Below are 72,089 nucleotides of genomic sequence, written 5' to 3'. Positions count from 1 at the left end.
CTTTATTTACCAAAACTGAGATGAAGCTCGTGATTTACCTAATCTATACCTTGCATATGTGCTCCATGTTACTTCTAAACGATTCCCTACCTAATCCCCCATGTTTTCCCCTAATTTGCATTGAGTTATAGCCAATGCTATGATCTACAACTCTTAACCTTAATATGTCAATTTGGGGATTTCCAAATGGACCATTGGATTATGAAAGTTTCTTGATAATTAGTGTCCCCATGTTGTGCTTAGACTATCCTCCAAGTTTCATGTCAATCCGAGACCCGAAGACCAAATCTGGGCAAGAATCCGAAAAGCCAGCTTGTGTCCCTGGAATTGATTTGGTCGATACTATTGGTCGATACTATCGACCAAATGTATCGACCAATAGAGTTGTTGTCGAGAACTTTTGCCCGATTCCGATTCGTTTGATCTCCGATTGTTCCGATTTCTTCTCTAACCTTTCATATATGCTTGTTTAGGACTTTAAGACTATTTGGGCCACTGCTTGTGATCTTGGACCATTCTCTTCTCCAATTCAAAGTAAGGATAGTTATCGATGTAATTACCTAGGATATGGAAATCTTGACTTGGTATTCCTAACCTAGTAAATATAGTTTCTATTTCATATTCTTATCATGTTAGACTTGCTACATATGTCTTTTAACAGTAGCTTTGTGTTTACATTATATAACTTCAATGTTTTATCATGTTTATCAATTTCAATATATGATGATTTATGTCAATGTCATGAATTGAATGTTTATTATGACGTTGTATCTTGTGAACTGATATGATGAACTTGGGCATGTGATTGCTTAAGTATAACTTGGGATTGAGGGGTACCCATCTCGGTGCTTCTGTCCTTGGACATCGGAGGGAATAGTATGGGATGTTCTCCGAAGGTGTCCATTGACGCTTTCCCGGGTTATTGAATGACATGCATAGGATTTGTCTAGATGTATGGCTAGGATGTCCCTATCATATCAGACCCGATTCGGAAGGGCATTGAGACCGAACAACCCGTGGTAGTAGTGTGAATTTGTGGGCGCTCAAGACCGGTATCCACTCCGTGAGAGGACATAAATTGCATTACGGTTACCCGAAAGGGGCCATTTATTGGTAGGGTTACAAATGGCTAGACTTGGGCTCACGGGCACTCAAGACCGGTGAAATGATCCGTGAGAGGGACGTGAGAGCTTCCCGTTTACCATTTGTGGATGACCAATAGGGTTGATGAGTCCGGTGAGTAATATCCGTGACTCTAGTGTGAAGGATACCGGAAAGGATCCCGAGAGAGGAGGAATGGAAGTATCTGGAACTGGCATGATATGATTAAGTAGATGACTTGCATTGGGCTAGGCTATACCCTGACATGCGCCAATACTTAGACCAAACGGTGATGTGAGAGAGCGGTGACCGAAACCCCCAACCATGGATTTGTCCGAGAGGGATGCAGGACCCAATTCCCCCGGTGATGAGTGACCGAGACTACCTAAAGAAGTATGGTGCTATGACTTAAAGCATGTCTACCATAGATGACCAAGCATACTTAGAATAAAGTCATATTGCATTATATGCCTCATATCATCTCGCATCATTTTATGATTATCTTGTGGTTTATGTGTGGTGGGATAACTTCCTTGCTGAGTTCTTTTGAACTCATTCCTTTTCTCGTTGCAATATTTTGTTAGGCTATTCTACGGTGATTACTCCGATGGCACCCTCCCCGAGGCGGACCCAGATACCTCATACTACCATCCGGAGGGCTGGCACGTTGAAGACTTCGGTGACCACCGAAGAAGATTACCAGGGCGTACCGTGGGTTAGCCCCGGAGTTGTATGGGAGCAGTCATGTTGGGTCTCCATGGTCCTCAACTTTGAAGAAGATATATTTATTATGGAGGAGACTTATGAGTAGTTACCCCTTCTTTTGTGACAGTATACTTAGAAGAATTGTAATAACTTTAACTTACCTTTATAACTTGAGACGTGTACTTAACTAAATTTTGACCTCACTTCCGTTTGGTGAAGGAGTGGATTCCACCCACTGCCTTCTTAATTTATCTGATTTGATATTTATTTCCGCACTCTGATTATGTCTGACACCTTATTTCTGAATTCCATGATCATTCATTGTTAGTTTATGATTATTATCTGTTCATGATTGTATTATCGTCGATGTGGATTATGTGGTCCCCGAACTATGGATCTTGGGCTGTGGATCACATCCCGGGTATGCCAGATAGGGTACCGGCTGGGTGGATGTGACAGAAAATACGAAGTAGACTCGAGATTGGACTTAAATAGAGCAAGCAAGACCTAATTACCAAAGACAGAACCCATTGGTCGAGTGGATTGGTCGACTGGTCCAGTCGACCAATGAGTCGACCAATCAGTTCAGCAACTTCTAAACAGGGAATTGAAGGCCCAAATCAAATCCAACCCTAAAGGGGTTTTGCACACATACCAAGTGACTTACCTAATAGGTAGAAATGCCTTCAAACCATGATAGAGAGCACTCCAAGTCCATCAATTAATCCGATCTTCATCAAGATTCAGTTTCCATAAATAGAACCTCATCATCAACACTCATGGATTCAAAGCCAGACACCAAGTCCTCCACTGGGATGGCCCAAAGCTGACTTCTTACTTTACTTCGGGTCACTGGACCTACAAATAACAAAGTTTCCGGGTCAAGGTTAGGACTGGGTTTCACACCCTTGTACTGGACTGAGACTGGAGAGAGAAAAGTCTTAGGTCCGAAGATGATTGAAGCTACTAGCGCAATGGTCGATATGATAAGAGAAAGGATTAAGTCTGCTCAGGCCAAGACAGAATCTTATGCTGATAAGAGAAGGACCGATTTGGAATTTCAGGTTGGGGAGAATGTTTTCTTGAAAGTTTCACCTATGAAGGGTGTGATGAGATTCAATGTTAAAGGAAAGCTTAGCCCTCGTTACATTGGACCTTTTGAGATTTTGGAAAAAGTTGGATCTGTTGCTTATCGATTGGCATTACCTCCGTCTATTGCTGCTGTGCACAATGTGTTTCATGTTTCGATGCTTCGGAAATACATTGAGAATCCGGAACATATTCTACAGCAAGCCCCCGAAGGACTTAGTGTTGATCGACCTATGAAGAAGAGTCACTGAAATTTTGGATAAGAAGGATAAGCAATTGCGGAATCGCACCATCTCTTTGGTAAAGATTCGTTGGAAGAACCATACCCACAGAAGAAGCTTCTTGGGAGAAGGAAGAAGATATGAAGGAGAAATTTCCTCAACTTTTTGGAAGTTCAGGTACGCTCTCAATTTCGAGGACGAAATTTCTTTTAAGGGGAGGAGAATGTGAAACCCAGCCCTAACCTAACCCTGACCTTGACCCGGTAACCCGGTTGTTTTTAGGTCCGAAGACCCGGAGTAAAGAAAGAAGCCAACTATGGGCCATCTCGGTAGAAGACATGGTGTTTGACTCCGAACCCATGGATGTTGTTGATGGAGTTCCATACTTGGATGTCTCGTGTAGATTTGGAAAGGAAGCTGCAGTTGTCTGAAGATGAGATTAGTTGAAGGACTTGGAGTATTATCTGACTTGGTTTGAAGGTATTTCTTCACACTTGACTTGTTACTTGATGCGTATGCAAAAGCCCATAAGGTTTAAAGCCCATTTGATCCTCCAAATCCCTGATTATTCCTTACTGTCTGCCTTGGTCGACTGACTGGTTGAGTGGGCCACTCGACCAAGCACTCGACCAAAGGAAGGTGAAATCCGAGAAATTGTAATTTTAGGGTTTTTCACTCTTATTTAAACCCTACTTCGTATTTCCTTGTTACGGCTGCCTCCTAAACACTTTGTGAACGTGAGAACACCTCTCCGAAACTCTCTCTGGCGATTTCGAAAATTCCTCTGCAGATCTGAAACCTCTCTTCTCTGTTCTTACAATTCAAGGTTAGTATCTCTTCTGAATTATTAATTTTCTTTTCTTGATCTTGTTCTTGATTAAGATCAGGAAGTAGATGATGCATCCTTGCAACCATCCCTTCGTGATCTCCTTCGTTTCTTTGAGATCTATGATCATCATCATGATCTCAACCCTAGCCGAAGATTTTCTTGAAACCCTAACCCTTGCTTGAGTTCTGGAAACTCTTGTTAACCTCCCATGCGAGGGAAACCTCATGGGTAATATTTCTAGTAACCTAAATTAGTTTTCCTATGATTTTCTTATTGCCTTTGGCCAATTATTTAATTTTCTTTCATTCTGTGATCTCAACCTTTTTATGGGAACCATAAGGTTGAAACCCTAAATTCTTGGGTTAAATCAAGAACCCAAATTTTCCCCATGACATGATGTTTTTATCTTACTATATGATCCTAATATACCTTAGGAAGTTCCCCTTCGAATTTCGGATCATTCCGACTTCAAACGAAGAAGTTATGGCCAAAGCGATCAGATAAATTCCAGATCGACTTGCTTGGTCGATCGGGCCGATCTACCAAGCACTCGACCAAAGGAGTCAGTAGCTTCGTTTTTCGCCCGAATTGATTCGTTTGCTCTCTGATCTTTTAGGCATCTTTCCTAATGTTGTATCTATGATTGTTAGGAGTCTATTTGCTAAGTTTGGAGTTGCTCTCTTTGATCTTTGGATCATCTTCTTCAATAATCAGGTAAGGACAGTTAATTCCTTAACTACATAGATTACTTGTTCTCTGGTTTCTACCTTATGAAACTATGAGATTACTTACTGTTATTATAATTTAATTCTGATCTCTTACTGTGAGATTAGTAGCACTTGTTTATATTATCTTTTTCATTTTTCATGTTATATGAATTACCTATTATTGCCTAATCTAATTTTGCTTTTACATTCTCTTGTATATGATGAACTGTTGGTTGTATATGTTATGACTGATCTGAGAATATGTTTGCTTAAGTTTGGTTTGGGATTGGGAAGTTGTCCTTTTGACACTTCTGTCCTTGGACATCGGAGGGAATAGTATGGGATGTTCTCCGAAGATGCCCATCGACGCTTTCCCGAATCAATGGATGTCATACCTAAGGCTGTCTAGCAGTGTTTGGCTAGGATATACCCCTGTTATATCAGACCCGAATCGGAAGGGTATTGAGACCGAACGACCCGTGGTAGCAATGGGGATTCGTGGGCGCTCAAGACCTGTGAAAAGATCCGTGAGAGGACATTGATCACATTGTGGATACTCGAAAGAGGCCATTTATTGGAGGGTTGCATATGGCTAGACTTGGGCTCATGGGCGCTCAAGACTGGTGAAATGATCCGTGAGGGGACATGAGAGCTTCCCGTTTACCATATGTGGATAACCAATAGGGTTGATGAGTCCGTAGTCAGGGACTATTAGGACTCTAGTGGAAAGGATACCGGAAAGGATCGTCAGGGACGAGGAATGGAAGTATCTGGACCTGAGTTGATGTAACTGAGTAGATGACTTGCATTGGGCTAGGCTTTTCCCTGACATGCGCTAGTACTTATGCCAAATGGTTGTGAGAGAGTGTGTTGACTTAACCCCCTGCCATGGTTTGTCTTGAGGGATGAAGGACCCATTACCAACTAGCTGCTCAAGACCGGTGAAATGATCCGTGAGAGAATCCAAGATATCTTAAATGGTTGAGGATGTGAGCGGACCTTCCCAAAGAAGTACGGTGCTATGACTTAAAGCATGTCTATCATAGAGACCAGCATACATAGAGTAAGATGCATACATTCATTACTTGTTTCATACTGCATTGCATCATGTTATGTTTTCCCACATGTTATCTATGATGTTATGGATTAACTTGCCTTACTGAGTTTCTTCGAAACTCATTCCTTTTTTTACATTTTCTTGTTAGATTATCCTGCAGGTACAGAGTATTATGACGAGCAAGACAAATGAAGCACAAGCTGATGAAGCGTATTACACGCAAGGTGCTGGCAACGATCAAGCTTACTCTGATGATCCCTCGGGGGATCAAGCTGCGTACTATTTTTGAGAACGGCATAAAGTTAGAACGGATTCATTGGATTGATGAAGTTTATACTTATGAAGACGTTATCTATAAACTTGAAGACGCTTGATCTTTGTTTATTTCTTAGTACATTTGTTTCAGTTGTAATTCCTTTTGATTTTCATACTACGTTCCGCTATTTTTGGTAAAGTGAGTTTCCGCCTCACTTTACTCCTTTTTGATATCATTGGATATCTGGTATCTTTCCGCACTCTGATTATACTGATTGTTCATTTCTTGTTTTGAACCTTGTTTATAATATTAAAACTTGATTTATTTCCTGTTTATGATTATGTTATTGTATATGTGGGAGGATGATTTCCTCGATACTTGATCTTCGGGGCTGTGGATCAAACTCCCGGGTATTGCCAATTAGGGTACCGGCTGGGGGGATGTGACGAGAAGATTGTTGAGTATCAGAATTTCGACCTTGATTTGGAAAAAGAATCCCAAATCAGAGACGGCCAACCACCCTCATAACACCCGATTAGATTTGCATTTTGTTTAGCATATAAGACGTTATAGACTTACAAAGCAACCTTTATGATTTAGGGTTTTGAGATCCAATCGTTGGTTATTAAGACAAAGAAAGTCGATATTAGGTTTTCTCAGAACCTTAATTGATTTTAGCTGACATTGACCCATTTCAAAATATTAAAGAATGTAGAAGCTCCGCATAGTGAGGAATTCGTAACAAAAAAAAATCCATTCTTTCTTCTTCTTTTCTATTGTAAACCCTTAAGAGGATAGAAGTCAAGACCCACAGCCACCAACCTTTTCATTAGAGCAGTGATGATCCTGATGAAAGAGATGCAGTGTGTATACTATAGGGCAAACGAGGCAGCGGCTGGGGAAGCGAAGGGAAGAGGAATTCGATAGTATGAGAGAAGTCACTCGACCAAGTCTTATTGACGTTCAAATCGAGGAGCCAGAGACAGATTGCAATTGCAAAAGCCAACTCTAAGAAGCAGCTTTACTTTAAAGAAAGAGGGGCAAAAGAAAAGCAAAGGAAAAAAAAAAATAAATAAAAAATAAAAAAATAAAAAATAAAAAAGAAAAAAAAGAAGAAGAAGAAGAAAAAGAAAAAGAAAAAGAGAAGCTTCACATATATATAAATCGGTTACACACTAAAGGAAAGATAGAAAGATAGAAAGATAGATTCTAGTTAGCCTACCTGACTACACAAGATATTCTAAATGTGGTTAACAAGATCAAGAATCATATCGGAATTTTTTTATTAGTTGAAATCCAAATCTGTAACCCTCATTTTAACCAATTATGTTTGTCACCGGGATATTATTATGAGTTATACTAAAGTAGATTCAGTATTTTCGCAACCATATAGAGGAGAAATAGCTTATCCGTTTACTGCGAAAAGAAAACCAAATTCCCCAATTTAGTTTGGTTTTGCCAGAGTTAGTAATCCAAGATCAAATTCCTCCACCTTTGTCGCTCTTCGTGTCCATTGCAGCAACAAACATCGCTGGCGAAACCAATGACACCCATTTTGTTTCTCTCTCCATGCTCTTCTCACCTAACTCCGCCTCTCTTCCTGAAATGTGGATCTCTCGCGTCAGATATCTTAAGATTAAGCTTCGCCGGATTCTCTGACGCAAATCGACCTCCACCACCACCACCACCAATTTCCCAACCTCACCACCACCATGGGTCGTCTCTCGATCACTCCTCGGTCAAACTCCAATTCCGAAGCCGAGCTAGATTGGCCCTTTGGTAAGGTGGATGTGATAGATCAAGATGATCTTAGGGAGACAGCTTACGAGATTTTCTTTACAACATGTAGGTCTTCCCCTGGTTTTGGGGGCAGGAATGCGTTGACGTACTATTCGACGTCATCGCATGATAGCACAGAGGGAGGAGGAGGAGGAGGTGGTGGCGGAGGAATCGCAAGAACAACCGGTTGCGGCGGCTTGGTGGGGATGAGTAGGTTAAAGAGGGCTCTTGGTTTGAAGACAATAAAGCGGTTATCATTCAGAAGGACGGTCTCAGCAATTGGGTCGTCGGCGAATCCATCATCGCCGAGAGGAATGAACTCGGCCAACATATCAATGACGTTAACATCACCAACCAAGCTCAGGCGACCCATGACATCCGCAGAGATCATGAGACAACAAATGAGAGTCTCCGAAGAGAGTGACAATCGGCTTAGGAAGACTCTCATGAGAACTCTTGTTGGCCAGGTACCATTCTGGCCTCCCCCACAACATTGCATGCATTTTCTTCGCTAGTTTTTTATTTCTTTGATCAATCAACCAATTTGGTTAAGGGAGTAAATCGTCTGTAGGGGTGTGTGATTTTGCTTGAATTCAACAGATAAGTTGAAAAAGAAAGAGACGATAATTTTCCTTCTTAACTCTTGCATCATCTAAAACCATCAGAATTTCATATTCACATTGATATAGTGGTTGGAGAAGAGGCAATTCAAAGCCCTAGAATCAATCTGGTTAAGGGAGCCATCGTCTGTGTGTGTATAAAGACAACGTGTCGAAAAGAAGAGATAATAATTTTCCCTCTTGAGCTCCTGCGACATCTAAAAACCATCAGAATTTCATGGTTCCCATGAATATAGTATTTGGCAGGAAAGGCAATTCAAAGTCCTAGAATTTATCTGGTTAAGGGAGCCATCTCTCTGTGTATAAAGACAATGTGTCAAAAACGCCTAGTATATCTAGGATAAAAGAATCCAATTATATATGTAACATGAAAGTTGACTTTGTAAAGGACCCTACTTTGTATCTTATAGTACCTCTCACAATGAGATAAGGGCTTTCATACCATGGATATAGGTTGTTTACACTGGAGGCTGAACCACATATAACCTTGCTTATCTTTCTTTTTCTTGTTCTTCGTGAGTTCTAACAGTTTTGCTTGGATTCAACAGATAAGTCGAAAAGCAGAGACAATAATTCTCCCTCTGGAGCTCCTGCGTCATCTAAAACCATCAGAATTTCATGACTCCCATGAATATAGTGTTTGGCAGAAGAGGCAATTCAAAGTTCTAGAAGCAGGTCTCCTCTTACATCCTGCCGTGGCACTAGAAAAATCCAACTCCTATGCAATGCGTCTCCGAGATATCATCAGAGCAAGCGAGATCAAGACTATTGACACCGGAAAAAATTCCGATACGATGAAAACCATATCTGTTTGTGTGGTCTCATTAGCCTGGAGAAATGGCAATATTGGTTCGCCAAATGATGTTTGCCACTGGGCTGATGGCTACCCTCTCAACATCCATCTCTACCTCAGCCTCCTCCACTCCATCTTTGACCTCAAGGACGAGACCCTTGTCCTTGACGAGATTGATGAGTTGTTAGAGCTTATAAAGAAGACATGGTCTACTCTTGGAATCAATAAGCTCATCCATAATGTGTGCTTCACTTGGGTCCTATTTCAACAATATGTTGTCACTGCAGAAGCTGAGCAAGACTTGTTATGTGCTTCTCTTGCAATGCTAGCCGACGTGGCCAACGATGCCAAGAGGGCTGATAGGGATGTTATATACAATAAGATTTTGTCTTCAGTATTGACATCAATGCTAAAGTGGGCACACAAGAAATTAACAGATTATCATGAGACTTTTCAGAAGGCCGGAATTGGGTTGATGGAGACTGTTCTGCCATTATCACTGTCTGCTGCAAGGATTTTTGAAGAAGACTCTTCATCTTTAGGGCTAGAGAAAACCAATCTAACCTTGGAGTCACCAGGGAATCGGGTCGATTATTTCATAAGATCGTCCATGAGTAATGCATTTGCTAAAGTAAGCACCATTGATTTGATTCAGTACTAGCTTTGTTTGCTATTATCTCTTATAGTAATGTGTAGATTTTCAAAGTGATTACTCTGTTTTAGTATCTTTGCCTGATTTATTGTCTTGTGATGAAAAGATTTTAGAAAATGGAAAAGCCGACGTAATTGATGCTGAATTTGTAGAAGAGGCAAGTGAAGCTCTCATTCAATTGGCTCAAGAAACTGAAGACTTAGCGATGAAGGAGAAAGAGACTTTTAGTCCCGTTATGAAGAAATGGCACCCAATTGCAGCTGGAGTTGCTGCAGTGAGCCTCCACAATTGTTACGGATCCGTGTTGAAACAATACTTGTCTGAGGTAACCATGCTTACTAATGATACCATTCTGGTGTTGCAAAGAGCAAGAAAGCTGGAGAAGGTTTTGGTTCAGATGGTTGTTGAAGACTCTGTGGACTGCGAAGATGGAGGCAAAGCCATTGTAAGGGAAATGCATCCCTATGAAGTTGACTCCGTCATCCTAAGCCTTCTAAAATCATGGATTGATGAAAGGTTGAAAGCTGGGAAGGAATGTGTTGATAGAGCTAAAGAAACTGAGGTCAGTATAATTGTATATGAAACTTCAGAAATTCTATCTTGGCTGATCTTCATTTGGGTATTGTGATGAAAAATTAATGATTCTTCCTTTTAGACATGGAATCCCAAGTCAAAGTCAGAGCCATATGCACAGTCAGCTTTGGAGTTAATGAGGTTGGCCAAGGAAATTGTGGAGGATTTCTTTGAAATTCCAACTGAAAATTCTGATGAGCTAGTGCATGATCTCACCCATGGCTTAGAACTACTCTTCCAGGAGTACGCTAACTTTGTTGCATCATGTGGTAAGTCAATGCACCTTTATCTGGTGCTTGATGGAGAAAGGTACAATATGAGAACAATTGCTTACAACTGTTTTATTGTATCTTGTTCAGGATCAAGGCAAAGCTACATCCCTACACTTCCCCCTCTAACCAGATGCAGCCGAGGCTCAAAATTCCACGATTTGTGGAAGAAAGCCACTCCTTGTAAAGTTGGAATAGATGATGAGCATTTGCACATTGGAAGCACAATCGGATCCACAGATGGTGACCTTCCTCGTCCCTCCACAAGCCGTGGGACACAACGCCTCTATATCAGGCTCAACACCCTTCACTATCTTCTCTCTCACGTCAATGCGTTGGACAAGACCCTCTCTCTCCCTCCTCGTGCAAACCCATCACCCAAGAACAAGCGTTTCTCCAGCTCTCCTTCGCACTTGGATCTTGCCCGGTCCTCCATTCATGCAGCCACTCAACATGTGTCTGAAGTGGCTGCCTACCGTCTAATTTTCCTCGATTCTAGTTCTGTTTTCTATGACAGTCTCTATGTGGGCGATGTTATGAATTCACGCTTACATCCTGCATTGCAAATACTCAAACAAAATTTGACACTTTTGACAGCGATTGTCACTGATCGAGCACAACCGTTGGCAGTAAAAGAAGTGATGAAAGCCTCTTTTGAGGCCTTCGCCATGGTACTACTTGCTGGGGGAAGTGCCCGGATATTCTGTAAGTTGGATCATGAAATGATTGTGGAGGATTTTGAGAGCCTGAAACGCATATTCTGTACCTATGGTGAGGGACTAGTGGCTGAGGATGTGGTGGAGGAGGAGTCAGATACGGTGGAAGGAGTGGTGGCATTGATGGGTCAACTAACAGAAAAATTGGTGGAAGACTTCAGCATTGTGGTCTGTGAAGCGAGTGGGTTAGGGGGAGTGGCTACAGGGCAGAAGTTGCCAATGCCTCCAACTACAGGGAGGTGGAACAGAGCAGACCCAAATACTATGTTGAGGGTACTGTGTCATAGGAATGATAGCACGGCTAATCGATTTCTTAAGAGAACATTTCAGTTGGCGAAGAGGAGGTGAATCTCTAGATTGTTTATATACTGTTGATTTCCATCCCTTTTCCCTCCCATAATGTAACAAGAAAAAAATCAAAATAAGACGAAGTCTAAGGGAGAATCAATTTCATTTATAAACTAGTCAGCATTACAAAATAGTTCCTTACTTGGGTTTCAAATTGTTTTTGTTCAGAACCCAGAAACCTCTGTAAAATTGTAGAAATTTTTTTTCCCACCATTGTCTATTAGATTGGAGTTTTCATATACCTCAAACTTGTTTCACTTTCATCGAACACATGGAAGCCAAGATACTTGTGTCGACATGCCCTTCTTGAAACTGTGGTTACCAAGGCAACTTTCTACAAAGAGGTTGGTTTATTTGGACCTCAAGCCCAAGAGGAAAGACCCAATGGACTGAAACAGTTTGATATCAGGTAGGTAATAGTCTCATAACCAATCCAAACTGATTCCATCCGAATTTGAAAAAAACTAAAATTTTACTAAATGGTATGTGATTTGGGTTTGGTGCTTTTAGCCCAAAAAAAAATGCCCAAACTAAAACCAACCCAAATTGAACAATAGCATTGACACCCCCATCTCTAAATTGATTCGATTCCACTTTAGCTGTTAGGTTTTGAACTAGTACATAACAACCAATTCAACCACTTTGACTTTATCGATTGAGCTATTCTACTTCAACAAATTGTGCATGCAACCTGCAGGAGGGTAGTTCAGTTGGTAAAAAATCAATAATTCCTAGTAGGAGATCAAAGTTCGTATTCCCTTGGGGTCAGAGGTGTAGCCTCGCCAATTATATAATATTCTCATCCCTAATATATAGAAAAACTGTTGTTGTCTGTAGGTGACCTGTTATATTAATGTTCTTTTTTCTCTTTCTTATAAGCTTTACGTTAAATTTCTAGGTAAATAGCATACATTAATATTTATACCTTATATATTGGGAAGTGGAAAAGTTTAAAAGGAAAAATTTAGATAAACATCATATAGTAGTTTTCTTAGACACTCTAAGGTTTAGTTCAAGCCATTTTTAGTCCCAAGACTAAAAATGACATTTTATATCTCCTCCCTTGTGATATTTAAGAAAGAAAAAAAAAAAAAAAGAGTTAAAGACATCATATTATAATTTTTATAACTAAAATATCCTCATAATTCACTCTTCTTTCTTTCTTTCTTTCTTTCCTTTTTCTTTCTTCTTTTTTTTTTTTTTTTTTTTTCTTCCCTTTTTCTTTTTCTTTTCTTTTCTTTTTTTTTTTTTTTTTTTTTTTTTTTTTTTGTAGAAGAAAAATTTATTGAGAAGAGCAAACTTGACTCCTAGCATCTTGGACACAAGGGTCCAGAAGTCAAGGAGTGGAAACGGGTACAAGAATCCTCTCTGCAACAGACCTACCCAGCCTAGCTAGAGAGTCAGCAACCGTGTTTGCTTATCTAGAGAAACAAGAAAGCAAGAACCCCTAGGAACTAGCCAATATCACCTTGATGTCCCCTATTAAATGAAACTCTTCCAAGAGGGGATCCTACCCTCATTTTGGATCAATCTACAAGTCGAAAGTTATCAGACTCAATAATAACAAACTTAAAATCCAAATTCAATAAGATTTGTAGCCCAGTTCCAAGTGCTAACGCCTCCCCCATTAGCAGATTTGAGTGAGAGGAATTCTCTGCCACTGCTAAAATGGATTCCCTTTAGTGTCTCTAATGATTATCCCGAAGCCATCATCTCCGGCATCGCAATTCATCTTCAACACACTACCCATTGGAGGCCGTGTTTGTGAAATTAAAAGTAACCGCAAGCGCACGGTATCGTGTAGCTAATGGGTTGATCTCAAGAAGATATGTCACTTTAGAATTAACTTCTTAATGATAATGCGAGAGTGCAATGATTAAAATTTGTTAATTACTTAATTAAACTAAAAGAACAGTCATAATCCTTACATCTAATGTGATCGAATTGAAATGAAAATTAAAGCAAATATAATCAATGCATAATTAATAAAGACAAAAAAATGCGAATAATAAATAAATAAATATAAAAGGGAAGTGATCCGAGTGTCAGCTCTCGATCTAGGGAAGGGAAGTATAATTATAATGACTTTGACCGTGGACCCTTTGCCGTAGCTTACAGTCTACCGATCGGGGGAACGGATATTAGAGAAAAAGAAATTGCAAAAAAGAAATAATTAAAGCAATAAAAGGAAATGGAAACCTTAACCAAAGAGAGGCACGACTGTAGACATCTCTGATCAAGGACCTAAGAGAAGGGAGAACAATAAATAAATGCTGAAAGTAAATTGCAGAAAGTAAATAACAAAGTAATAAAAGGAAAGGGAAACCTAACTAAAGAGAGGCACGACTGTAGACACCTCTGATCAAGGACCCAAGGGAAGGGAGAACAATAAATGAATGATGAAAGTAAATCCTAAATTAAGAATATGGAGGGGTAGATAGAAGTGGGAACGGAGGGAGGAGAGAAGATTATTGAAGAAGATTACTTACTTGCGAATTGAACAGACGATTCGAATCTCAACCAACCCTAACAACCAGATCTAGATGTAGAATGATCTAGATCTGCAATTGCTAGACCCAGAGAAAAATGAATCTTAAAACTTTAAACTTGAACTTGAATTGCATTACATAGAAAAATCAAACCTAAACATTCAATCTAAAAATTTAAATCTCACAAATTCAAGCAAAGAAAACTAGAGAAAGCCTAAATAAACTGAAGAGAGAAGAAAGAATGCTTCTACTGAGCTCTAAAACACGTTCTCCTTTGATGGAGTATGCTCTCATTTTATAGAGTTTACATGGGATATGAATCTTGACAGAAATTGAATCAAACTCAGGGTTCCTATCTGACTCAGCCAATTAAGGTTTTGACGTATTAATCGGACTGACTTAGAGAGATCAGATGTAGAATTCCACCGTTGGATTTGAATTTTAAGAAGTCGTGAAGCTCTCCTTCAAAAATCAGCAAGATCGAATACCGGATGACCGTTCGATGAAGGGCTTGATCGAAACTGGACAGAGACATTCAAAAACGGGACTTTTGCTTCTCCTTCTCTAAATATAATTATTTCCCCTCTTTTTCTTTCTTTGATCAAATCACAAATAGGAAATAAAATATTGAGGTATGCAAAGACTCTATGGGGCGAAATTGCTCGGGTAATTCTGGATTTGGCACTTTGGGAATTAAGAAAATGAATGTTCGATTAAGATCTTTATCCAAATAACCGGAATCGAAAAATTCCTTTACCAATTTACGAACTTCCTCCTTAGTGATTTCCCAATATCTTCGATAAAAGAAGGGGGGGGGAAGCCATCTAGACCCGGAGATTTCAAAGGACCCATATTCTTCAGTGCATCCAAAATTTTCTCATCGGAAGTGTAACAACCCCCGTATTTCTAACCCAGGATCCGTATTGCAGATCCGAGAACCCGAAGGTCTAGTTGGTAAATTTGTCGAGTGTCCAAATGGAAGTCCATGATCCATACCCTAAACCCATGGATCTGGATTCTCTTGATGAACAGCCTGCCTTGCTTGGTAGTTGGACTTCTGTGAGGCAAGTGATGTCTGAAGATGTCCGGAATGAAGGTAAGACCTCCCCCATGTCTTCATTAGGGTTAGGTTGTACTTGGATATCAACCCCCTGAACAAAGCACCCTTGTATAGCGATATACATGGGGGTGGTTGCTAGTGGTGGTTGATTAGACCAAGCGACCGCCTGGTCCTAGTTGCGGGGTTTTACCCTATTTTGCCCCTAGACTTCTATAAATAATAACCCTTACCTATTTTACGAATATTATATTCGGTATTACTGTTTTTGGAGGTTAAACGGCTGTGGAGACGTGCTGGAAGGAGATCTGAAGTGTTGTCAATGTTCCAGAAGGTTCTATTGTCCTTCATAACTGATCTGGTTGAGGTAAGTGATTCCTTGTTCACTCATATTTCACTTTAAGCTATGATAAAAGTAGATTAGTGTTCCTCTTTGGTTGTTCTTGATCCTTCTATTGCATTGTCTACATTTTCGATGATCTTGGTGAGATCAGATCCGAAAATGAAACCATGCTTTCGTGAAAAGGGCTGATCTAATCAAGAGGGAGGATTCTGGATAACCAAATTGATGTCATTGGTTAGGTTTAGTATCACTCGTGGTTATGGGAGTGATAGATTTGAAATTCGGACTATGATCATTCAAAATTCGGATTGAAATTAGATGATCAGAAGCCTGAGTTTCAGATTGAAACTCTCTGTTTTTTGGGCAGTCACTAGCGGCAGTCGCTCAGCCTAAGCAACCGGCCCAAGCGACCGGCTGGTTTCCAGTGACCAAATGACTTTTGGTTTTTATCCGATTTGATTCATTCGACTTATACCTTATTGTAACCCTATATATAGGTGTTCTCTTTTTCAAATAGAAGTCTTATAATTGTTCCTGGTTTGCAAGTTAGAGGAATTCTACATAATTACAGGTAAGGACATACAATCCTATCTTTATGAAATGACTTGAACATGCTAGTCCAGTGTCTGTTATTACTGTTCTTTCATTTCATATATTGTTGTAACCTTGTTTAGCATGCTGATCTTATTATATGCTTGCTGTTTGCATTGTCTTTACTTATACTTTGTTGATTATGAATATGATATGATAATGGTTGATGGTTTGTGGTTCTGATGGAAGGGGTATTCCTTTGGGATATCCTAGCTTGGGATATTAGAGGGTTGTGGTATGGGACACGTTCCTGCTGATGTCTCCAGCACTATCATAATTACTGGATGACATACCTAGGTAGAGTCTAGAGTTGCATGGATAGGTACCCCACATGCTACTACCCTTTCGGTAGGGGAATTGAAGCCGGATGACCCGTGACGGCAGTAATGTGACGATGGTCCACTGTTAGTCATATAAATGGTAGGGTTGCATATGTTAGGGTTGGGCTCATGGACGTCCAAGGAACGGACCGGGTGTCCCGAGGAGTCATGAGAGCATTCCGCCCCAATAATATGTGGATGACCATAGGGTTATGGAATGGAGTCCAATAGCGTTAGCTAGTCCATGAGGGTTCTCATTCCTAGGTTGCGAAGGATATTGAACCGAGTTGGTTGGTACCATAGGGGATGTATCTGGACTTCATGTAGTATGTTACCATTATAACCTATATTGGATTAGAAACCCTGACATGCGCCAGTATTCATGCCAATGGTCGTGGTGAGAGAGTGTTGACTAACACCAGCCATGGTTTGAGAACCAGGTGTGGACTTTCCATTTTACCCAGGATCCCTACAAAGGTAACCAGTCTTTGCCGGATCAAACTGACTAGACCTACCCAGAGGAGGGTTGGTGTATATCTTAAAGCATGTCAACTATTAGAGACTTGCATAGTTAAATCTTAGCGGTATTCATACTGTGCATTCATACATATCATATATGCATTTCTGATTGGTTTGACATATGGATGGAAATCATTGTTTGTTCTTACTGAGTTCTCCAGAACTCATTCCTTTATTTGTCTATGTTTTATTAAGCTTATACAGATGGAGGATATACGCCGAAGATGGATTGGTTTCCCATGAAGGAACCTTCCCGTATGAAGAAGATGTGGCATCGGCAATGGGAAATGGAGATAGCCTGTGCGGGAGCTCCTACGAGTGCATGGAATGCACTTATAGCACCCATTGATGGGCAGAGGAGACAGGTTGCCAGGCAGTTTCCTCACCGAATGGAGAAGAACTGGAGGACCCCTTTTCTAGAAATTCATGAAAAAACATTATCTAGCTTTAGAGAAAGAAACTGGAAAGAAAATCATATAACTCTTTTTGATTGCTTCTGCTGAACTCATTTTCATTTTTATTATTTATTCTTTCTTTGATTATTTTATTGGAGTATTTGGACTCTTGTAATCCTTTTATTTAATTATTGAACTTATTCTTGCTCATGATTGTCTTTACTTGCATTTATTATTATTGATAGACTAAAACCATGGATCTTGTGACGGATCACTCCCACGGGTTGTCGGGCGGGTAACCGAGACCGGTGGGTGGGGTGTGACAGGAAGGACATCTACACAACTTCTCATTAGTGGCATCATCCACCACAGGTTGAACTTTGCTCATAGTGTCACATCCACCCAACCGGTACCCTATTTGGCATACCCGAGTGTGTGATCCACAGTCCACAAGATCCAAGAGTTAGTAAAATCAACCTCCCACATTCACAACAATATAATAAAAAACAAGATTAAATCAATGTTAACAATATTATACAAATGAATCAAAGTAAAGTAACGAGATAATCATCAGAGTGCGGAAAGATACCAATAGATATATAAATCAAAAGTAGAGTGAGGTGGAATCTCACTCCACGAGTACAGCGGAATGTAGTTCAAAAATCAAATGGGATTACAATTGATTCTAAGGACAAGAAAGAAAGATATAATCTAACTAAACTAGAGTCTTTTCTACTTTATAAAAGATGTCCTCATAAACATAAACTTCATCGATTACGCTCAGACGTTCCCACTCCACAGTAGGGCTAATCCTGGTAACAAGAGAGACCACTCGAGAGATCCTCACAGTAATCTTCGTAATCGCCAATACTTTGCGTATGGTACGCTTCTTCATCTTGTGCTTCCTCATATTGCACTTCATAGCCATCTAAACCTGTAGAATAGTCTAACAAAAGATATTGTACAAAAAGGAGTGAGTTTCAAAAGAAACTCAGCAAGGCAAGTTATTCCATAATAGCACAAATAACATAGTATCACAAACAAAGCATATAGTGATATGATATGAGACAACAATGCATGTATGAGTCTAATTCTATGTATGCTGGTCTCTATAGGGAAACATGCTTTAAGTCATAGCACCATACTTCTTTGGGTAGGTCTTATCACACAACGCCGGTTGGTAGTGGGTCCTTCATCCATCTTGGACAATCCATGGTTAGGGGTTAAGTCACTTCTCTCTCACATCACCGTTTGGTCTAAGTATTGGCGCATGTCAAGGTAAAGCCTAGCCCAATGCAAGTCTTCTACTTAGTTACATCAACTCAGATCCATATACATCCATTCCTCACCCCTGGCGATCCTTTCTGGTATCCTTCACACTAAAGTCAGCGTATCCTATGGCTACAACCAACTCGGACTACGGACTCATCAACCCTATAGGTCATCCACATATAGTAAACGAGAAGCTCTCATGTCTTCTCACGGGTTGGTTACCAGTCTTGAACGCTCATGAGCCCAAGTCTATCCATATGCAACTCTACCCATAAATGACCCCCACAATGTGATTCATGTCCCCTCACGGATATAACTCACCGATCTTGAGCACCCATGAATCCCCATTGCTACCACGGGTCGTTCGGTCTCAATACCCTTCCGAATCAGGTATGATATAACAAGGGTATAACCTAGCCAAACACTGCTAGACAAGTCCTAGGTATGAAAACCAATAATCCGGGAAGGTGTCAAAGGGCAACATTGGAAATATCCCATACTACTCCCAATGAGGTCCAAGGACAGAAATGTCAAAAGGACATTCCCCAATCCCAAATCATACCTAGGCAATCACAATCATAATTCAGTCATATCATCCACGACAGATATTTCATCATATGAAAGAGTATAATAAGACAGGATTAAATAAATAAGAAAACATACATGAGTAAGTATTCATACATAATCAAGTACATAAAGTAAATAAGGAAATAAGATTCTAATGTACTTGCAGCATTCATATCATAATAGAAACTAACATAAACAGTAGCAAATCTAAGTAGTTCCCAAATTAGAAACTAAATCTATGCAAATCTATGTTAATATGGTAACAACTTTCCTTACCTTAAATAGATTCGAGAATATTCCGGACGGACAAGAGGATGAATCCAAAGTTAGCAAATAAACCCTAAAATAGCATCACACAAATCATTAGGAAGTAGTCCTAAAAGAATAAGCATGAATCGAATCGAATCGGACGAAGAAATCGGATTCCCGTTCTTGCGGGATGATTGGGCAGGGTTGAGTGCTCCGAGTCAACCTGGCAATCGCCCAAGTGCAAATGCGAAAATAAAAAGAGAATCTTGATCCGAAACCTATGCTACACAAACTGGAATGCGACGAAACTTGGAGAGAATGTCTAACACAGTAGTCTAAGACTAAAAAGCATAATTTAGACATCAAACCACTATTAAAACCATTACTTACTAATTTAGAATCATAGTTTCTATTTTGGTAAAAATCATAGTTTTCATTGGAAACATGCTATGAATGAAAGAGATGAACTAGAGATGATTAGATCTCATTCTAGTACAAGAACACGAGAGATCGAGGTATGAATAATCATAGAGAAGCATCTATAATGCTAGAATGAATCAAAATAGGAATATAATCATAGTTTAAGAAGAAATCATAAGAATCATGTTAAGAATGAATGAGATGGTCATGGCATAAGAGAACGAAAAGAGATTGTAAAGATATGACTACAAAGTTGCAGCATCTTCATCATAATCTCAGTTCAAAGATGAGAGTGATCATAGAAAGAATGAATCAATAATACAAAAGATAGAATACTAACCTTTAATTGAAGAACAAGAGAGAGAATTTGCAAGATTGCAAGATTAGGTCTTCTTCTTCACTCTTGGAGGCTTGGAGATGGTTTCCCTTCGTTCTCTAAGTGTTATGGAGGCTAGGGATACTAAAATCACGAAGTCATGGGGTATATATAGCAAGATACTCAAAACAGAAGATTTTGTTCGAGTTCAGCATCTCTGGGTCGATTGGCTGGGTAGCATGACCCAGTCGACCCAAGCACTCGACCCAGGCTGACAGCAAAGCCAAAGATAGGGATTTGAGGGTCTTCCACTACTCGGAATCAAATGAAACTTTAAACACATATTCTATAACATACCTAGCATGGAAAAATGGCTTTAGGGCCTGTTTGGTTAAATGAGTCTGGAGATTTCAAAAATCTAGAGATTTCAAATCTATAGATTTCAAATCTATGGAGTCATAATTCTTAAAATTAACTGTTTGGTTAACCTGAATCTGTGGAATGAAATCTATGGATTCATCCTGAAAAACTATTTGGTTACCTGAATCTGTGGAATGAAATCTGTGGATTCATCTTGAAAAACTGTTTGGTTATCCTGAATCTGTAATTGAAATTTGTAGATTCATTCTAAAAAACTATTTGGTTATCTGAATCCATAGATTTCAAAACATTGACTATAAAAATTGATTTTTTTTTTTCTTATCCTAAAAAATTTCTTTTTAAGTTCATTTTTGATCATCATCAATTTGTTGGGTGCCTATTGTTATTGTTATGTTTCTTTTTGGGAATGCCTCGTATGTATTATTATTGACTTATCATCATTACCTTGTCACAGGTCAGAGCAGGACCATGCCAGTGTGAATTTCCTCAGTAAAGTGATTCTCAGAAGTCAGATGAGTGAGATTTTGTGGGACTAGTTCTCATCAAGCCACAGATATATGTTGGACTGAACTCCGTAGATGATGACCCTTCAACTTGACATCCTTGTCACCTGTCTGTTTCATCATGGAACATGTTGCCTATAGCTCGTCACTAATCTGGCATGGATCGATCAATAGATGGTAAGAAATGGGACAAGTGAAGGATGATTGAAGTTCTTGCTAGAGAAAATGAGGAAACTTATTTGCATGATGTTGTTGCTTCAAAACATGTGCCTACACCTCCTAGTGTCAAAACTTAATTTTTTGGTATGAAATGGGTACTTCTATTCTTGTTCTACTGCTCTGGTGGAAAGTGAGGTGATAGATTCAATTATAACTCAAGGTAGAATTAATTTTTTTGGATTGGAAAACAAAACTTACGCCAGGAACTTCTTGCCAAATTTTGTTGGCCTTCTTATGGTATTGGAGCAGATCCATAAAACTTGCTTCCTTAGGCTTCAGAACAAAAAAGTTTTCACTGAATCCCTCATTGCAATTGCAAGCCATGGAGCAAGAGGGAGAGAAAAAGGCAGAGTAAGAGGAAGAAGAGATTGGTTCAGGCTTCAAAGTCTAAAACTCTACACACCCTATGAAGCAAAATGTATTGTACCTATATGACTTAACAAACTATGAGCATATCCATAAACAGATCAACAAAGCAAAATGGGGCTAAATAAAACAAATTCTAGTTAAGTTCAAGAATGTCAGCTCCTTCCCACTTCTAATGAAATTACTTTCAAGAAGTTGATATATAACATTACCTACCTTGAATCAAGAGCCGTCAAAACAAAAATATAAACATCAAAAGTAAACTTGTCAAGTAGAAAATAACAAAAGACAGAAATGTTGTTCAACCAAACAGATTTCAAGGTAAGCTAGATCCATTGCCACCAAGAACACGGTCTTCAAGCATTATGAGCTTCTCTTCATCGTTGTAATCCAAAAACTCCTGTGCATCGGTCTTGTTGTTCAGTAAATACCTTTTTGCAGCCATTCTCTGATGGACATCAAGGCCAGGGAGCACCTCAAGTGCTAGTGTGAGCCTTTTCGAGATGTCTGGGAGATATTCTATGTCAACAAACTTGTCAAACGCATTAGCAAGCTGCTTCAAAGGACTTGCTACCTTGTCAGCCGGAGTCTTGTCCTTCTTCTTCTTCTTCTTGCTTGAAGACTCTAAGAGAGCATCTGATGCTGCCCTAGTACGACTTGCAGACCTTTGATCAGAAGGGGTTGGTTGAGAAGTTAAATCATCATCAGCCCCTAATGTCATATCCACCAAGTTTATATCCTCCATGTGTGCATCAGCTGGGTGTGCTGCATCATGACCAGTGGCAATTTCATTGCCAAACCATGCCAACACATCTCTATGGATTTGAAGGACTGGGTGGTCCTTCCAATACTTCTCTTCGGGCTTCTGCACAAATGTAATATTGACATGTCAATTGCTTAAAATGAGTTTTCAAAACCATTTGAATGCAAATGATGAAAAAGTTATTGATTAAAAAGTAAAATGTTCATACCTGAAATCCAGCCCATAGATGTTCTGGTCCATCGAAACATGAATTTTGATCATTCCATCCCAGGCCACTACACTTGATTAGGTCCATCAGAGCTTTAATTCTCAACCTCCACACCCGGTAGTGGTTTTTTATTTGGTGAGGCTCATATGTAGTTTGTTGAGCATTGTTTATCATGTTTGCAATTTCAGCAAAGTGGGCTGGCCTAAGGCCGTTATCCCCACCTTTGCCGCACCTATGATGGGTCACGAGAGTCTCCAAAAAATAGTTGGACTGAATCCTTGACCACCTGGCATTATCCTTCTTTCTAGCTTGTGACTCTTGAACTTGTGATTCTGCCATCTAATTCCAAGAACAAATAATAAACCAAAGGATTACATTCTATAAACTAAATTGTTTAAGATCAATCATCAATGCAACTCATTACAAATTATCAAGGAAAAACTCATCAAGATTTTGAGGGGAGATAATGCTTATCTCAAATTGATAAAATAAATAAATAATGTGGGGAGGGCACAGGGCTTAGATTTATCCAGACTTTGGGCTTAGGCTTAGCCAATAAGACCATACCATGTGGGCTGATACTAGCCCCGCATGACAACCACCAGCCCAAGAATGAATCTACAACAGTGTATCTCTTTAATAAGTTCTTCTAGAATCTCTTTGGATGGCACGGACAGTAGACTTAGATAGGATGGGTTATTGATTCTGGTAAGGGGTAATGCTATTGCCCCTGCATGAGTCTCCCAAGGCATACACTCAAGCAGCAAGATGCTGGAATGCATCCATGTTTTTTTTGTAGCACCTCCATCAAGTCTCTTATAGTTGGTCTGCCATCGCTAACTGTATTAAAGATCAGTCCACAACATGCACAACCATGTATCTTTTATGGCCAACTGTATTAAAGATCAGTCCACAACATGCACAACCATGTATCTAGGTGCAATATATTTATACCCTCAACAGCTAACAAAATATCAGAGTACATTAAAATACCAAAAGCTTTGATCCTATTTAAACAACTACTTTGAGAAAACATTCCCATCATAATCCCAATGTTCAGGTCTCCCTATAATCATCTCAGCATGGGTTATACAAACAACAACTTCATAGAAAGGGCCAATTGTGACATGAAAGCACTTATACCATTAGTCCCCCTTTGAAAGCCATAGATTGAGTCCTTTCTAAACCTACCCCAGAAGATTCTAATTCTAAATTGTAATTAAAAAAGAATTAACTACACATAAAATCCTTTGATAACTGGGATGCAAGGGAATGGTTCATAACAGCAAATTCAAGTGCTAGTATCAACAATAATAGTCATGACAGCAACAACAACAGCAAATTTAAGAGAATTTAAGAGAAGACCATAATAACCCATTTCATATACAATAAAAGAAAAAACAAATTCTATGTTGCAACACCACATTGATGGAACTGATTTCAAAATTGATGTATAAGACATGAATTCATTCCTAAAAAGTGCATTAACAAATATACGTCCATTTCATGTAGAGTTTGAAGAAACATTAAATAACTGCAGTTGAAGAACATCAAAAGAAACATCGATAAGGGAACTAAGCCATGCATGATTTGGCTTTTACATTCTTCAATAAGATACATTGTTTAAGAAAGTTCATTCAAGTTAATTCCTCCATCCCAGGCATCCCACATTGTTTGTGCGAGGTCATCACGAAAATGTTCTGCATTGAAGGCAACATCATCATGAACTTGATGATTTTTTTCATCAGATTCTTCATCACTCTCTAGATCCTCACTTGAGCTTGAATCTTCATCATCATCATCATCATCATCATCAGATTCACCATTTCCAACCCATTGAATTTCTTCTTCGAAAGTGTTTTCAGTAAGAATAAAATTATGCAGAAGAGCACAAGCTAAGGCAATCCTCACTTGTGTTTTGAAGGGTTATTCTGCTTGGACTCTCAAAATCTTGAAACGCCTCTTCAACATACCGAAAGTACGCTCAATGACATTTCGTATAGAAGAATGTCTCAAGTTAAACAGTTCTTTTGGATTTTTGGGTGATTCATGACAGTTCCTCCACTCTTTCAAATGGTATCGAGTACATCGATACGGTCTTAAGAAGCCCCTTCTATTAGGAAAACCAGCATCAACTAGAAAGAATTTCTCTTCAGTTACCATTAATTGACTTTCTTCATTCCTATGTATGGCATCATCAAAAACTCTTGAGTCCGAAGCTGAACCTTCCCAACCAGCCAAGATATAAGTAAACTTGTGATCATGATCGCACGCAGCCAAGATAATTTGAGTAATGTTTCCCTTCCTATCCCGAAACCTTTTTTGTTCGTCCACCCCTACCATTGCAGGCACAAGGGATCCATCTATGGCACCAATGCAATTCTTGAAGAACGGATAATGTTTAGCTTGGTACTCCCTTGTGCATGGAGGCTTCAACAGTATTGGATACAATTTTATTATTGCATTCAAAGCAAAATTAAAGTGTCGACTCACAGTCTCACCGGAATGACTAAATTGATGACCAACGTCACGATTCGAATGGTTCAGCCCAAGTACTCTCAAAAACATCACCATTTGTTCCTCCAAACTCACATACCTACTATCAAACATAAGACCCCTATCCCTCACCAATTTGCACAACCCGAAGAATGCCTTTCTACTCAACCTAATTTGCTCTCGGCAAATGCGATTAGATACCCCAATAATTCTGTGTGTCTCTTGTTGGCCACGAAGAGTCTCGCCCCGGTATGGAGTTCTAGTTGGGAACAACAATCTTTTAATTTTTTCCATTGCTAGGGCAGCACCAATAATCACAAATATCACGGCTTTTCTCCGCCTCTGTCTCCTTAACTCCTCTCTCTGTCTCCTAAGCTGTTCATCATCGTTCTCACAATCCATTTCAGTAGTGGTCTACAATTAATTTCAATCAATTAGAATTATGTAGTATTTATATCAGAATCCCACAAAGTTGTAATCATATAGTAAAAATGATAAGGCGAGACATTTATTACAAATAAGACAAGATAATATATGGCATATACTGATTTGGTGGAAATTTTTTCTATTTTTTGGAAGATTGCAAACCAAACAAAAAAGGAAACAGTAGATTCTTTTGCATATTTTCTGTTAGATTTGGGTTTATTTGGCTTTCCTTTTTGGGACAGCTTTAGACTTTAGCAGATTGGTTATTACTTTTTGGAATGTATTTAAAATTAGTGGGAGAGATTCCATTACTTATGAGAACTGATTTTAGGCTTGTACTCATCAATGAACAAAGCATTCATGAGGTGTGAGACGCTGCTGAAGAAGATGCAATACATGTCTTACTACAAGTCTACGGTCTGGTTCAGCAAAGCCTCTCCTATCGTTCTCTCTTTCTTGAATTCACAGATTCTGGTCTTTTAGGATTTGTTACAAAAATAAAGGAGATATATCAATAATTTTAATCTTGAAAAAAGAATATTGGGAGATTCTGTAGGAGAATGAAGCTGAGTAGAATCATAAGGGCAGTGATTGGAAGTGGAGTATCATGGTCACTAGATATCAAGATTGAAAATTATGTGATCATGCAGTGGTCGCTACAGGTCATGAACGACTAGGGACAAATAGAGTGTTGCCAAATTCTTGGGTGCAACCCTTTCAACCAAGGGTAAAACTGGACAGTGTTACAGTTCATACTTGGCCTGCCGGGGGACTCTTTTTTTTTTTTTTTGGGGGGGGGGGGGTGGGGGGGGGGGGTGCTTTTTAGGAGATATTGTGGGCCCATCAAGTAGAGAAACATTCCACCCGTAGTGCTGCCAAAGTTTAGTTTCTAGCTTTAAGTTTAGAGGGTATTTTTATTTTATTGCAAGAGAATCTTAGGTAGTTTTTAATTTCAGTTGATATAAATTGAGATATGAAGAAAACAAACTAAAACACTAGTTCATGATTCATGCAAACAGTGTCACAGGCTCACAGCACACATTGACCTTGTGGATTGGGATGCTTTTTAGAAGGCTTTGTGGACCCATTGAGTGGCAAGAGAATCTATCTAATGCTGTGGTACTTAGTTTCTACCTTCAGTTTTGGACGGTATATTAACATCTATTTTGTTTTCTAAAGTAAGCTGGTTGGTAGCAAGGAATTTCTATTTTTATTGTTTCTATTTTGGGCTCAACCCTTGAGTCTATATTCTATGCCCCTAGAGGCGTCCACACAATTTAAGGAATGAAGTTAAGTTGCTTTTTACAATGCATGCATTGTCCTGAGAGAGATTGAGAAGGGTGAGATGCCAAGGCAGGGATAGCCAAGAGTGTCATTTCAATAGAGATAGCTGTGGGTGAGAGACCAAGGCTGAGATAGCCAAACCCTCCTTTGTCTATCTTTTATTTTCTTTTATTTTCCAATCATTCTGCATGTGCTTCGTTTACTGCAAGTCTGAATACATTCAATCAATCCTACGCAGAGTGGTTCTTACTTGAACTGACTTCTACATTACTTATTCAATAGTACAGTAATCTAGAACCTTTTTCTATATTAATCATATTTCATATTTGGTTGGATGTGCATGTTTCCAGAGAAGTTCAGCAAGAATTACCAAAAAAACACAAAGGAGACAAACCAGCAAATGAAATTCACAGGGAAAAGGATAAGAAGTAGAAGTAGTAGCAGTAAGAGCATCTGCTAGAGAAAAAGTGGATTGCAGCAACCTCTGCTGCACTGCTGTAGAAGAAGAAGAGGAAGGGGTCATGCCTGCTCTAGTGTTGTTCAATGTCGATGACTTCATCTCTCCTCTGCAATTGCTGATTTCATATGAATCCATCTCTCCTTAAAGGTTAAATAATGTCTTTTTTGTTGTCTTTAACTCTCTTAGTTTTATATGGGAGTGTTTGAATGACACCTTGAGAAAGGAAATAAAAAGTACAGCAAAAATAAAAAGGAAAACCAACTGATCTCAAAAGGGAATCTAGATTCAGCCGATTACTTGTTCAAAACCTCCATAAAGAACTCATCTACGATGCATTCATGTCAACAAAATAAATAAATAAAAGAACTCAAATCACCAGAGAAAAAATAATAATAGTAATAACAACAACCATTGAGCATAAAACACAACACAAAGCTCATTGAAATCTAGTGAGAAACAAAAATCATTGAAGAAAAGCGGAAACAATCTGCAGCAATCAAAACGAGAAACAAAAAGGGTTGAAATCTAGTGAGAAGAAGATGCAAGCAATGACCTAGTATTCCTCAATCAAAACCGAAGCAGAACTGATAGGAGAAGAAGATGAAGAAGAACGATCTAGCAGAAGAAGTAGAAGAAGATTACCTTTTTCACTGCAGATGGGAACCGAAGCAGAACTGCAAAAGTGAAAACCAGCAGAACTGATAGGAGAAGAAGATGAAGAAGAACGAACTAGCAGAAGAAGATCTACCTTTTTTTTTACTGTAGATGGGAACCGAAGCAGAGTAGCAGAACTGAAAACCTTTGGGATTCCTGAGTCGAAATGAACCTCCCACGTCGTTCCATCGAAGTCGTAGATTTCCGTCAAGTAAATTTGGTGAATGCGCAAATTCCTCTTTCTTTTATAGTCAAGGTGAAAAAGAGTGAAATCTACAGATTTCACTCCACACCCAAAAATCTACAGACTCACGATTATAGGCCAAAAACGTGAATCTCAAGATTTCGTGAATTTGCCCATTTCAAGTAACCAAACGGTTATAAATCTTCCATTTATGAATCTAGAGATTTGAAATCTCTAGATTCAAGAAACCAAACAGGCCCCTTTCACCCCCCCCCCCCCCCTCCCCCCCCCCCTTTTTTTTTTTTCCCCGCGGGGCCCTCCCCTTTTTCTTTCCCCCTTCTTTTCTGGTGGGGCCCCCTCTTTTTTCTCCCCGGGGGGGGGGTCGAACACTATATCTTCTACCAATATGGCCCATAGTTGACTTTCACTTCTACTTCGGGTCTTCGGACCTACAATCAAAGAGTCATCTGCAGAATCCCATTATCCACACCTTGTGAGGTAACAACTTCAGCAAAATGAGCCAGCAAAAGATCATTCACTTCATCAACAGATTTAGTCCATAACCCTCCCTCATTTTTTAGTTTTAGGATTCTGTTATAATGTCTACGTTGAACTGTACTAGCATGGAAAAAATTTGAATTTTGGTCCCCACTTTGGATCCAAGTGAGTCTAGATTTCTGAAGCCATAAAATTTCCTCTCTGGGCAATTCTTCCTCTAAAAGTTTCCGAATCCTCTCCTCCTCCTCTTGGTTAAAGCTTTCATGTGTTTCTGATTGCACCCGCTCCAATTGGTTTTTCAGCTTATGAATGTTTGTTTGAACTCTTCCAAAGACGTCCCTGTTCCAAGCTTTAAGAGCTAATTCACAGTTCTTTAGCCTTTGTAACTGGATGGCCCTCTAATTAATCAATTGGCAGCCTCCAAGCTTCTCTAATCACCTCTACACATCCCTGATGACAACTCCACATCACTTCAAATTTAAAGGGGTGGTTACCTTTTACATAAGCACCATAGAAATCTAACATAAGTGGGTTGTGGTCAGATTACACACCAAGTTTAACCATCACTATAGCATTCTCAAACATGAGCTTCCACCCGATGTTAGCAAGAGCTCTGCCGAGTTTTATATGAATATTCGCTAAGCCTCTGCGTCTGTTGTTCCATGTAAAAGAGGGACCCTTCAACTCGACATCCATTAGCCCACAGGCTTGAACAAGATTTCTAAAGCCAATAGCATCACTGGCCAAACTTATATTACCTTCACACTTCTCTTGCCAACCCAAATATGAATTGAACTCACCAAAACACACCCACGCATCCTTTCGATTCCTTCCAAAGTCATACAGCATGTCCCAAATTTTCTGTCTTTTTGACCTCACTGGATCACCATAAACGCAGGACATATAGAATTTATAATCATCCCACTCAACCTCCAAATCAATAAGTCTATCATTAAACTTGAGAATTTGAACCTTCATTGATTCTTGCCACAACACTGATAAACCACCAATTGATCCAATAGCATCCACTGAAAAACAGTCAGAGAAACCTAGTCTTCTTTTCAGTCTCACCATCCGTTCTGACTTTGATTTTGTTTCAGATAGAAATAACAACTTAGGTTTCTCAGCTTTGGAGAGAGATTGTAGAGCACGTATTGCCTTGGGACTTCCCAACCCACAGCAATTCCAGCTAAGAGCTTTCATGATAACCCGTGGGATTGATTACACTCACCTTTGTTGGGTTCGCCGATTAGAATAATCGAATAGATGTCTGCTAGAAAAGCGTTCATTCTAGGGATCCTAGGTTATTAATGCCCACCTTCAATGCCGGCACTTGTTGGATGGGCTGAGAGAAACAACAGATGCCTCTAACAACGGCACCACTCACCACGTGAAAGCCAAACAAGCTATTGACCACGCACAACAACGTAGGACGATACACATCACAACAGAAAAAATACACGCATGACGGCAGACCAAAAACACGCACAATGGCGGACGTAATACATGCACAAACGGCGGACGAAATACACGCACAAACGGCGAACAAGAATATACTCAATGGAAGATAGCGAAGAGACACTTCGATGGAAAAGATTGCTAGGGTTCTTGATGAATTTCAATCTTCGGAAGCCATCCATCTCAAAAAATTGAGAGAGCTCTTAGCCTTACATTCATCTTCTAATTAGTGCTTTTTTCCGGCGTTAACCAAAACCCTAGATCTTGGACGGTTACATTCTTTCCAGCGAGGAACTAGTTGTTGAAATGGAATTTGAGAATTCAAAGGAACTCGATCGAGCACCTCTTTTCTCACGTGCTTAATCAGACATCCACCCAATTTTCCTTTAACAATAGGGAAATGAGATTCCAAGCCTTTGTATTTGAGTTCATGCCAAATGGAAGCTTAAACGATTCCGCATAGTTCACTTAAAAGTTCACTCCACTAAATTATTGGTTTCTCAAACCTCTTTAAGAGTTGGGTAAGTTGAAGAAAAGAAATCAATAGAATATGATGGTATTTTAGTCACAAAATGATGATTTGTCCTTAATTGATTTTTGTGGATATCACAAGAAGGCAAATATAAGATATCATTTTATTTGGACTGACAATGACTTTCACAAACTCAAGAGACTCAATGCAAATTACCTAAAATAAATTAAATAGTTATAACTGTCACTGGTTGAAGTTAAAGAGTCAGCCTATTCAAATTCAATTTCTCTGAATCCTTATCTATTGTGGATATAACAAAATGTGGCCATAAATTTTAGCTACGAGTGCCACAATTTCTTGGTTTTTTATAGCTTCCCTCTTGAAGCTGTCAAGTTAAAGCCTTTTAATAACTTGAAACAAACCATTAGACCAAATCCATTCCTTTCAACAACAAAGACAACTGATTCAATACTAGAGGCTTCTTTGGTCCAATGCATCCAACCCATTTCAGTAAACTCTAATTCGTGTACAGTTGTGATTGGTTTATCATCTTGATTGATAGATAACTTCTTTGATTTGATCCAAAACTAGATATGTGAGTATACGCGTGTCCTCTCTGGAATTAATGATCCAACTCAACAAGAAATATTTATGTTCTCTTGGAGCTATTAAAAGCTTCTTCTGCTTCGTTTAGTTGTGAAGCTTGTCTGTTATATCCACCTAGCTTGACTGTATTTATTTCTTCTTGTCATCTTCTATAAATGGCTTGTCGGTGTCACACTTGATGTCACAGTAGTTGAAACCATTTTGAATATAGGCTTTCACAACTTTTTAACATGTTTCTAATGGTGGTCGTTTTCAGATTCCTAGACCCAAGTGAATGGTTCTCCAAAATCCAATTCTGGAAACTCAAAAACCTCTGCTATTCTTTGGTTGGGGTTTTGAGTTATTATTTCCACACAAAGCAACTGATGTGCAGATCTCTAAAGAGATTTAGAGAATTTCTTTTGGAAGTAAAATGAAAAACTGGTTATTAAGGGTGAGTTTTCATTGGCTGAAGCCATATATCTATTAAACCCGAATGGTTGAGGGGTCGTTTCGAGGTTTAAACGTAATTTAGGACAACATCAAAGCAATAGCAAGTAGTTGTGGGACCTTTACTATGAGGAGGTGGTCAAAGGTGTTTTGGGGATGCTATTGTTAGGATAAACACCAAAAAAAATCAAACAAAAATAGAAATACAAAGTTTTAATGTGGTTCACACACCAATGCCGATGTTCACAAATGAAGAAGAATTTCACAATGAAAGAAGAAGATTACAATAGAGATCTCAATCCAAATTTTTATAAAAGTGTTACAAAACTCCTATCCAAAACCCTAGGAAATCCCAAATCACACAATAATTTAGTAGAACATAAGGTACATATTTATAGACTTTTAAAATTGGATAAAACCGGTCAATTCATTTAGTTGGATTATCGCAGAATCATCATAAATGAAATGGCTGTTAAAACCAGATTTGTGTTGAAGTGGGACTAAGAAATTGGGATAATTCAAGGTTAATAATGGGTTTTTCTTGGTTTAAAAAATAAATAAATAAAATGAGTTTTTTACTAGTACCCTATTTAAGTGGGAGTGAAATTTTGCACCCCTTCCTTATGTTGAAAAAATTACTGGAACCTCACTTTTGACAAATGCTAACATTACTGGATACCCACTGTTGCTTTTAAACCCATTTTCTGTTAAGTTTGAATGCAGAATGATGGATATGCCATTGTATATGATAAATTAACATTATTGTTCATTTCCTCTCACTCAGTGTCCCTCACCACACATAAGGGCAAATCTGTCATTGGCATTCAAACTTAACAGAAAATGGGTTGAAAAGAATCAGTGGATAACCAGTAAGGAAGACAAGACGTCCAATAAGGAAGTTGATAGGTACTAGTTAGTTGTGCGAATCACAGCGACACGAAATGGAACAATCATACACTAAGGAACCTAACTAACCGATACTATAGTAGTAATGAGATAAATTTATTTGGTATTGGATGTATCGTTAGCTTGAATACTTCTTGGTAGTATTCATAATGCTGAAGTTAGCTTGATTTACATCCTCTACAATTCATATAGCTACAATTCATTGCAATTTGTCTCTCATCTTTCCTTAAGGTGCCTTATTTTAGGGATACATTAGATTCAGTTTCTCATTGGATTCTAATTCTAACCTTTGGATAATCAACTATCACGTGTCACCGTTCTAAATACTAATTGCAAGGCATTGCAGGGGAAGTGAATTGTAGAAGATATGAATCCAAGTTGGCTAAAGTCTCCCACATATGCCAAGGCAACATGTCCACGAAAAAGAAAAGAAATAAAACAACATGTGAGTCTATCAAACTCATTTAATGTTTACCAAAAAATAAGGTCACACACATTTAATAGGTACAGTGTGAAAAGGGGTATTAGACAAAAGGGCATACAAACGAAAATCATGCAAAAAATATGGACAAAAGAAAGAAGTCTATTCATTTTCCCAAGTGAATAATGATATTCTCATGGGCAAGGATTATCATGCTATCAACATGTTGTGTTTGAATTGAATGCACAACCACGAAAATATCAAGTAAACAATGTCATACAATATGAAGAATTCAACATGATTCCGCATTAATGCAATTATCCATTCAAAAACTCAAAGATTATTTTGGGTAAAATAGTCATTTATTCAAATTCCGAACCACATTCTAACTTGGTTTTTTTATATTATTTTTATATTATTTTATTTTTATTTTATTTTTTATTACTGAAATGCTAGAATACCTGCCAAGTTGTTCCCTTTGTGCAAGGTGTGAGAAAAGGTTAGTGTATCATGAAGATGCTACAGCTCCGCTATCTTGAATGAGATTTTTAATCTGCCAAGGTGGATGAGTGGATCTCTACTAGACGTTTGAGGAGGTCTATCATTTCCTAGGTTATTTTTACTTGTTAGAAATGCTTTCCACACTGACATGTTAGAAGCATAAGAGAAATGAGAGATAGGGCTTACATGGTTTGGTTGTACTTTACAACCTAGGTCCACTGAAATGATATTGTGCTTCCTTAGTTTCTCTAATTGCAATACATCTTACATATATAGGCTAGAGTCCTTGTTCACCATACGTTTATAGGACTCTTACACTCTAGATTCTATTTACAAAAGTATAGCTAAGTGCTAGAGCTTTACATTGACTGTGTCTCTTATGTGTTTGAGATAAGGTACAATTCTAAGTGTGTTTCAGTTGTTGAGATAATGCAGACTTCTGAAGACCTTGAGATGTTTGAGATAATGTTAAGTTCTGAACCTTCAGTTGTGGTTGGATAAAATCTATCTCTAAGACTCTTAGGTGGAGGAGGTGGAAGTAGGTCTTCCATGGTCAAGGTAGATACTCGGATAATTTTATTTGTGGAATCACGAGTTCAGACACGCATGCACTAACCACCTAATGCAATTAAAGGCTCTTAGAGAGAATGAGTAGTTTTTTTATTTTTTTTAAATTTTTTTTATTAATAAAGTACCTAAAGAAGAAAACAAAATAACAAAAACAAAAGGGAAAGTAGTGAATTTCCCACCACAAAGATTGAAACAATAATTCCAAAGCCGTAAGGTTGCCCTATAGCTGAATTGGAGCCGTTGGGGTCTGTGTGAGACTTTCTAGAGGAGATTGATGCTATGTCTTAAAGCGTGTCTACCTATAGAGATTGGCACAGTTAGATTTATAGGAGCATATTCAACTTAGTTTGTTTGTTGTAAAGATAAGTAGATCAAGTTACCCAAACAGTTGATAGTGGAAGTGGAAGGGGAAAAAAATAGAAAAGAGAAATTGAAGGATTTGAAGAATTTCAAGAATTTTATGAGAAGGAATTTCAGGGGGATAACACGATTTCGCCTATTGCTACGCGGTGTATCAAGGACATGGAGAATACTTTTGATGCCAAAAAGTGATGGTTTCTTTTTTGTGGGTTCTCGTTTAGCTCAGTAGAATATAAAGCTTATCTTGTGATGTATGTATATGTCTAGTTTTAAAGAAAGTACAAGGATAGTTGTAATTTTAAACTAGTACTTCAACACTTTGTATATATTCTGAAAGAGTAGAACATGTGCCATCAATTAGGGTGTTTCAATTTCCCCTTTCCACCCATGTTTCCATGTGGTTATGATAAAACTCTGATGAAAGGTTTAATAGGTAAGGTGAACTATCATGTGCCCTAGTAGGGTTTTGGTTTTGTGGGCCCCACCTAGCCCTAGAAACTTGGGTCATGAGAACATGACTCATACCTGTGACATCCAGCCCAAACCTAGCTCGGACACCCTATTTGTTTTGGGATGAAGAAAAACTCATTTGATGTTAGACCTTAAAGTTGGACCTTGATTTTAGTGTTATTATCTTTGAAAGCCTTAAGAAGTCATGCCAGACCTTTCCCTTAGGGTAGACCTGTAATATCTGGCCTTATCCTAACCTTAACCCGGCCCGGAATCTGTTATGTTTGTAGGTCCAAAGACCCAAAGTGGGGGAAAAGATACTTGTGAACCCTTTTGGTTGTTGATTTGGTGTCGGAGCCCAAGCCCTTGGACATTGACGATGATGCCCCTCACTTGAGAGCATTGTCAGTGTTAGTTTTGAATCTGCGTAGCAAAGAGCGGTGAATTAGTTGAAATACCTAATGAACTCTTGTGCTCAATCCGAATATATTTCCTGAAACTAAACTTCTTGATGGACTTGTAGGAAAAAACCTCACTCAATTTGACCCCATATAGCCCTCCAAATCCCTGTTTGAAGTTGCTGAACTATGTCTGGCAAATCCTGCTTGCGCATCAAAGAAGGTGAGCTTGTTTGATGGACCTAATGATCTCCCATGCTTAATCCAAAGGTATTTCTGAAAACTAGACTTCTTTATTGACTTGTGGAAGAAAACCTCACTCAATTTGACCTCGTATAGCCCTCCGAATCCCTGTTCGAAGTTGCTGAACTATTTATGGATTTTCTGCTGAAACCTGTTACCTGTTTTGGTCGATGCTCTTTGGTCGATGCCATCAACCAAGGACCACCAAAGTTACCCAGATTTGAGAAAAATATGCTTTTTGGATATTCCTTCCTCTATTTAAGTGAAACCTCGAACCTAGAACGATATTTTACTCATTTCAACACCTGAGAACGTGGGAAGGCTCCTCTTAGGCTCCTCCTTAGCTTGGGTGATGACCTTCTACAAGAATCATTGTCTCTCTTCTCTAATCTCTTCTCCAAGGTATGTAATCTCTCACTCTCTCTCTAATCTACTTCTACCTCATCTTGTTCTTGCTACTGAGTTCGTGAAAAAGGTGCTGCAACCTTGCAACCACCTCTTCTACAAGCTCTTTTGCTTTGATTAAACCTCTCTTCACCCTTTCCATGCTATGATTCTCATAAATGATGTTCTTGCTTTCTTATTTTGATTTTTCTCTTCTTTACAACATGAATTCATCTCTTAATCTGATTTTCTCTTTCAATTAGGTTTGATTATATGTTAGTATGTATCTCTAATCTACTGCCCACCATTCCCTTAATTGAATTCCTAAGTTATCTTGCAATTGCAATTGATTACATTGAAGAACATGATTCTTGCAAGTTTGAACCTAGGACCTCAATTTGGGGGTTTTCAATTTGACCATTGGATCATGTTAATTCTTGCTACATAGTCTCCTGTTACTGTTCCAAGCATTCCCTCCAAGTTTCGGATCGATCCGAACCCCGGAAGACCCATTTCGGACCAAAATCCCCAAAACCCATTATGCAGCCCCGAAGACAATTTTGGTCGATCCTCTTTGGTCGATGCCATCAACCAAGGACCATCGACCAAACTTGTTGCTGACAGCAATCTTGCTCCGTTTTGACCCGTTCGACCTCCGATTTTCCCGATTTCTTTTCTAACCTCTCGTTTATGTTTGTCTAGGGTCTTATTACCATCTTTGGATCATTCTTTTGAGATTGTTGGATTATCATCATCGCGACTTAAGGTAAGGACGGTTGTTACCATAACTACATAGATTATGTGATTCTTGCTTCTATGTTAGAGACTTAGTAGGTTTACCTTCTTTATTGTATCTCCTACAGTATATGACTGTTATAAGTACTTCAAGTATAGTAGTGTCATGTTTACATATTCTTTTGTTATCATGATTATGTATTCTTAATAAATTCATATGTAATTGATCATGTTATGGTATGTATCATTCTATATGATGAAATGTCATCTATGTATGATATGATGGAATTGAGAATGTGATTGAATAGGTATGATTTGGGATTGGGGAATGTCCTATTGACATTTATGTCCTTGGACATCGGAGGGAATAGTATGGGATGTTCTCCGAAGATGCCCATCGACGCTTTTCCGAATTATTGGATGACATATATAGGACTTGTCTAGATGTATGGCTAGGATGTCCCTGTCGTATCAGACCCGAATTGGAAGGGCATTGAGACCGAACGACCCTTGGTAGTGTATGGTTTGATGGGCGTTCTAGGCCGGTAGCCAATCCGGTAGGGGACATAAACCATGCTACGGATACTCGAAAGGGGCCATTCATTGGTAGGGTTGCAAATAGCTAGACTTGGGCTCACGGGCACTCAAGACCGGTAACCAATCCGTGAGAGGACGTGAGAGCTTCCGGTTTACTATTTGTGGCCGAATGACCAATAGGGTTGATGAGTCCATAATCTGGGATTACGCTGACTCTAGTGTGAAGGATACCAGAAAGGATCGTCAGGGGCGAGGAATGGACGTATCTGGATCTGACTTGATACGACTAAGTAGCTGACTTGCATTGGGCTAGGCTTTACTGTGACATGCACCAGTACTTATACCAAACGGTGATGTGAGAGAGCGGTGACCAATTCCCCTACCATGGTTTGAGAGGACTTTACCCAATTACCACAGCATTCCCAAGATACAGAATGGGTTGAGGGAGAGTGACTGACAACCCAAAGAAGTATGGTGCTATGACTTAAAGCATGTCTACCATAGAGACTAACATACATAGAGTTAGAATCATAATTGCATCATGTGTTTCATATCATATTGCATCATGCTATGTTTTATATCATGTATCTATATTATTGTGGAATAACCTGCCTTGCTCAATTCTTTTGAACTCACTCCTTTTTGCAACATTTTTTATTAGACTCTACTGCAGGTACCACCACTGTTGACTATGATGGTCAACACTCTGAAGACCAAGTTGATGACCCATACCCCACTGGCCACTGTGTACAAGTTGATAAAGACTAGTAGTCCGAGATTGGGACTTATCTGGAGCAGCTCGGCCTTTGCACTTGTGTGCTAGTGTTGGGATGTCGTCCCATTTTCTTTTTAACCTTTTAGTTAATTTGTTGAGAACGTAGTTTAGTCTGTTCCCTTGTCATGTTGGGAACCAGTTGTAACCCTTAATTTTAGTCGATCTAACTTCCGTTATTATTATAGGATGGGTTTCCTCCCTCCTTTTCACACTTTGACTATTTGTCCTATTTGTATCATTTTTGCACTCTGATATTATTTGTGAAACCTTCTGAGATCTTTTCTAGACTTCTATTATTAAATTATTTGAATACAAAGAATTGTTCTTGCTTTTGATTATATTATTGTGATAAGTGGCTATGATCGTTCCTAAACTTGATCGGCGGGACAATGATTCACCCCCCGGGTAATTCAGATAGGGTACCCCCTTGGTGGATTTAGGGCGGGATGTGATAGACCCATCACCAAAATGTCTTATATAACACCTAATCGTTACATGATGTGCTGTAGCTCCACCTGATCTCCTGTATCACTCATCAAATCGGGAGCAAAAGGCAACTTCTTTCTGGACTTGCACTTTCCTATCACTAGAACCATCTAGTCTGTGTCAGTCACTTAAACCTTTTCTCTTAAGTTCTAACAATAGCTTCGTTGTTTAGCCAAAATAGTAAAGAACAATAGCTTCACCTATATCAACATCCTTACATATCGTGGTGATACGGGAAAAATATCATTTAACCGGGTCCATTCTTGGTTCAACCCTTGACCCCAGTCAGGGATGACCCGACCGATTTAGGTTCGAACGAACCAGGTTTGAAAATAGCGTGCTAAGGAAGAAACCCTGCACGATCGGCAGGCGGACACACGTCTGGGATTCTCGGGATGGATAACCCATCAGGAAACGGTTATCAGCACTCGCAGAAGTTGACAATTGTGCAAATTTGGATAACTACCACACCCGTTGCAAAAGATCGTGTGGTCAAGGGAAGTTGTCCATCACCCCACTAATGGGTCTAACCATCAAGATCCGACGGTCACCAGAAGAAGGCTCGATCGAGTTCAACGGACGATATTAGAAGGTACACACTATATAAATCATAACCTACGTACGAAGAAGGTAACTGAATCGTATTCACAGTAATCATATACATACTTTAGCTCTGCAATTAGCCAGAGCCTTTCTGATCAGTTCATTAATTGACTTAGCCTTCAGAGATGGACTCCCGACCTCTACGGTCGGGCCACATCTGACGATTGTTCTGCAGGTAATTCATCAGTGATCTAAGGGCTGAGTAGATTTTGGACGCATCATGTGGAAATTCCCAATCATTTATCTATGCATCATAACCATGGCCCCTCTTAAAACTTGAGAACTCCATCTTCAAAAAAAGATATCTCTTGATTTTAACCCCAAGGGATTTGCTTAGTTGGCAAAGATCAACCAACACCTCATAAGTAAGAAGCTAAAACTTCATATTTCCTCCAAGCCATGGCTTCTCCCTTATATGCTACTTTATAACCAAAGCTGCATCAATTTTTGACACACTTGATAATTAATAAATTTTGTCTCATTTATAAGCAAAACAATAATAATATCTCCAAATTCAAGTTATCATCAACATGTTTTAGGTGAGTTTTGAAACTATTTAAGAGTCTGAATCAGTTTTCATTATTTCATTTAGCATATGGAGTTTTGGGAGACACCTTACTTTTAAAAGTAAGGTGTCTCCCAAAACTCCATATGCACCTACTAGCCCTTCAGGTTATGTTTTTATTTTCTCCTAATTTATTCCACATTTTAACTACTTTTTTCACTTCTAGTTTGTTTGTTTGCAACATAAAAAGGGGTAGAAAAATAAACCGGTGGGAACCAATGGTAGTAGGACGGTGGAACATGAAAGGAATGGAAAAGAAAGGGCATTGAAATAACAACTCCTTTTCATTTTCCTCCCTTTCTCACAAAGCCTCACTTGAAAAAGAGATGGGTGAGAAAAGTTGGGTGCCCATGTCAGGATTTTCTTACCTTAGTAAACCAAACAAACCATATTTTGGGATTTTTGTTAGTTCCTGAAAAAAAACCAACCATTGTGGACTGGCTTACACAGTGAACTAAACTAATAAATAATTGGATTAAGGAAACTGGTTCAATGTTAGCCAAAGGCAAGACCAGTTCCGTCAAAGCTAGCCAAAACCAAAGGAGAATGAGGCAATTGTAGAAGCTGATGGTAGTTGCTTACTTCTTCAAATTTCTGTCTTCAAATTGTTTGGAACTTATCTAAAGTTAGTCTTAGATGGTTGTGGACAAGTAATTATACATTCTCTGCGTAGATACCCGATGCAATGTATTCGCAAACACTAATCAATCAACATGACACAATACGCTTATCTTTGAACTTTTATGAGTTTATCCTTAAGTTAGGTTTTTTTTCTTCTCCGTTAGCCATAGTAGTGGTGTAGAATGGTAAAGGTTTGCTATTGAAGAACCCACAAGTTCTAGTTTCTTTCTCTCAAAAAGCATGAAAGTCCTTAATATGCTGAGGCAGAGAGAACTTGCATAGCTTGATCGTCAGATGCCTTGAGTCATTTCCTGACCCTGGCATGCCAGCAAATTCCATAACCAATTTATATTTCCTTAGAAATAGTGTACTTTCCCACCCTTTTATGTCCACCCTATTCCATCAAAGAAATAGATCTTTCTTTTATGAACCTCTTGCTTTCTCAAATCAAGGAACATCTGTGCTCTATCTTTGATCAAGTCTCTCTTGCATTGAGGTCCTCTTACGTTTAATCAAATCTCTTTTGGGATAATATAGCCCTCTCTTAAGATGAATTTAGTTCTCTTAAGTTAAACTAAAAAAAAAAAAATTGAGATTAATGAGTCTCCTAGAAGCTGGATTCATCTTTGTTATCCATGTGAATGCAAATGAACTTCTAAAATAAAATAGTCCCTTAGTTCCCCAAGTAATTGTGACCTTAACCACTAGATCCGGCCGTTTGAGTGCTACAAGGTTGTGATCATCTTATTATGAAAATACTTACAATAGCTTCTCTTCCAAAACTTAATATGCAATCATGAAAATAAATAATGATAACGTGCAATATTCCTGATTATACATTAGGAGACTTAATTTTATGGTTTCAAAAAGTGTCAACCGAAATGACTCAGCCCATCTTTCAGTATTTTGATATATATATACTTTCTAGCATTAACAAAGAATAGTATAGACACAATGTAATCAAATGAAAGGAAGTAAAGAGGTCCAACAGGATAAATGTCTTACGATCTTCATCAATCTTATAGATGTAGAGTTTACTAATAGTTCTGTTAATATTCTATTTAACTGATCCAAGTGTATCTCAAATTTGACTCCATCTAACAACTGAGAAGTTTTCAACACAGAGCTGTTCTAGTGGTGAAACCAACACCTCTTAGTGAAGAGGTTGTGGGTTCGACTCTTGTTGAGGCATATTAATATCCCCATCTCCCGGCTTAAAGCCCATTTCTAGGGGAAGAAAAAAAAAAGAAGAAGAAGAGACAGGTGCAACTTTGGCCTTGGTGGCTCTAAATCGGCTTATGCCCAAATAAGGCTTGTGCTCAAGATTTTGATTTTGATCAAAATATTCTAGCCTTAAATAGGTTGCTAGATTTGTGTTTTTACAACTTGACTTGTCCCTTATTGTTTAGCTTGGTTTTGGCCTGATATCAACGCTAATTTTGACGGTGAATTTAATCCTGACCCAAGCCCTAATTTAGGGCTAATTAGATTTAGATTTTAATTTAATATTGACCCTCATATTAATTTGATCCAACTCCTAATTTGACTTTGTCATATCAAACCCTCATTCCACTTCTTTTCTTTGTATTTTTTTTATTCCTGATATTTTATATTAAATATAATAGCAGCTTTGAATTCTTGTTGTCTCTAATTTCTTTTTAATCTCAAAATTATTCAATTTTATCACATGTTATATTATGAAAGTTTACTTTTTTTTTTTTTTTTTTTTTTCTAGTTGAAATATAATTGGCACATGATCTAATTTAATGGAGAGTAATTATAATTTGAAAGTTATTTTATTTCTTTATTACTTTTATTTTTTATGTCATATGATTTACATTTTATAATAGGCTAGATTATGGAAGTTTTGTTAATACATTTAGCTTTTCTTTTTTCCTTTTTTCTTTTTTTTAGGGGGGTTCTTTCTAAAGGCATACATTTAGGTGAGACATTATTAAGGATAATAATACTATTTGAAAGTTCTGCTTTTCTCTATGACTTTTATATCAAATTTCATAGCAGTTTGAATTTTGAAAGTTTCATTGCCCAATTGCATTTCATTTTTAAATTAGCACAATTATATATTTTTTTAAATCAGATTTGCTAGGGCCAGGGTCAAGGATAGGACCAATTAGAGAAAAGGGCTATACCAATTAGAGAAAGCGGCTAGGCCAATTAAGGACAAAGACAGGGACTAGACCAACCTTTTCTAACAGGCTCCAATTTGGGAGAATCAAGGTGGAATCCCACTAGGGTTGGTCCGTCGGAATCAGGGTTAGAAAAAAAAAGCCCTTGAGTCAAGTTAGGATCAAAATGAGAATGAACACTAAAAGCATTCAGGACTAAGTTTGGATTTTGAAAAGTCTAACCTAACCCATCCTTATTGCAATCCTTAGACTATACATAAATATAAGAGAATCAAGTTTTCTACAAAAATAAATCCAACTAAACTACACACGAATTTTCTTTGCCTGGCCACAAACTCTTGATGCCATAACGTTAAAGAAACGATGCCAAACAAAAGAATGGAGAGCTCTGTCTCTCAAAAGTTTCTTAAAAAACAAAAATATTTAGCTACTCTCCAAAAGACGCACAAAACAAGATTTTATAATGCCAAGAAACATAATGCCGAAACGACAAAGAAATGAAGCCAAACAGAAGAATGGATAGAAAGATGGAGAACTCTGTCTCTCAAAAATTTCTTCAGAAACAACAATATTCAGCTGCTCTCTAAAAACGCACAAAACATGATTTTCTAGTGCCAAGAAACCCTAAAACGGAAAAACACAAAATTACGAAAATGTCACTGAAAGCAGTAAAATGGCCAAAACACCCTAAAAATGGTCCGGAAATGCAAAAAAAAGAAGGACATCCATCATTGCAATGCATTGTGTGCTTCTCATGAGCTTGTTTTGGATCAACTAGATACCCCATTGCATCAATTCCTTTTGCAAATTTTATTTTTTATTTTTTGATCATAGAAACACACAACTTCATCACTATTCCAGAAAGCAGTTACAGATAGTACAAGTAGATGGTTCATTCCTACTATTTATAGAACTATTAGTAGTGCTAGTCCGATTAAAAGTTTGATTAGCTATATTAATACAACATTCTAGCAGAGTGAGGGATTTAAAGTGGCAAAAAGAAATAGTAGATCCATAAGCATAGATGTTTCAAAGAACTAGGAGTATATCTAAAGGCCATGCTACAAACTTTTGGTTTAGGTAGAATCCCAATTGCTTCTTCACTATTGCATCAAACTTCGTCCAAGCGAGTTTCCTTTACGTTTGGGTGGTTGAAATTTTCTTGGATTGTCTTGAGCATAGCTTCCAGCTCACTTCTCTATTCAATGACTCCTACTTTAAGGAACAACGGTCATTGGTTACTAATAATCCCCACACTCCATGCAACCCTGTTCAAAAATTTGTTAAATACCCTCGCACAAAATCGAATGTGTGAGTGGGATTGCATACCACAATGCAACAAAAGACATAGACATTTATTAGAGCATTTGTATGTAAATCATTTTTTGACATTGATGTTGGACTTATTTTGAGATCAAAATCCATGTGGAAATATCGGCCAGCAGATTGTAGGGCTTGGTTTTTTGTTTAAGGATGGTCACCACATTCCTTTCTACCCATAAGAAAAAGCAAGTGATTATAAATGCATAAAAAACCAGCGGACCACATCCCTGCTAAGATGGAGTCTCCCACCAAAGAAAGAGAGGCATAAGTCCAGGATTGATTGTTGAGACAAATATTCAACCCGCAGTCCTAATGGTCCTACAACCAATATCCTCATGTTACATTCACATGAGATGAAAACATGTCATGGAGTCTTTATCTTATTTCCACACAATTGACAATCAATGTGCACATCTAGGAGCAGAACCAAGATTCAATATTGGGGGGGGGGGGGGGGGGGGAGGGGCAATAATGAAATTGGGGAAGCACAAATGCTTTTTCGCGATACATATTGTGTGAGTCCTTGTAAGATCCATTGGAGGTCTCCCCTATGAATTATTTTATTATATTAAGGGATACGTCCGCATATATTTTGTGGGGCCCATATATATTTGACAAAAATAAGTAAATTATTGGTAATGGTTTTACTTATTATTGGCAATAATGGAATTGGGGAAGCACAAATGCTTTTTTGCGATACATATTGTGTGAGCCCTTGTAAGATCCATTGGAGGTCTCCCCTATGAATTATTTTATTATATTAAGGGATACGTCCGCATATATTTTGTGGGGCCCATATATATTTGACAAACATAAGTAAATTATTGGTAATGGTTTTTTTTTTTTCAACAAGATATAGGTAAATTAAAGCATAAGTTTAAAAAAAAAAATTACACATGACTTCAACCCTAAAAAGTTGGTTGCAAGCCCAAATTTTTTTTTAAGGTAAGAAATGCAAACCAATGGTATTTAGTTACCTTACTAACTATAGACATTTTATTTACAATATAAAATCAAATACAAAAATTGTAGAAGAAATAAAGAAAAAAAAGTATAAAATTAGATAAAGAATAACTAAAAAAAAATGAGTAAAAGAGAAATAAAAAATAAATTGAGAAAGAGAGATAACCTAATTGTGGAAAAGACTTTTCCCCCAACTTTCCTTAATCCATTTATATAATAAATTGAATACTTAATAATATATTTTTTCAAAAATTTCTCTTAACCCTCGTTTATAGAAGGAGAATAAGTAGGAAAAAAAGATGTGAGAGAGAAGAGAAGGCAGAATAAATAGGGATTGAAGAGTTAGTTTCCATTAGAAATGACATTTTGAATATTTAATAATATGCTCTTTTTTTTTTTTAATTTTCCTTAACCCTTGATAGAAGGAGAATAAATAGGAAGAAAAGATGTGTGAGAGAGAAGGGACAGGAAAATAATTAGGGATTGATGAGTTATTTTTTAATTAGGAATGACATTTATACCCATTATTTTACCTTTAAAATTTGTTTTCAATTTTTTTTGGGGGGGCCAAATAGTGATATTTCAGAAGAGAAAAAAATTGAAAAAATAAAGGAAATTAATATAAAAAATGAAAAAGTTAAGAAATTATTAAAAAAATTTAAAAATTTGGAGATGGGGCCATGGAACCCTGGTCCCTGAGTGGGTCCACCCCTGTGCACCTCCCTCCATCTAGCAAGTATAGACTTAATTGGAAGTCTTGCATGCAAAAGACACCAAAAGAAGAATTTAAACATTGAATGTAATTGTAAATTTCAGAAGAATTTTTACCATGATGTACGAGCATTGATAGGGGAAGAACATATTTTTCATCAGAGCGTGCCCCCACCAACTTGGCAGTGAACTTGCCATAGGAGAATAATTGTTATCGTTAGAAGAACTGAGAAATATAGAGGATAATAGAGTGTTCGACAAATTTAAAGTTAGGTGATACTCTTTTTTTTTAGTGTCAAAAAGAGACATTTCTTGAACAGTAGTTTCTTCTCTCCACATAATCCCATTTGGGTATTCACAAACAATGTTTCTGACCCAAGGTAACCAAGGGTCAGATCCCTACTTGTCTACACATCATCCCATGCAATTTGGGAATGATATTGCAGATGCTTCACAGATTTTATGATGTCTAAAAACTAATAATCATTTTAGAGGTGAGGAAACAAATATCTGGATTTTTTTATTTTTTTTGGTGGTAATATCTGATAATAAACATGTGAGGTATCCTCTTCTTCTACTTTTCTTCCATCTTTAGTTTGGCTACAAGTGGAGTATCTGATACGTAATAAATTCAGAGGTTGAAAAGAGTCACTTTTAGCTCATCTCTTCCCAGCTTTATAAAAAGCCATGGCCTCACATGATATTCAATCAAGCGCCTACTCCTTCCTCAGCTCCCTTTACCAATATGATCGCTAGGGTAGCAGAGAATGGATTCGGAGATGGCAGGGAGGATTATACACAAGATGGAACTGTGGATCTCAAGGGTCACCCTGTCCTAAGATCAAAGGGAGGTAAATGGAGGGCTTGTTCTTTCATTGTAGGTAAGATGACCATGTTTTTACTGAACTCTACACTTTCTTTCTTTCTTCTTTGTCCTATATATGGTTAGTGTTTCAAGTTATCGATGAAATGACTGGAGGATTACTTCTCATGTGTCTTCTGTTGTGGGATTTGCTTCATCTCTATTGTAGGATATGAGGTGTTTGAGAGAATGGCATACTATGGAATTGCTTCAAATCTAGTGTTATATTTGACAACGAAGCTCCATGAAGGAACAGTTTCATCTTCAAATAATGTAACAAACTGGGTTGGAACTGTGTGGATGACACCCATTATTGGAGCTTACATTGCTGATGCCCATCTCGGCCGATACTGGACTTTTGTTCTCTCTTCAGGCATTTATCTTGTGGTAATACTTGGAATATATATCCATATCCATGCTTACACAGTTGTTCACAGGCAAGAGACACACACACACAGAAGCAAACTAGCTAATATAATATGTGATAGTATATGAGAAGCGAAGCAGAGAAGACTTAGCCGGTCAGGCACGACATACACACCAAGCATTTTAGAACACGTATGTTATTATCTGGAAACAATAGAAGCCACACGTACTCAGATATTTTTCTTGTGTCTTAAATTCCATGGTTTCTATTCTTAGGCTGGTTTTAGGGTAATCAAATGGCCAGGTACAATCATCATTCAATTGTTTTGGTGAACTTGTTTGTTCAGAAGAAGCCATCCGGGCCGGTATTTCCCTTCTTTGTCGACTAACTAGAATCCTTGGAAAAAGGGAAAGAAGAGAGAGAGAGAGATTTTTCATGTCTAATCATCTGAACCTTCTTTCTGTCGCACGGGTATCTCTTGCACAGTTCTAAAAGAAAATTTTATAATATATAATATTTTTCATATCCAACGTATGTGATTACAAGAACAGGTATAAGCTAGATCACAACCGTTAGATCTGAAAATGCCATTCGTCTGATCCGAGAACCGGAAGATATCTGCTAGACACACGTCATTGACTTTCACCAACATAAAATTTACCCTGGTTTCTCCTCCTCTTCTTTTCTGTGATTAGTAATAAGTTGCAGTTTGTTATTATTCTTCCCTTAATATTTCAAATTAATTTTCGCTAAGCAGGGAATGAGCCTCCTGACCCTAGCAGTCTCACTGCCAGCACTCAGGCCACCATCATGTGAGCTGGGAGTGAAAGATCAAGAGACCTGCAACAAGCGAGCCTCAGCATTCCAAGTGGGCATCTTCTATTGTGCATTATACATAATCGCAGTTGGAGCTGGTGGGACCAAACCGAACATGTCAACCATGGGAGCAGACCAATTTGATGATTTTGAGCCGAAGGAAAAAGTTCAAAAGCTATCCTTCTTCAACTGGTGGATGTTCAGCATCTTCTTTGGAACCCTCATGGCTAATACCTTCCTTGTGTACTTACAAGACAACGTTGGTTGGTCCATTGGCTATGCCATTCCAACAGCTGGGCTTGCAATTTCAGTCTTGGTGTTCTTAGTGGGCACTCCATTCTACAGGCACAAGGTCGCTTCAGGAAGTCCTTTCACTAAGATGGCGAGGGTACTTGTGGCTGCCATGAGAAAATGGAAGTTATCTGTCCCAGATGATCCCAATGAGCTTCATGAATTGAACTTGGATGAATATTCTACAACTTCTAAGGTTCGGATTGATCACACACCTTCGTTAAGGTTAGTGAATTGGATGTTTAGGGTTTAGCTATATGAGTCTGTAGCAAGGATTTATTTCTTTTAAATTGTGATTTCCATCTGCAGAAATCTTGATAAAGCTGCGGTAAGAAGCAGTTCTAGCAACCCATGGAAGTTGTGTACAGTGACCCAAGTTGAAGAAACCAAACAGATGATCAGAATGATTCCTATTTTGGTCTCTACATTCATACCAAGCACCATGCTCGCTCAGGTTCAAACGTTGTTTATTAAACAAGGAACCACCTTAGACAGAAGCATGGGGCCACACTTTGATATCCCTCCCGCATGTCTTACAGCATTTGTGACTCTTTCAATGTTGATCAGCCTTATAATCTATGACCGTTACTTCGTGCCATTAGCTAAGAGATACACAGGGAACCCAAGAGGAATTACATTGTTGCAGAGACTGGGAGTTGGCCTTTTGATGCATGTAGTTGTCATGGCCACAGCATCATTTACCGAAAAGAAGAGACTGGGTGTTGCAAGAGAGAGTAGCATTTCAGGTAGAGGTGATCAAACAGTCCCTCTTACCATCTTTATACTACTACCTCAGTTTGCTTTGATGGGAGTGGCAGATACCTTTGCTGAAGTAGCCAAGATTGAATTCTTCTATGACCAAGCACCAGAAGGCATGAAGAGCCTTGGAACTTCCTATTACACAAGTAGCATGGGAATTGGAAACTTCCTTAATAGTTTTCTTCTTCAGTGTGTATCTGATCTGACTAAGAAGAATGGTAAAGGATGGATATCAGACAACTTAAATGAGTCTCACTTAGACTATTTCTATGGGTTGTATGCTGTATTAAGCTTTCTTAATTTCGTTTTCTTTCTGATGATGAGTAAGTTCTATGTCTACAATGCCAATGCTGGTGAATCAGAAAGAGGGCTAATGAAAACAGCTGTGGAGGTGTGTCCAGACATGGATAAAACTCAAGATGATGAAGGATTAAAAGGATGGGAGTAGCTTATCAGAACATGCATGTAATCTGATATACCACATAAATGGAATTTAGAAGCCTTTCTCCATCTTCAGTTGTTTTTCTTTGGCTATTGAAAGCGAATCTTGTGGTGTTCTTCTCTTTCATAAATTCAACATCTGTGTAAGTTTCTGTGTCCTCCCGTAGTCTATATTGTAGGGCAACTAGTTTAAGGTTTACATCCTTTGCAACATGTGTGGCTGTGTTTTGTGGAATTTTAGAAATGTATGGATAATGTACAAATGCATGGATAATGTACAAGAGACAGGTTTAGATAGTGAGTTCACAATGCAAACAGGTCTGGGCGGTCAGGTGTTTGGGTACATAAGGTTAGATAATGCGTAGGGGTGTAGCAGCAGAGCCAGGCTTTAGCATCTGGAGGGGTCAAGTACCGATATTTCAAAATAACAAAAAGAATTTTCCACCCATTATCTTTCCTGTGAAAAATTTTCTCCAGTCAGGGGCCCTATTACAAATACATGGAAAGAGGATCAGAGGGTAAATTTCAAATTTTCGGGAAACAAAAAAAAGTTAGCCAGACCAATAAGTGTTGAAAATAATAATAGTTGAAGAGAGCAAGAGAGAAGAAGAGAGAGGGAGAGAGAGACGTTGATAAGAAGAGAGAGAGAGAGTCTTAGTGTGCGCGTATGAGAAAGCACAGAAAATAATAAACACATTAATTTACAATGAATTAGTACATAGCTTTATATAGAAACAGAGTCCTTCATAGTGTTCTTGGAGTCATTCTCTGTATAGTTCTAGGACTCTTGTGGTTGTGGTGCAAGGATTTTAGTATTTTAGATTACATAAAATATTGATTAGGAGTTTGTACCAATCAATATCAAGCTCTCTTTTGGGTTGTTTAGTGTCTTTGTGAGTACCAATTGTAGAGTTTTTCTTGTATGTAATAACTGGTGTTTGATTAGCTGTGAGACTTCTAACAGCAATAAGAGTTTTTGATAAGCTGTGGAACTTCTAACAACAATGGAACTCTTGGAAGCAATCCTAGCCGCATATGCTTGAGATGAAGTGGCAGCTATGATGTTGGTTGATTTTCCAAATACATCCCTAATAATAAGTTTACCAGTTTCAAATCTAAGATTTGGATAATTAACTACTGGTTCCAACTAATCCAAGAATATGTGTTACATAGCTTTTCCTTTTAACGTTCCAATTCTTACAAGTTGCAATAAACACATTTGTAGGTCTTCAGTTTCACCCCGAGACAAATCAAACCTCACGTAATTACTCCTGGTCACTCTCTTTTCTGTTTGTTTAGGTGAAATTCATCTTCTTTGGATTCTTTAGAAACTAAAGAGTAGTTAAGAAATAGTACAAATTTCCTTGAATCTATATAATACATATACCAATTGGTACTGTTGGCTCCGCTTAGGTCCAATCATTAGGATCAGATCCTTTACAGTAACAAGTCATTAGGAGCAAATCTGTCCCAGTAAGCTATTGGGCAGGCTAGTCCTGGCTCCTAGCAGGATGGTTCCGGTCCAAAATTAACAGTGCTAGGATAATGGACTTCATCTACTTCTTGACTTTGTGTACCCTATATACTTCTTAGTTGTGGCTGTGTCACCTCAGCAAATATGCTGATCGATAGTCGAAGGTTGATCTCAACCATTGGATCGACATACTTGTTAAGGCAGCACAACCACAACTATAGAAGTATCAAATCAAAAAGTAAAGAAGATGTGAATCTTGTAAGATTAAATGTAGCCAGGACAACATAGATTGATTAAAAACACATAAATAATGATGCAACAAAGTCATGAAACATACCTTCTTTAAAATCCATTGGAGACGAAATGCACCGGAATCTCTCTTCCTTAATCTGCTACAAACAATGAACTATCTTTTGCTACTATGATCTTCTCCTTTAAGCTTCTCCCTATACACTGGCTGAATGGAATAACCACTCTTTGAATTATGTGCAAAGAATAATAAATAATTAATTAGGGTTAGAGGAGGCGCCTATCATCTCTTTATATAGGAAAACTTATTGGATCCTCCACAAAAGATTTTACAGTCCCTACTAACCCATGCCAGCCAACCCGTATCAGAGTTCTAGCCACTATGTATCTCTCATGCCAGACCAAATAAGAAAACCAAATCAGAATCAGATACAACGAATAATGCACACCTTATGGGGAATAGTTTATTAGTATTCTAACATTCTCCCATGGGCTTTATTGATTGTAACCAGAGTTGAGTAAGACAAAATTCTCTTTGTTTTTAAGAAAACAGTTGAAAAACATAAAAATTTTTTTTAATTTTTTTATATTTTTTATAAACAAAACTATATATTTAAAAAAAAAATTATTTTATATCACCCCCCCCCCACACAACATCAACCCTTAGTTTCGTTTTCCCCATATTCCCAAACCCCACTCCATGGAATCATGACTCCAACAAAAAAAAGCGTTTGGTTAAAAATTGAATCGGTTTCTTCGTGAGTCATGAATCTCCAACAATCCACGTTTTTGCCTAAAAATCTGAATGAGTTGGAAACCACCTATTGAGGTGGTTTCCAAATCGAGTCAGCCAATTCTGGGCTCGATATAAAAGGGAAAAAATGAACTTGACTCGCCCAAACTCACTTTCATCGAAACCTAAACTCGACACTCGACACTCGACACTCGACAGAAGGCTCTCCGCACTCCCGCTGCTGAAGTCGAAGATCCGTTCTCCTGCTGCTAAGAAGTTCGAATCACTCCCAACTCGTGACTTCTGCACTCCTCACTCCTGTTGCTGAGAACTCGAAGCACTTCCGCTGCTGAGAAGGCAAGCAACTCGAAGCACTTCTACTGCTGAGAAGGTGAGCCATTTCTTGATCTGAAGAAGGCGACGAACACCACCAACCTTGCGACGAAGGATCCCTATCACAGATTTATTGAATCGTGGTGTTTTCAGCAGATCTGGAAGAAGAACCCTAGCTTCTCTGCCTGCAACTCCAGCGTTCCCAAATCTTGGTGTTTTCGGCAGATCTGGAAGAAGAAGCTAGAGCTTCTCTGCTCTGCAACTCCAGCGTTCCCAAAATTTTCTTCCTGTTTTCGACTTTGGCATCGAAATAGGCGGTAAGTCTCTGCATAGTCTTTATTTTCCCTGATTGGATTAGTTTTGTGTTGGGTTTCTTATTCTCTATCTTCGTTTTACTGTTGGCTTGGTATTCTTGCATTTTGAATTCGATATCGATTTTGGTTTTGGCTTGGGGCTAGTGTTCAAGGTTGTAATAAGTAATCTTTCAAGAATCTCTTCTTCTTTAGCTAACTTCACTGGAGCAGAGGAGTGTTTTGGGATTCATCAGCAAGGGTGAAAGGGGTGTTTGCTTGTTCTCGTGGGATTTTGTAAATTTTGAAGTTTATATTAGAATGGGTAGCGGGTCTTTGGGGCTAAATAAATTATGGATTGAGTGCTTTTGTTAAGGGTTTCCGGTGGCTTTGACAAGGCAAGAAAAATCTCTCATGGTTCATGATTCAAAGGTGGTTGTGTTTTTAGGCGTTTCTTGAAGGTATTGGGTAGGAGGTTTCAGTGTTATAGGGAGACAAACACAAGGGCAGATTTCTTGGTAACTTTAACAGCAACAAGAAGTTTGTCAAGCGAAAATGTATGGCCAGAAACGATTTGAATGGAATTTCATAGGGATAGCAGAAGGTTTGTTAAGGTTTAGATTTTTGTGACATTCTTTCTCTTCTCTCTTTGGCTTCAGTTGTGGCAACAAGAAGGTTTGTTAAGGTTTTTCTGTTGGTTCTCTGCTGGAGTGGGTGTGTTCTTGATTAGTCGTAGCAGTAGTATTAATCTTTTCCTATTTTTGATGAGTTTTGATCCCAACAAAATTATTTTGAATAATTTACAACTTTATTGCTGTTTGATGAGTTTTGTGCTTCTCCAACTTTTTAATTTTGTTGTTTAGCTGCGAAGGATTTGGTGATTTGATTTCCCTGAAATATTTGAACTTTTGATTATTTTGTGTTAATATGCTAATTTGGTTACAGGTTTAATTTTAGTCATTACATTTCGAAAAAACATAGAATCTTTCTCATACTGGGAGGATTGGGGCCTTAATTATTGTTGGGCCTCCAAATTTCTACAGTAGCTTGCTTTGATGCTACTCTTGAGTTGATCACACCAATAGAAGTGCCATTGGGTAGTAACAAAAACTGAGTGACATGCAAAAGTTGCACGCAGTCTTGTTCTCTTGTTATATTGGAAATTAGATTTAGTTGCTAATTTCATACCATGAGTGAAGGCATGCAACTTGATACTATTCGAGAACTGTCAAGTTCGGTTGAGCTTTTTGGCTCTTCCTTCTCCTTCCATAGATATTGGGAATTTGGATGCTTTTTCTAAAACTGATTGGTGGTAGAACATGTGGAAGTTGCCATATGTGTGGTGCAATGATTTTGGTTTTTCTCTTCACTTCATTTATGTGAAATAAATTTCTGTGGCATCTATGTCAGCATTCATGTGTCCATTTCTCTTCTCTTCTCACAAGAAGGTGTGGTTGAGATGTCCTTTTCATGTGGTGGTGGAGAGATTTTGAGACCAAGCGATTAGGACTCGTCTGTACTGAAACACAGTAGTACATAGGTAGGAAAACATTACTATTTCTAGGCACATCACTCTAGACAAGCATTTGCGGTTTGCAAAATCAACGATCGAAATAAAATTCCATGAGTTGTAATTGGGATGGAATTGTTTTGCTTTCTTGACTACTATGTAATATTGCCTTTTGCCTTTCTATATGCAATAACATACCTTGAGATGGTCATTGCGTGAGAAAAAGTACATCATAAGCTGCAATAGCAAGAAACTTCTAAAGTGATGCTGCTTGTTCCCTCATTCCTTTCCACAATTTTCCCTTCATAGTTCTTTCTTCAGCTTGTGAGTTTCCTGGCATTTTAACAAAACCCAATTACTAAGGTGTGGTTGCTGATTTTGACTGCAATTTCTATTTCCAGATTAGGTTGCATTAGGATTTTGTGTGATATTAGAAAAAATAGATGAGATCCAGATAGAACTACACCTGCAAGATCTTGTCTTGGTGCGTGAGGACACTTAAGTAAGAACCCTAATTGCCATAATCAAACATAGCTTATACCAAAGACAGAACAAAAGACACCATGCTCAGATTTTATTTATTTTAAAGCCAAAAGTGACAGTTAAACATAAAATTGCCTCTGCATAAATCAGATCAGAGGAAATCTTGTGAACCTTTTAGCGGCTCTCTTCTGCACCAAGCACAATGAAGAGGAATTTGTTGTCCCATGCATATTTGAAGTATATTGATTGGTTTACACCGAGGGGTTGTCCATTGATGAGAAGGCAGCTTCCATCATTATTTTGTTTGAACAATGAAGGGTCAATCTTCTCAGCTGTCTGGAACCCATTGCAGGAGACTCTAATATTTCTTTCTTCACGGTTGCAGTTGTTAGTTACAGTCACCACATACTCAAGCTTCTTCCCCACCAAGTACTCCTGTCATAGTTTGAGATAGCCGAAGGCAAGGGTGCCCACTGATTTCTATACAGGAGGAAGGAAGAAAATAGATTAGTTTTCATTGTTAGGCAGGAAATATATATATATAACTGCAAGAGCACCCTAAAAATTTCTCACCGTTTGCAATCAAACTGAATACCAGAACTACATACAAAATTATGAAAGCAGCTGCCATTGTTGAAAATTATGTTCTTGATTTGTTTTCTTTTTGCTTGAAAATGCAGTGAAGGTGGGATGCTAGCTTCTTCTAATTTTATAATAGTTGGAGAACCAGATTATTTACTTAGATTTGTTTCATAAATGAACATGAAAAATGGGTTGAAGGGGGGGGGGAGAGAGAGAGAGAGAATGGCTACATATTATTTCCTTAAAATCCTTACTTATTCACTTAATAAATCTTGCCAGTATTAAACAGCATAGTGTTTTTTTTTCACATTGCACTGTTTTGACCTGTCTCTTAGTATATGGTTTTAAAATTTCTTTACCTCTCATAATAATGAAAAAACCTGGAAATTTACAGAACATTATTCAAGCTTTCTACATCCAAGTTGACATCTAATAAAGATCAGGGCTTTGTTGAAACAAGATGGTAATTGAACAGTTACATTAGTCAAGTACTCAAGTGAATATATGCAAGCATAATAGCATATATATGACTTGTACTATTGCGGGGCTAATTTGCAGATTTCTTGTTAAAAAAAATGATATAGCTAAGGCCTATAAGTTTAGTAAGTTTACTTGATTATGTGTTGATTGATATTAAATTTTTAAAGACTTTATGAATGATCTACGATTCATTGGTTTATCAACTTGGCTGTTATTAGTCATTTTAAGATGGATTTTTTGTTGCATTGGTTTATCAACTTCGCTACATTCAATGTATTGTTTTGATGTTGGCGAGTTGCACATTTTGCTATGACCGTGTGTAATAGGCCCTTGACTTCCTTTTGATAATCCTTTGCTTTAATTTCAGATCTATATCCAATTTTACTCTATATCCAATTTGAGTCTATATGATCACATTTCAGGACCTAAATTTAGAGAACGCATACGCACGTTGTTCAACATGGATGACGAAGAGTTGGTAGTTGCTCTAGTGGGCGCAGCATTGTCTACGTAATTGAATACATTAGGAGAACATACGCGGGGAGGCAACCATATAGAGTAGATGTCCGGCGTGGGTTTCTTGAAACCCAACGTTTTATTGGTGGCACCGAGCGTACATGTCGTGGAGGAATTGCGAATGAGCCAAAGATCATATTACAACTTGGTAAAATTATTGCGTACGAGGGGGCTGTTAGAAGACAACAAATTGGTGTTAGTTGAGGAACAAGTAACGATGTTTCTACATTGTCTTGCACACCACATTAAGAATTCGACTTTAAAGAACCGTTTTGGGCATTCCGGGAGACAAGGGAGTCGACATTTTAATAAAGTGTTAAATGCAATGATGAAACTGACCCGTTGCTTATAAAACCCCCTAGTCTCACCACACATCCGAAGATTGCAGGTAACCATCGCAGCTTCTACCCATTCTTCAAAGATTGCGTTGGAGCCATTGATGGATCACATATACCAAAGATGGGTTCCTGTTGAAAAACATAGGACGTTTCGAGATAGGAAGGGTCTTATTACACAAAACATTTTAGCTGCATGCGACCATGACAAAAGGTTCACGTATATACTTGCTGGTTGGGAAGGGTCTCGCATCCGACTCCCGCATTTTGGATGATGCTCTCCATAGAGATGGAGATGGAAAATTAGTGGTTCCAAATGGTAAATTCTATCTTGGTGATGCTTTGGGTTTGCCAACCAAAGAGGTTTTTTGAGGCCATATCGAAATGTTAGGTACCATCTCGAAGGAATGGAAGAGGGGAAATCAAAGACCCAAAAATGAAAAGGAGTTGTTTAACTTGAGGCACGCTAGGTTACGCCAAGTCATTGAAGGTGCTTTTAGTTTGTTGAAGAGTCGCTTTAAGATATTGGCAACTCGAGCGGAGTTTCCTTTCGTAACTCAAGTTAAGATTGTGATAGCTTGTGTACTACTTCACAACCACATTCTAAACCATGACTCTTTGGAAGAAGAGGAGGAATGGCTTGCCCATGAGTCGACGGAGGGGTTAGGGCCAACAACAGCTTCCTCTTCCGCACCACACCATGCGGATGATGAGGAAAGTAGTGATTCGACGAAGATGAAGACAACCATGCGAGTCATTTGAAGCGAAGCATTCCGGGATGACTTGGCAACACGGATGTGGAATGCATATGCAACAAGAAATGTTGCAGATGATGAAGACATGGGATCAGAGACTGAGTCAGAATCAAATGATTAAATTTTTATGTACTTCAATTTGAATGACTCCCAACTGTTTGAGTTTGAGTTTGGATTGTACCTTATTTTGTTTTACTTTGTCTCAAACTTTGTGGTATTATTTCATGTCGAACTCAAGTTATGATTGCTTCAAATGTTAGCTTCAAATGTTAGAATTGCAACTGATCATGAATACTAATGTCATCATATGATTGCTACACTTCTGCACCACACCATATGTATTTTGATTGATCATAACTAACAGTTCATCATATGTATTTACTTTTGTCCCTTAATTATGATTTTACCAGATGGACTCTCAAAATGCATCACATGCAAGAGGAAGAGACATAGCCTCATGGCCTATAGAGGTGTCTCTTTCTCTACTAGAGTTTTTCTTGCAAGTACATGCTAGTGGGAGGGCAGGAGACAATGGACTAAGAAAAGAGCATTGGTTGGGAATTAGTAGACAAATCTCCGAAAAGCATGGGTCCAATTATGATTGGGAGCAATGCCGCAACCATTTTAGGATTTGGAAAACTAGGTTGCGAGCGCTATCAGACTTGCAAAAACAAAGTGGACTTGGATGGAATCCAAGTGAAAAGAGGTTTGATGCTGCTCCCCATTTCTGGTCTGAAGTAAAGGTAAGAATTAATATTCACAAACCATCATTTTTTATAGATTACAACACTTTCCTCACCGCTGCACATTAGCGGAAAAAAGTGAGTGAATATGAGCCCCTATAATTGATTCAAAGTTGAAAATTTATGTTTTGAATTTGTAGAAGAAAGAGCAAAAATATTGGAAGGAACATTCGGTGCGCCCCATTCACTTAGAGGTTGCTGCAGCCCTAGGTAATGAGATTGCAACAGGCTCTGAAGCTGGAACAGGTCAAGACTTCTTGAATGAATCCCAACTGAATTCACCTGAAGCCTATGAGTTCAACATCCAATTGGATGACAATGAGATTGGCAACTCGAGTTTTCAACCTCAGACCACTACACCTGACATGTCGTGGACCCAATCTACAGCACATGAGAGTAGTCGATCTCGAGGTAGGCCAAGAGCTGGTGAGCAGTCTCATGATTCCCACAAGAAGAAGAAGAAAGGAGTTGATCAAGTAGTGGGTCCCTTGGAGAATATATCTGTTGCTTTGGTAGACATGGTGAAGCTTTCTCATGAGAAGCTTGTTGCTTTGAGAGGGCTCTGCCTGAGGCAGCATGGCTTGTCGAGAGGGCAGCTTCGACGAGACATTCTTCGTCGAGAGGGCAACCGCTGCTGCCGAGAAGGCTCTTCTGCTGCTGAGAGAAGGCCGCTGCTGCTCTTTGAGAAGGCTGCTGCTATTGCTGAGAAGGCTTCTACTGAGAAGGCTGCTGCTGTTGCTGAGAAGGCTTTTGCTCAGAAGGCTGAAGACAAGGATGAACTTTTACAAAATGCCATTAATGCAATGACAGAGCTTGACTTGGAGACTCGGCTGCGTGCAAAAGACCTCTTTGGAAATCACATCCGGCTTAGGAATGCACTACTTTCAGAGAAAGAGGAGGATAGGGCAACCGTCATCAAGTACTTCTTAGATAAATATGGCTGATGTTTAGTGTTGTTGAATCACCCAAACAATCATAATGTTTTGATAACATGACTTTTAAGATTTAATTTAGGGTATTAAAATTTTAAGAAGTTGAACTATACTATTGTAAGCCAAGTTTGATGGGTTTAATCAATCCTCCAATGGGGAGAATCTATGTTTTTATCATCCTTTACAACATTGTTGGTGAGTATACTACGTTTTCGATTTGAATCTACGGAGAAATTCTTCATTTCTGCTTCTTTTTCTTCTTCTTCTTTTTCTGGTGTGTATAGGTAGGTAAAGCAGTTTGTTTTTGAATTTAGTACTCACTGTGGCTGCCCCAGTTTTAAGATTCCTGTTGAATTCTTGTGTAGATTTTGTAACAGTATGAGCAGTGGCACTTCTCTTTTGACAGCTTTTCAGTGGATTTTTTCAATGTGATTTAGTTGGAAGAAAAGAAAAAAAAGAACAGGCAATACCAGATGTTACTTCCAGGTCTGGACTTGCTTCTTGTACATTTCTATTGTCTAGCTCTTAATGGAGATATCAGTTGCCTAATGTTAACAGCTGAGAACTAGATGGTTCATTGCGAATGACAACCTATTACTTGAGATTTGCTCATCATCCTTGATGAGTTATAGTCTGCCATCATGCCATTCTAGACTCTTCAGATGGAAGGCCATATATTTGAACATGAACTACACCAAGATCTTGAGTGTCATTTATGAGGTTATCGAGTGTTTTTAGTTGCATTCTGAACTACACCAAGATCTTGCAAATCCAAGTTGATAGGGGAGCTATTGATGAAATACCAAATGGGACAACGATGCAGGTTTTGTCTAAAAATGTTTTGGCTAGACTTAGTTCTCAAGACTGATAACCGATCCATTGAATGGAACGCTGCAGGGAGGTTAGAATTCATTAAGTATGGGCCATAGCTTTCAAACTTGCAATATTGCATAATTATATCACGAAACTGTTGGGAGTACACATCTGATGCCATGGCCTTTAGATGATAGAGGGATACTCAAGCACTTATCCTGAAGTAAAATCAAAGTTTATAAGAATTGTTGTTGTTTGTCACATTCATGGTGCCAAGGGGGTTCATGTTGGGTTTCCGTGTGACAACCGAAAAGGAAAATAGAATATTGCCTATGGATATCAGGGTTAGTTGCATCCTCGATTTCTCCTTGTGTGCTTTTGCCCGGGTAGGGGGGACAATGGTTATGGTTACGCCAATCGCCAATTTAGTTGAAGTTTTCATGAATTAATTAAAGCCTGTTTAATTCAAATTGAACCTTGTTATCTTGTTTAGTTTGTTGCAACTTTATGTTGGGTGGTTTGATTATATACAACCTCTCGCAATTTTATCCCGAGACCTCGTGGTGGACTGGGCGAGAGTGAATAGATCTTGGTTTGCCATAAGTAAGTAATCCATACTTCACTTTCACGTGCTTTATTATGAGAAGAGATAATGATGGTATTGTGCCCCCCCCCCCCCCCACTCATCCCCCCCCCCCCCCCCCCCAAACCAAAACACCCCCGAATATCCATATCCCGGGGAAGTGCTCCGTTATAGTCTGCCATCATGCCATTCTAGACTCTTCGTAGATGGAAGGCCATATATTTGAACATGGAGGCCATAAGATCTGATTTACTATCTAGAGAAAAAAACAGGTTGTCAACCAAAAAACCTATGTCAGTCTTTCACATAGTCTTTCACATTGTTTCACGGATAGAAACAGAGAATTGTCTTAGCCAAAATATATATCAGGGTTGCTGATATTGTTTACCACTATTCTAATTTCTAAGACAATGTAGGCTCTTATCATATAATATTATTGGGCACTAATAATATTGCCATGTCTTCACTAATCCCCATTCCAGATTTTGAATTAAAAAGGACAGCCCAGTGCAGAAGGTTTCGGCGCAAGCAGAGCCCAGGTGTGTGATTCAAACTTTCATCTCCAGAATAACTTTCATTTCCATTAGTTAGACTATTACTATCATATGTTGCTGGTTTTTCACTTTCCTTATTCTTCCTTCATTAGTGTTTTCTGGGACTGAAACGGTGCAGTAGTTTCCTTTTAATTATGGGCTATCTAATCTTAGCTCTACTACTTATAATCTTACAAAAATAGGCTGTAATTCCTTGAAGACTTCATTATCATGTACTGAAATTAAGAGTTGCCGCTGCATAAATTATCCTGATGTGGATGATTCTTAATTTCCAAATAATCTGGTTACCCTGATTGTTACATGCATCTCAATCAACGCCGGACTGCACGTTGAAGATTTTATATGCTTCTATTTGCTATTATAATATTCATGGTTAGTTATAGTTTTCTTTGGAGGAGCAATATTTAGAATCAAGTTAAAACTCTAGATATGTGCTTTATATTGGCTCTGTTTTCCTTTTTTTTTTAATCTTTTTCTTGGGGCGGGGGGGGGTGTGAGACCTTTCAAGTGGAATTTCTGCAAACCCTTTTGGATTTCTTACTTAAAGGTGCAAGTTTTCTTTTGAATTTTTTATTTTTGCTTGTAATTCTGCAGGTTTTACATGGATAGAATTGTGTCCATTTACTGGTAGGAAGCATCAAGTATGGTTTTGAACCCTGTAAAAGTAGACAGAATTGCATCACAATATTTTAAGCCCATTAGCTACCTGCTCACTGGCACACAATATTCCATCCCTTTTCCTGGTGAAACAGCTCCGTGTCCACTGTGCTGAGGTTTTGAGAACACCAATAGTTGGAGACTACAAGTATGGTTGGCAGGCTCATAAGAATTGGCAACCTCTACCTTGTTCAAAGCCTGAGGATTGTTCAACAGAAACGATTCCCAAGCAGAAACGGAGGTCTTGCATTGCCATTGCCGGTGCTGTTAGAGGTGATCTTCTCCGGTGATTATGATGTGGTTTCAGGCATGGATAACGTCAGAATGGTCGTTGCAGTTAGCTCTCTCTATTTTACATATTTTCTCTAAAAGCCTGAGTAAATTAGTTTGTCAATTGAGCTACTCCTTCCAATTCTCGGCTTGTTTGAAATTTTCTAGCATCTCATATCCTTCGTCCCTGAAATCTGTACTTAATGTTTGGCTTGATGAGTGCTTGGGAAAAAGTAGGATGGTTTGATTCGGTACTTAGGCCATTTCATTACGGGTATTAGGGAGTTACGTTTTGGTTCCTCCTTTTCTCTCTCTATTTACTCTATTATATTTAGCCTTTTGTTTCTTGAATGTTGTTCATCTGCTTATAAATGATTCCAAAGAACCTCACTATTTGTTTTGTTCTTTTGTAATAGCAGCGACTGAGCTGGGAATTTTTATACGTTTATCAAATTCTTATAAATTATGCCAGTCCCCATCTTCTTTTCATTTGGTATCACTGATTATATAGATAGGATACACATCTAGAATTATTTATTGTTGTCATTTAAACTAGTGGGAGTCTCTTTATATCTATAGAGGAGCATTCTGATTTAAAGTATTCTTTATTTGATATATACCAACTGAATTTGTTTTACGGTGAAGTGATGGGAGGTTACTATTGTGAAGATCAAACTTCAACTGGAATGGAACAACAGCCTCCATTGTGCTATTGTAGGCAAGGAAGGATGATCCTAATGACTTCAAGAACTAGGAAAAATCCAGGTCGAAGATTTTATAAGTGCCCAAGTGGTAGTAACCATCCAAATTCCTTTATTTGGCTAGATAATATGTCTGAGATTCATACAATGGAGGAGGGTTCTACAGCTTCAACATCATATGACATCATCAACAACAAGAATTTGAGTGTTGCATGCCGAGCACCTACTGAGCACGTGCACATTGAAATTCAGTCAAACCGAATCACAATGTTGTATCATGGATTCTTGTTCTTATGTGTGTGGGTTTTTTTACTTTCTTCTTATGTATTTTTGTTTGCAACAAATAGGTAAAAACATTTGTCTTTTCAACATGTATTGTTAAGGGTACATTAATATTGAGTTATGAATGGTGCCTTCTAGAAAGAAATCGATTGGATTTCTATTGGTTTTGTGGATGGTTCAAAATATTATTCTTTTTCACAACTTTAGCAGGTGGAGAAACAAAGTTGGATGAATCATAGTATATATAGGTACTTCAATTGGGGATACTCATTGCCTCTCTCTCTGGTATGTAACAGGTTGGAAGATCATTGGCAAAATGATAAAATTTGTGTTTCTGATTTTTGGATAAACAGAGATTTATGTGGTTGGCAAAACAACATAAACTATTATTTGTTAAACAACAAATCTGAAAGAGTCACTATCTTCGATAGTAGCATAAATAAAATTTAATAAGCGATCAATTCTAACATGTGGTAGATGTGAATGGTCCTTACCAACAATGCATATAAAATTATTTGTTTCCAACAAAAACAAAGAGATCCTACCGCTTGACATTCCCAAATCCGAGTATGAAAAATAATTGAGAGTTTCATCATAAATATAGCTAACAATAATTGGGAGTTTCTCTTTATTTTTCTACAACATTTCTCCTGCCAAAAATCCCAATGTAAATGTGGCTACCAACACCCCCAATGAAAGTGAAGGTAAGAGGGAAAAGAATAGCCCCAATGAAATCAGGGAAGTCTCAACTACATGGTGCCAATGATATGTATACTAGCCCTCTAATAGGCCTCATCTGAGGTCATACTTGGCACTAGACACAAATAATGTACAAACTCACTTATGCCTATAAAGTTGGTTATTTGGCTATCCAGGTTGGGTTCAGTCACTGTTGATCCTATGGATTTTTGGGACCGATTGATTCTAGAAGGAGGCGTTTGGTTCTCCATTCATCCCCATTTTGAATTTTTGTCAATATGAGCTGCATGGTATACATGGATGGTATGCAGGTTGCTATAATTTTTTGCCTTGAATCTGTAAGTTCATTTATCTCCTATGGCAATGCAGGACCCAAAAGAAGGGAACTGGTGGATGCAATTTGGGAGTGACTATGTGTTAGGCTACTGGCCTTCCTTCCTCTTCTTCATGGTTGATTTATTGAATTTTGTAAATAATTGTTATGCTCAGTCATTAATCAAATCAAATAACAAAGCGATTCACTTTCGTAATCGGGGTAACCAAACAGTTTTTCGTATAGATTCACTTTCGAAATTAGGGTAACCAAACAGTTTTTCGAACAGATTCACTTTCGTAATCGGGGTAACCAAATGGTTTTTCGCATGCATTCACTTTCGTAATCGGGGTAACCAAATGGTTTTTGCCAGTGCATTCACTTTCCGAATCGTGGTAACCAAACAGTTTTTTTTATGAATATGATTCTACGTAACCCGATTCCTACGGACTCATGACTCCCACGAAGCGGGGCAAGGGGAGCCCAACCCCCCACCCCCCCCCCCAACCAAAGGAGGGTGGTACCCCCTCACGGGGACCAGCCCCCCCCCCCCCCCACCCACTTCTCTTTACTCCACAAAAAGGTTGTGTTATGTTTGTGTGGCACCGTATAATACTTTATAGAAAATCCTTGTGTGTCATTTTGAGAGACAATACTTTATGGTTCCCACGAACCTGTATGCCATCATTTGTAACTCGAGTTTAATTTTACGTGTTATATGACATACCTTAAGGCTAATACATATATGCCTCAACCTTTGTTTTAATTAACACACACCTTAAGACTTGCACAATATGCAACATGATAGATGTGAACAGCCATGTGTCAACGAAGAACTTTATTGAATTCAAACAATAGATTATCAGTGCATATAAAAGTAAAATGTCAAGAAACAAGTACAGATGGGAACTTTATTACTCAATAGAGCAAAATACAAAAACTCCCCACCGAGTAACCTCATCCAAGGATGCTCCTAAGCCCATAGTTACTACATGTTTTCAAAGATCTTAAGACAGAGACCTTTAATTAGGGGATCTGTAACCATATTATATGTACCAATATGCTTTATGTGGTGTCACCTTCTTTAGCATTTTCCTTAATGATCAAATACTTGATCTTCATACATTTAGATCCTATCCTTATTGTTGTTAACAAACAACACGATAAAATTATTGTCACAATACAACTAGATGGGTCTATCCATAAAGTCAAAATAAAACTGTCAACTACCTGATAATATTCTTTAGCCAAACTATCTGAGTAGTTGCTTTATAATATGTTACAAACTCTGCCTACATAATGCGCTAAATTAATAAGGAATTCGATCGGTTTGGAAATGTGTGGGGGGAGACTAAAGGAAAGGAAACCCAACAAGCCGGGGCAAGTGCTTACTTCGTTCTTCCTCATACTTTTATTAATCAGCTCAAGCGCACTCACCCTTACAAATAAGTAATTAAACTCTGCTCCACGCTTTTCTGTGAGACTGCCCCTTTTGCCATGAAGGAAAACAATCCACCATGGACTTCCTATCATCCTGAGAACTAGCAAAGTTTGAATTTATATACCCTACCAGTTGTAGGTCTGGAACATGCTTGTTGATCAACATATACTCACTTGTACTCTTTGAGTATCTCAAAATAGTATACTTTTTGTGGTGGTTCTCTCACTCATTATCCTTTATAGGGAAACCATAACAAACTCAGTTTATCTCCCTTGAGAATTAGAACATTCTTGGGTTGGTAATATAGTAGTGAGGAATGTCACAACACTATTGAACTTTATATACCACTATCTGGAGGCTTGCTTGAGACTACAAATAGACTTCTTGAGTTTACACACAAGACGGTCAAAATCATCAATCAAAAACCCTAAGGTCGAATCATACATACCTCTTTATAAAGGTTTCTATTTAAAAAGACAATCTTCACACCATCGGGTGTAACTCCATATAAAACTGAGCGACTAATGCCATGATCATCCTGAAAGAGCCCTTAGAAGAGACAAGTGAGAAAATTCCAATAGTCTACTTCCTCTTTCTGAGTGAATCCCTTAATTATCAGTCTAGTTTTAAACCTCTCAATCTTTCCTTGGGAATCCTTTTGGGTCCTTCACATCCACTTACAACCATTGGGTTGATAGCCTTTGGGTAACTTAGCAAGATCCCAAAAAATCATTATGCCTAATCAATTACGTCACACACCTCACTGCACCCAATCACAAACCTGACTAAGGATCAGAGACAACTTCCTAGGTCAACTATAATGCTAGTATTGTAGTCATGTTAAACCATACAATTTGTCCTTCTCAGCTACATCAAACTCCAAAAAATTAACTGTCTAAGAAAAACGAAACTTGTGTAGGAAATAGAATAGCAACAACTAGTTCTAAGTTCTAGCTCTTCCAATACTAGATTATGCAGCCTTTACTCTATAGGACAACCCTAAACTTTGAAATGGTTCAAGTTAGATTCATGACAAGCCCACAACTCAAAAGGAGTCAAAAGAATAGATTTGAAAGAAACCGGTCAAGGATATAAAGGTTGTCTTCAAGGGTTCATCTTATAATATTTAGGTAAATTAGTCCTACTAAGCATACTCCTCACCATATCCATAAGGGTGCAATTGTGCCTGTCGACAACACCATTTTACTTAGGATTGTTATGCATAGTAAATTGACCAACTATACCAAACTCCTCTAAGTATTTGGTGAAAGGGCCCTTAAGCTATTCAACATTTTCATGTCTACCATAATACTCTCTTCCTTGATCAGATCTAACAATTTCTATGACTTTCCTATTGTTTCTCAACTTTAGTCTTCAAGACATTGAGATTTTCTAGAAATTCAGAGTTTTCCTTGATTGAGTATATAAACCATATTAGTAGTATTCATCTATAAATGTCATAAAGTAATAATTTCTACACAAGGTGACTAAATAGGGACCATTGATGTCAATTTGAATGACCTTCAACAGATCAAAACCATAGACTACAGATTCTTTTGGTCTTGATCAACTTACCCCTATAGTAGTCTACATTAGTCTTTAGGTCCCTTTCAAGGGAATGGAGGGTGTTAGACTTTATTAACCTTTATAATCTTTTCATAGAGATGTGGCCAAGTTCCTTATGCCACAATGTTTAAGACTATTCTTTAGGCAATGGTCTTTTTAGGGAAACTTTTCAATGATATAGAAGACATAGATATCCTTATTGGGAGTCAAACACAATCTATATGATCTATTAGACATTATGTAGCATCCAACCTTATTTGAATTGAAAAAAAAGTCCAAAAAAAAAAAAGAGAGAAAAGTTTTGTTGTCTTTAAAATAATGACCACACAAGTCTAAAACTAAATGAAAAATTAAATTTTCTCTAAATGTAAGTACATAAAATGTATCATCTAAGATTAATTTAAAACTAGTATCTATTATTGAAATGATGTCTCCAACTAACTCTATGTCATGTTTTCTAGTTGTGTCCCATTGCAAGTTTTTATTCCCTCATTATTGGCTTCCACCTATTTTTGAATCCATGTATTTTGGAAGTGCCATTATCTACCTACCAGAATTGGATGTGACTAGAGAAAAAATGGATTCTCAAACAAGACCCAAAGAATCAATATCATTATGTTTGCATTTGGCTAACCAGGTCTTGTACTTGGTGTTGTCACCCTTCATGTGACATTTTTCTTACGAAAAGGCAATGGCACCTCCCTTCTCTAATGAAGTTTTCTTAGGTCCAAAATTGTTAGTCAAATCGGATTCTTTATTAATACCTTAAGTATCCTTATGAGTATGGTTCTTGAATTCATTACCTTAACCTTAGAGGTGTTGGGTTTAGACGCAAACAAGGCTACATGGGTTCCTTTTGTCTTTTTTTTTAGTTTATGCTCTTTAGCTACAACCCTAGCAGTCAAGTCATTTATAGACTAGGTTACATCTTGAAAAATGTAATTGGTCTTTAAAATTCCAAACTCGGGTGGGAAAGTGTTAAGGGATTGATGGACAATACAATGACAAGGAAGAGAAACATTAAGGGCCTTGAGTTTTGATATGACAAATAATCATCCTAATGACACAATACCTAACTCCTTCAAAACCATCATACCTCACGATAAGGAACCCCAATATAAGTATACGTTTTTTTTTTTTGGTCAATCCTATATAAGTATACTTATTTCAACATTAGATGAGACTTGGTACTATTGTGCCACTACATCCAACAATTTTATAGCACCCAGTGGGTAAAGTGTTCTTCAAGTGCTTTTTTTTTTTTTTTTTTTCTTTGGATTGACTTCTTAATGGACAGTAAATAGATATAATACTTCTCACCCAAGTAGCAGGAACCAACTTTTTGTCTTCTATACTCTCATGAGTTATATTCATTGGTTTTTTAGCTACTAAGGATGTGTGGTTATCTATTATTTCCATAGTAAACAATACATCCTCTTTCTACAACTTAAAGTTTGGCCTCATAAGAATCTCAATAATATCTATATTATTGTTGACAGAAAATATGACTAAATCAAACAATGCATACTTTATTAGCACAATGTGGGTAATATGTCATTTATAAGCACTTTAATGGAGAGGACACACATGTAACTTATAAATACATTACTAGAAAGAGTAGACATATATTATCGTATAAACACGTTTAGGCATAATTCATGACATACAGTTGCGATACTCCCTAAATATCAGTGGCCATGGAGCATTTCAACCTTCGAAAATGTACCACCTTTGGGTGTAAAAACTTCTTGGATTAGTCAACTCCCATTCATATGTTGGATATGTCACCCTCTTAATGCTAATACACACCTTTGGGTGTATAAAAGCACATTAACCCCAAGAGATGTACCATTAACACCAATAGATGTCCCATTAACACCCTCTTAATGCTAATACAAACCTTTGGGTGTATAATAGGCTTTTTTGTGATATTTTTGGTAAGACAGGTAAGGTTGCAATTGCATGTATGATTGGATTTATAATATGATGATTTGACTTCTTTTCTAAGCATGATCATACTTTGACTATTTGTTGTGGTTGTTGTACATGTTTAGATATGAGAATATTGTCATGTATTATGATTTGAGCATTGTATCATTTTGTTTATGTGGATGATGTGTTGTGTAAGTGACTATGACTGAGGATTATCCATGTTGGGTACTCCTAGCTTGGGATATTTGGGGCTGTGGTAAGAAACACTATTCTCTGATGCCCCTATCACTTTCGTTGTCACATCCACCCAGTCGGCAACCTACCTGGCATACCAGAGTGTGTGATCCACAGCCCCGAAGAACAAGTATCTAGGAAATCATCCTCCCACATACACAATAACATAATCATGAGCAAGAATATAATCAATGTGTAGTAATATAAATGAGAGATCAAGATAAGAAGAGAGAATGACAATATAATCAGAGTGCGGAAAGAATGATACCAATATATAGTAATCAAAATGTAGAGTATGTGGAAAATCACTCCACATATCACAATGGAAGTGTAGCTCGAAAATTAAAAAGGTAAGATTACAACTAATTCTCAATAGAGAGAAAGAAAAGAAATAATCAAACTAAACTAAGGTCTCTTTTGTCTTATAAAGTGTATCTTCATATACATAAACTAAAGAAACCCCCCCCCCCCCCCCCCCCCCACCCCCCCCCCCCCCCACCCCCCCCCCCCCCCCCCCCCCCCCCGGCCCACCCCCCCCCCCCCCACCCCCACCCCCCACCCCCCCCCCCCCCCCCCCCCCCCCCACCCCCCACCCCAACAAAAAAATAATCATTTATTATTTTATAAAAAAAAACTAAAAAAAAAAAAAAAAAAACACACAACCACAACACCCCCCAAACACCACCACAACATTAAAATATAATAAAAAATGTATGGGTGAACAACCCCCCCCCCCACACCAACCCAAATGCACCCCCCAACCCAAAAAAAAAAAAACCCACCCCCCCCCCAAAAAGGAAAAAAAAAAAAAAAACCAACCAAACCAAGGCCTCTTATTGTAACACCCGCAAATAAAGCATAGGGGTAGTCTTGGCATTTTGTATTGATATTCAAATAATTACCATTAAAAGCCGAACTAGTATGGGATTAATATAGTTACTAGAATTTATTTGCTAAATTCAATCACCGGTTGAGAATAAGTTAAACGGTTAACAAGCACGTTGAATTAAGAAAGAAGTCCAGGGTTCAATGCCGCATAGCTACATATATTATATTACACATTTTGATATTGTTTTAACCCCATCCGGATCTACTTTAAAATCTGGGAGATTTCATGCGTAGAAGTCAAAAACACTGCATAAAGAAAATATTGCATAAATAGGGAATAAAAGACAAATCAAATATTGCATGAGAGATAAAATATGTAATCAAATAAAAAGAGGATTAAATGATAAAGAAAATATTGCATAAATAGGGAGATATGCATAAATAGGGAATAAAAGACAAATCAAATATTGCATGAGAGATAAAATATGTAATCAAATAAAAAGAGGAATCCAATATTGAGGGAATCAAGTATTGAGAGAATTTAAGTATGGGAATATAAGGAAAACGTGGGAATTCAGGAGGAGATGGTTGATGGAATCGTGGAGGTTAGGAGGAGGGAATATTGAGGAGAGAGAAATGGAGGTTAGGAGGAGGGAATATTGAGGAGAGAGAAATGGATGGTAAGAGGAGGGAATATTGAGAGGAGAGAGAAATTGATGGAGTTTAGGAGGATTTAGGTGTAGTTTAGGAAGAGACAATATTGAGGAATCTTGAGGAATATTGAGGGGAGAGAAGAAAGATGATGATAACGTGGTATATTAAAGAAGAGAATTGAGAGCCTATATTGGTTAAGCAAGAATAGAAAAGAAAGACAAGGGTGCAGAGAAAAGAAGAAGATAATTCAGAGCGTTGAAGGCCCTCTATCGAAGGGTGATATTCTTTTTGTGATTTCTCCATAGTAAGTACAACCTTCACACTTTCAATATGTTATTGTCTTCTTTTTCTATGATCTAATTTATAATTTTACGTGACTTCTTAGTGATTAATTCTTTTATTGAATTTATAACTTATCTTGATTATTAATACGTTTTATATAGTTTATTGGTATATGATTTATTTCTTTGATTTAATAATTTGATTTTGAGTATGAATACGTTTTAGATTTTGTTTATCTTGATTTATTAGTATCTTGTCTTTGAGTATATAAATATGTATTCTTTTAGATTATATTTTATGAAATTATTATGATCTATCAATAACTAATCTCTCCCTTGAATTTATTAATCTTTTCTATAAGCATGAATGTATCTTTATATTTGTGTTTTATTGGGTTATTTATTATTGTATTATGCATTGATTTTTATAATGGACTATATCCAAAATTCATCATTTTCATATGATCTTGCATTGTTTGCATATGATTCATCAAGACATGTCATGGTCATATTAGCATTATGTGTGATGTTGAGTTAGTAGATGTTTTGGATGAGAATGTATGTTAAGGCTGTGTAACGTAACGCAGCGCCATGTAACGGCATGGAACATACATTGATTCTAAAACATTTGGTTAAGGTAGATGGATGTTGGGCTGTGTAACGCGCGAGCCATGTAACGGCATGGGACATCCGATCTACCTTAGACCATGTATGCATGAGAGATGGTAGTTGTGTTTTTGGATGAGAATGTATGTTAAGGCTGTGTAACGCGCGCAGGCCATGTAACGGCATGGAACATACATTGAGTTTGGAAACATTTGGGTTAGGGTAGATGGATGTTGGGCTGTGTAACGCGCGCAGGCCATGTAACGGCATGGAACATACATTGATTCTAAAACATTTGGTTAAGGTAGATGGATGTTGGGCTGTGTAACGCGCGCAGGCCATGTAACGGCATGGGACATCCGATCTACCTTAGACCATGTATGCATGAGAGATGGTAGTTGTGTTTTTGGATGAGAATGTATGTTAAGGCTGTAACATGTAGCGCCCAGGCCATGTAACGGCATGGAACATACATTGAGTTTGGAAACATTTGGGTTAGGGTAGATGGATGTTGGGCTGTGTACAGCCCGCGGCGCCATGTAACGGCATGGGACATCCTATCGACCCTAGACCAGTGAGGGTGTGATTTATTTCTATCTTTTTGGCATCATTGAGTCTCATTCATATCATTAGGCATGTCATGACTTTATTTTCTCATTTATACAGGTTAGTTAATTTTATTTGTATAAGATTCTATTTAATTAAATATTAAATATAAAAAGAAAGGAAACTGTTGATATGTGTTAGGTTGTACTTGCTAAGTTTCTTCTCGAAACTTACCCCTTACTTCTACAGATGATGGAATTGATCAGAGGGATGATGGATATTCGGAGGATGAAGATCAAGATCATGTCTACTACATCTCTTAGGATAGATAAATATTGAAATTTCCTATTAGTTGTAAATCTTGGATTCTAGACCTTTACTTGGATTTCATTAAAATTATGAGACAATTCATGGAAGCATTTTGATTTATATTTGAATATTTTCCGCTGCGATCATTTGTAGTTTTGGTGGATTTTATTATTCACATTTTCTGTGGAAACCCTCTTAGTGTATTTTGGTTCACTACCTAAGTAACGTCGATCCTTGATCAATGACGACTTTCTCCTTACATGGAGATTGGGGTGTTACACTTATGTTTTATAAAGTGTATCTTCATATACATAAACTAAAGAAACTAAACACGGCCGCTTCCACTCCAAGGTAGGGCTAATCCTAGTATGCAGCATGATCACACGGGGGATCTTCACTGTAATCTTTGTAATCGCTAGCACCTTAAAGCTCTGGGGAACTTTGTTCTTAGGTCAAGAGAGGATTCTTGAAGACTCCATTGACTGCAGATCTTCCCTCTACAAGTTCTAT

General features: G+C 38.1%; 4 protein-coding genes across 4 annotated transcripts; 2 read left to right on the top strand and 2 right to left on the bottom strand.

Moving 5' to 3' along the window:
• The first annotated feature begins 7,197 nt into the window (after window positions 1–7,197).
• LOC149022582 (protein unc-13 homolog) lies at window positions 7,198–11,940 on the top strand. Its single transcript, XM_089150622.1, has 5 exons — window positions 7,198–8,211; window positions 8,913–9,788; window positions 9,916–10,371; window positions 10,465–10,651; window positions 10,742–11,940. Exons 1-5 carry the CDS (start codon window positions 7,678–7,680, stop codon window positions 11,713–11,715), a joined length of 3,027 nt encoding a protein of 1,008 aa, XP_089006748.1. The 5' UTR covers window positions 7,198–7,677; the 3' UTR covers window positions 11,716–11,940.
• A 12,376-nt stretch (window positions 11,941–24,316) lies between these two features.
• Window positions 24,317–25,267, bottom strand: LOC149022581 (uncharacterized). Its single transcript, XM_089147653.1, has 2 exons — window positions 24,667–25,267; window positions 24,317–24,540 (listed from the first exon to the last, which is right to left on the bottom strand). The coding sequence occupies exons 1-2, from the start codon at window positions 25,265–25,267 to the stop codon at window positions 24,317–24,319; spliced, it is 825 nt and encodes a 274-aa protein (XP_089003779.1).
• Window positions 25,268–28,652: 3,385 nt separating this feature from the next.
• On the bottom strand, window positions 28,653–29,898 carry LOC149022580 (uncharacterized). The gene is made up of 2 exons (XM_089147652.1): window positions 29,243–29,898; window positions 28,653–29,034 (listed from the first exon to the last, which is right to left on the bottom strand). Exons 1-2 carry the CDS (start codon window positions 29,896–29,898, stop codon window positions 28,653–28,655), a joined length of 1,038 nt encoding a protein of 345 aa, XP_089003778.1.
• A 16,181-nt stretch (window positions 29,899–46,079) lies between these two features.
• Window positions 46,080–49,177, top strand: LOC149022579 (protein NRT1/ PTR FAMILY 5.2-like). Its single transcript, XM_089150621.1, has 4 exons — window positions 46,080–46,240; window positions 46,391–46,608; window positions 47,346–47,920; window positions 48,005–49,177. Exons 1-4 carry the CDS (start codon window positions 46,105–46,107, stop codon window positions 48,900–48,902), a joined length of 1,827 nt encoding a protein of 608 aa, XP_089006747.1. The 5' UTR covers window positions 46,080–46,104; the 3' UTR covers window positions 48,903–49,177.
• Window positions 49,178–72,089: the final 22,912 nt, after the last annotated feature.

Source organism: Hakea prostrata, chromosome 3 (assembly GCF_041222555.1).
Source record: "Hakea prostrata isolate BN-2017 chromosome 3, UWA_Hpros_2, whole genome shotgun sequence".
NCBI classification, from domain to species: domain Eukaryota; kingdom Viridiplantae; phylum Streptophyta; class Magnoliopsida; order Proteales; family Proteaceae; genus Hakea; species Hakea prostrata.
The sequence above is the reverse complement of the archived record's forward strand: the minus strand, read 5'-3'. Positions and strand labels throughout refer to the sequence as shown.

Bases quoted from the DNA above. Each gene is read 5' to 3' on its own strand.
- LOC149022582 (XM_089150622.1), top strand. From the start codon at position 7,678: ATGGGTCGTCTCTCGATCACTCCTCGGTCAAACTCCAATTCCGAAGCC. The intron at 8,212-8,912 runs GTACCATTCTGG...TGGATTCAACAG, and splicing joins TGAGAACTCTTGTTGGCCAG to ATAAGTCGAAAAGCAGAGAC. The intron at 10,372-10,464 runs GTCAGTATAATT...TCTTCCTTTTAG, and splicing joins ATAGAGCTAAAGAAACTGAG to ACATGGAATCCCAAGTCAAA.
- LOC149022580 (XM_089147652.1), bottom strand. From the start codon at position 29,898: ATGAAAGCTCTTAGCTGGAATTGCTGTGGGTTGGGAAGTCCCAAGGCA. The intron at 29,035-29,242 runs GTAATCTGACCA...AGCTTGGAACAG, and splicing joins GTGATGGTTAAACTTGGTGT to GGACGTCTTTGGAAGAGTTC.
- LOC149022581 (XM_089147653.1), bottom strand. From the start codon at position 25,267: ATGGTGATGTTTTTGAGAGTACTTGGGCTGAACCATTCGAATCGTGAC. The intron at 24,541-24,666 runs GTATGTTGAAGA...ACACTTTCGAAG, and splicing joins TGTCATTGAGCGTACTTTCG to AAGAAATTCAATGGGTTGGA.
- LOC149022579 (XM_089150621.1), top strand. From the start codon at position 46,105: ATGATCGCTAGGGTAGCAGAGAATGGATTCGGAGATGGCAGGGAGGAT. The intron at 46,609-47,345 runs GTAATACTTGGA...TTCGCTAAGCAG, and splicing joins CTTCAGGCATTTATCTTGTG to GGAATGAGCCTCCTGACCCT. The intron at 47,921-48,004 runs GTTAGTGAATTG...TTCCATCTGCAG, and splicing joins GATCACACACCTTCGTTAAG to AAATCTTGATAAAGCTGCGG.